The sequence below is a fragment of the Triticum urartu genome, chromosome 2A (genome assembly GCF_056163025.1).
Source record: "Triticum urartu cultivar PI428250 chromosome 2A, HENAU_Tu73, whole genome shotgun sequence".
In the NCBI taxonomy this organism is placed as follows: domain Eukaryota; kingdom Viridiplantae; phylum Streptophyta; class Magnoliopsida; order Poales; family Poaceae; genus Triticum; species Triticum urartu.
The window spans coordinates 164,919,551-164,991,639 of record NC_141874.1 but is presented as its reverse complement, the minus strand read 5'-3'; the positions used below and the strand labels follow the sequence as shown (position 1 = coordinate 164,991,639).

Sequence of the window (72,089 nt, the reverse complement as noted above, 5' to 3'; positions counted from 1 at the left end):
CGAAGCTGATGATGATGAACTTGCAAAAATCATCAGAGATAGGCAAGTCAGGGACGCTAGAGCCAAGGGAACAAATGTGCCACTGCTTTTGGATCCCAAGTTGATCCTCGAATATATTGATGTTTGGCACAAGGACCCCAACACTCCCATGCCTGATTTCAAGCTGACTCGTGGTCAAAGTCACATGCTGACTCACTTCATACAAGAAGAGAAGTGGAAATTCGAATTGGGGAGGAGAGTGAAGAAAGCGCAGTACAAGAAAGAGCGCTTTCTGAAGCAAAACGTTCTGAAGCTTTCACCTGAAGAACTAGTTGCTCTCCAATCTGAAATCAAGAAACTGAGTGATGAATTTGATCGCTATTATGCTGACTGGCTAGGAGCCAAAGTCAGATTTGTAAAGATCACAGAACAGTTCACCTCCACTGTTGCAGCCCCAACGCAAGAGGAAATTCCTCAGGCTGAAGCATCTGCTCAGCCTACTGAAGAAAATGCCAGCACCGCTGATGACAATCAGGCTGCTGAAGAAAACGTGAGTTCTAGGGCTGATGACTGCATTCCAGCCGCTGAAGAAATTGCCAGGGCACCCACTAGTGGTGCGCCTAAAGAAAATGAAGAAAATCAACCAGATTCCTCTGCTCCTCCTGCGCCTACACCAACTCCAATCCTTCCATCTGCATCATATATGAAGAAGACCAAGGCTGCGGAGCGTGCAGCAGTGAAGAAAAGGAAAGCATCAGCTGCTTCAGATTATTCAGCTCTGAAGAAGATGAAGCCTATGACAAGTTCATTTGCTAATCCCATTGATGTTGTTCGCATCTCAACCAGGCCATCAAAGGACCTTGTTCCTTTTGGTGAAGAATATGAGATCCCTAGCGGATCTGATGAAGAAAATCATTCTGCTGCTTCGTCAGAGCAGATTGATGAAGAAATTGAAGTGGATACGATCCCTTCAACACCTGTCATCTCCTCGCCCATGCCTCAGTTCACAGCTGAAGAGGCTGGCGTTGAAGAAATGGAAGATGAAGATGTGGACGTTGGCTGCTCCACACCCGTAATCAGTGATGAATTCTGGGAAAGTCAGCATCCAAACTCTCCAATGTTCACACCGTTGCAGCAAATACCTCTGTCGCCTGCACCAACTGTTCAAATGGGCTCTGAAGAAACTCACCTCTGTAACGCCCCGAGACCGATGTGCCAGGTGTCGTTCAGTTTTTCGCTGTTGTTGCCTTGTCATTGCTTGCGTGTCATACATTACATATCATGTCATCATGCGCATTTCATTTTCATACGTGTTCGTCTCATGCATCCGAGCATTTTCCCCGTTGTCCGTTTTGCATTCCGGCGCTTCGTTCTCCTCCGGTGGTCATTTCGAGCTTTCTTTTGTGTGTGGGGATTAAACATTTCCGGATTGGACCGAGACTTGCCAAGCGGCCTTGTTTTACTACCGGTAGACCGCCTGTCAAGTTTCGTACCATTTGGACTTCGTTTGATACTCCAACGGTTAACCGAGGGACCGAGAAGGCCTCGTGTGTGTTGCAGCCCAACACCCTTCCATTTTGGCCCAAAACCCACCTAACTCTGCTCCATCATCTCGGTCATTCGATCACGATTGCGTGGCCGAAAACCGCACCTCATTTGGACTCTCCTAGCTCCCTTTACCTATAAATATGTGTCTCCCTCCGAAATTTCGGCGCAGATCAAACCCTAGATCCAACTCCCTCCGCGCCGCCGGACGTTTCTTCCCGCGCCGGACATGTCCGCTGCCCCGCCACCTCACTTTGTCCAATCAGGAGAGGCCACGTCATCGCGCCGCCGCCCTCGTCCACTCCCCTCGCGCCATCTGTCCGCCGTCGTCGTCCCCGCGGCCGCGGCCCGCCGAGCCCATCGCGGGTCCGCGCAGGCCCGACCGCGCCGCCGCTCGCCGCGAGCTCCCCGAGCCTCGCGCGCGTCCACGTCCGGCCGCCTCCTTCGCCGGCACCGCCACCGCCATCGCCGGCAGCTGCCTTCGCTCGCCGGACTTCTCCGCCGCCTCGCCGGAGTGCCCCTCCTCCACCTCGCCTCGCCGGAGTGCCCTCCTCCACCTTGCTGCGCCGGCGCCATCCCGTGGCCGCCCGGCCCCGGATCTAGCCGGAATAGGTCCGGAGCGACCGGATCTGGCCGTCCCCATGTCTCCCCGCCATGCCCGCCTGCCGGAGTCGCCGCTACGCCGTCGTTGACCTAGGGCGCCGCCGCCCCTGTTCCTGTTCGTGCGCCAGGCGCGAGGAGGACGACGCCCTCGCTCGCCTGGGCTGCCTCCCTCGCTCGCGTGGGCCGCCTTGGCCTCCCAGGCCCAGCGCCCGAGTCCGGCCCAGCGCGCCGCCCCCGCCTCGGCCTGCCCTCTCTCCGCGCCGGCCTGCTTCTCCTCCAGCTGGGCCGAAGCCCATGGGTGAGCCGCACCCAGCGCCCCGCCTCTATTTTTTTTTTCCTCCTGTTGGGCCAGCTTGTCAAACCTCTATTTTTTCTGCCTCTATTTTTTTTCCCGCCCAAATTGCCATGTCAAACCTCTAACCCACCATGTCCTAGCAAACCGTTGGTTGGCTATGTTACCGCTTTGCTCAGCCCCTCTTATAGCGTTGTTAGTTGCAGGTGAAGATTGAAGTTTGTTCCTTGTTGGAACATGGAGATGTCGTTCCTTGTTGGGACATATTTACTTGTTGGGATATCACTATATATCTTATTTAATTAATGCATCTATATACTGGGTAAAGGGTGGAAGGCTCGGCCTTATGCCTGGTGTTTTTTCCACTCTTGCCGCCCTAGTTTCCGTCATATCGGTGTTATGTTCCCGGATTTTGCGTTCCTTACGCGGTTGGGTTATAATGGGAACCCCTTGACAGTTCGCTTTGAATAAAACTCCTCCAGCAAGGCCCAACATTGGTTTTACCATTTGCCACCTAGCCTCTTTTTCCCTTGGGTTAGGCCAGCCCAAGGGTCATCTTTATTTTAAACCCCCGGGCCAGTGCTCCTCTGAGTGTTGGTCCAACCCAGAGCACCGTGCAGGGCCATCCCTTGGCAACTTGGGTTACGTCGGCTCCTGTACACTTAGCTTATCCGGTGTGCCCTGAGAACGAGATATGCGCAGCTCCTATCGGGATTTGTCGGCACAACGGATGGTCTTGCTGGACTTGTTTTACCATTGTCGAGGATGTCTTGTAGTACCGGGATACCGAGTCTGATCGGAATGCCTCGGGAGGAGGTTTATTCCTTCGTTGACCGTGAGAGCCTGTGATGGGCTAAGTTGGGACACCCCTGCAGGGATTTGAACTTTCGAAAGCCGTGCCCGCGGTTATGGGCAGATGGGAATTTGTTAACGTCCGGTTGTAGAAAACCTAAAGTCGACCTTAATTAAAATGAACCAACCGCGTGTGTAACCGTGATGGTCTCTTTCCCGTGGGGGCCGGGAAGTGAACACGGTTGTTGGAGTTATGCTTGACGTAGGTTGTTCTAGGATCACTTCTTGATCATAGATTCTCGACCGTGCTTTGCTTTCTCTTCTCGCTCTCTTTTGCGTATGTTAGCCACCAAATATGCTAGTCGCGTGTTGCAGCTCCTCATACCTTTACCTTACCCATAAGCTTAAATAGTCTTGATCGCGAGGGTGCGAGATTGCTGAGTCCCCGTGACTCACAGATACTTCCAAAACTAGCTTGCAGGTGCCGATGAGACCGTGCAGATGACGCAACCAAGCTCAGGAGGAGCTCGATGAAGATCTTGTCCTTTGTGTGGTTTTGTTCTAGCTGATCAGTAGTGGAGCCCAGTTGGGGTCGATCGGGGACCTTTGTCGCATTTGGGGTTCTTCTTTTATTTTGGCTCCGTAGTCGGGCCTTGAGTGTATTTGGATGATGTAATGCTTTATTCATGTAATTGTGTGAAGTGGCGATTGTAAGCCAACTATGTATCTCTTTCCCTTATGATATTACATGGGTTGTGTGAAGATTACCTCACTTGCGACATATGCCTTCAATGCGATTATGCCTCTAAGTCGTGCCTCGACACGTGGGAGATATAGTCACATCGAGGGTGTTACAAGTTGGTATCAGAGCCTTCCCCGACCTTAGGAGCCCCATTGCTTGATCGTTTTTAGCAGCCGAGTTGTGTCTAGAAAAATGTTTTGAGTCTTTTAGGAATTATATATCGGAGAGATTAGGAATTCTTTTTTACTTCCCAGTCTCCTCATCGCTCTGGTAAGGCATCCTGACGTAGAGTTTTGACTCTTCTCTTCTCAAATTTCACTAAAAAAATTAGGATCACCCGGGTATCTTGGAATCGTTCCGATGGTTTTATGATGAGAACATTGTCTTGGTGCCTCCTGTCAGGGGTTTAGTGGAAGTGTCCCAGGGAGTTGAGCTCTGAGGTGTTGTCATCATAATTTTATCGTTGCAGTTCTGGAATACCTGAGTTTAGTACGCCGACATCGAAAATCTCTTTTATGCAGTTCGTTGGTGAGATAACCTCGACGCCACCCAGTACTGGGGCGGGAGTTCGGGAGTATCGCCATAACTTGTATAACAGATGCTTTTCGATGGTTGAGGTAGATGATTTCCGAAGGTTTCTTGGTTATGTGTTGAAGGATGGATACAGCTGGATGTAGGATTTGTTAGTTTTGGGTGAGATATTATGCTTCCCCTGTATCCCCAACACCTGATTGCATAACCGGAAAGGTTCGGGAGTTTCATAGGTGGGAATTCAAGTAGTTCTTAGAATATCTTTCCTACAGATGTATGATATGAAATTGGGGTTCGACGTCTAGTGGTCCGCCTATTCACGGTCGGTTTTACAGTGGTCTCGTTGTGTCTTAAAGAGTCCTTGGCTATGCCGACTCGGGGACGCTTAGTATGCCATCTGCACTGCCTTGTACATGATGGTGCTGTACGATCGAGCCTGTGTAGGCCCCACCACGAAAACTTCGGACGAAATCTCTATCATATGTTTTTTCCGGCTTATTCTGCAAGCCAATCCATTTGTTTTTGTTTTGAGTTGTGGTATTCGAGTTGCTTCGAAGTCAAATGTTGATTCCATACCTTCCCCAAACGGTGTTCTCATACTTCGATGTGAATACCAATCCTTCTTGATCATCGAGATTGTGCTGTCAATCCTTTTCACCGGTGTGCTTCTCTTCAAGTGGATCCGATCATTTCAACATCCGCAAGATTCAATCCCAGTTCTTCTCAACGGTGTCTGTTTCATCCGTATCCAAGTTGCCTTTGTTTTTCCCACCCTCCCTCCCTTGTTTCTTCGAGGACCCAGATTTCTTATTCAAGTATCCATTTTATTGATGGAAAGCCTCTCCATTTCTTTTCTTTCAATATTCTTATCCGGTGATTCTCATAAAGATTCTAATGGAGCTTCTAGTTCATCATTCTTCGTTTCTCTTATCTTCTCCGGTGGTTTCAAGTCAAGCTTTGTTGATCATACCCTTTTCCTCATTTCAAGGTTTTCTCATGCCGGTGCAATTCTTAATCATTCCCCACTTGCTATTCTATTGTTCCGGAGTGCTCAAGATATCTCAATGGGCTCGTCTTGTCATTCAAGATCCGTTCAACCTATTTCGAGAAATATTATATCATTCAAGCCTTTTAAATTCAACCGGTGCATTCTCCTTTTCAAGTAATCATTCAACGGTGTTTCTTTTGAGTGGGCCCTAACCCACAGGTCTTTTCCCAGGATCTTACCTGACTCTTCTTCTCTTTTTCCGGAGTTATTTTCAATTCTTTTCCAAGTTTGACGTAAGAATGATTTGTCATCACTCAAATTTTTTCTCCTAGATCTTTCAAATTCTTTTCATCGTTGGCTCAACTTTTCTATTCTTTATTCCGGAGTGCCTCTACAATTATTGTTGGTGTTTCTCGTCGTCCCTCTCATCATATGAATACCGAAGAAGATTGTTCTCTCAATCGTGCTACATTCTCTTCAAGATCCGTGATTCTAGCTTGTTGCCATCCTCTCTTAATTATTTGCGATCGTGAGATATTTTTTTTCACCCATCCGGAGTAATTCAGAGTATTTTCAGTTTGATTCTCCGGAGCCCATCATCTCATAATTATTCATTCCCAGCTTTCAGTTATCGTTCTCCTAATCTTACCAGTGCATCGTTCAAGTGTTCTCTAGTCAGCCCGTCATCTCTTCGTTCTCTCATATATAAATTCTCTCAAGCATCTTCATTCATTTTATAATTCTTCCCGGTGTTTCTTTATCTTCTCTTCGTTCATTTTTAATTCTTACGGTGGTTCATTTAAGATTTCTCTTCCTTCTTTATCATACCAATTCATTCGTTGTTTCGATTCCACCGGTGGTTAGTTGAAGACCTTCTCAAGTTGACGCTATATCTATCTTAACCCTTTCTACGAGAATAATTAGTATGCCAATTCCATTGCTTGTCATCAATTTTAATTGGTCAAGGATACGTATAATGTAATTCTTATTCTTGTTTCATCCGAATGAGTATTTTTTTCTGGAGTGGTTCATCATATCATATTCGCAGTTTGAGATGCCTTATTTTTTCTTTCCCGGAGTTCCAAGCTCTAATTATCATGACAAAGATCTATCTAATCATTGCAAGGGCTCAACTTGTGTTTTCAACTTCTCCTTCATTCCGTTTGGTCATCTTTTCGTTACCGGAGTTCTTCATGGAGGTTCTACATGATGGTTCATCTATGATTTAATTCATTCTCGAAGTGTTCATCAAGATTCTTTTCTAAGAAGCTCAAGCTTTCTTCTTCTTGCAATCCGGAGTGCAATTTCTTTCTACCGTATCTTTGGAGGTGGTTTTACATCATTCTTGATAATTTGAGTTCATGATTCACATGTTATTAAGAATGAGGTATTTTAAATTCATCAACCTCTTCGTTGGAATTATCTTGGGTTATGTTTCACCTAAAGCCTTCCCTAAGGATTGTCACTATTTATGGTGCTTTCAAACGACCCTAGTCCTTCATCTATCCTCCCGGTGAAATAAGTTTCTCGTCTCCTTGTTCTTACCAATCAAATCTATTCCGTGAGTGGCAAGTTGTCACCTCATAATTTTGAGATGTCTTCTATAAGTCCATATCAAGCTTATCCTTTCGTTGTTGGTTTTCCAACAACTCCGTTCGACCCGTTTCCAAAGGATTCCTTCTCAAGCTCTTTTGTGGCAGAAGTTGGCATTTTCTCCTCAATTCTCCTATTTCAATTATCCATCTTCTATTCTTTTGTTTCGGAGTCATTGTGATGTTGCTATCTTCAACCTTTCCTTTTGTTTTTGTCAGGAACTTGTTCCTTTCTTGCTTATTCATTTAACCGGAGTGTCGTGCCTTCTTTTCAAGTTATATCACCTTATCAAGTTCTTATTCAATTCCTCCCTTTTCTACCGGAGTGCTGCCCGAATTTGGTCTTCCTTGATCCCCTTCCTTAACCGGAGTGTTTTCTATGTATATCTTCCCTTCAACCTCAAGGTTTTCGCAATGTTCTTTGTCCCTCTTTTCTAATGGAGTGTTTTCAACTTCGTTCACCTTCGTTGTGTTCTTTTCTCGAATTTGTTCAACCTCGCAAGGTTCTTTGGTTTCACTCGTTTGTCGTAAGAAGCAACTTAGTTTTACCGTTTCTCTTCCTTTTCCATTTTCCCTCCGGTGCCATTCTAGACCTCAGGACGAGATCCTCTCGTAGTGGTGGAGTGTTGTAACGCCCCGAGACCGATGTGCCAGGTGTCGTTCAGTTTTTCGCTGTTGTTGCCTTGTCATTGCTTGCGTGTCATGCATTACATATCATGTCATCATGCGCATTTCATTTGCATACGTGTTCGTCTCATGCATTCGAGCATTTTCCCCGTTGTCCGTTTTGCATTCCGGCGCTTCGTTCTCCTCCGGTGGTCATTTCGAGCTTTCTTTTGTGTGTGGGGATTAAAAATTTCCGGATTGGACCGAGACTTGCCAAGCGGCCTTGGTTTACTACCGGTAGACCACCTGTCAAGTTTCGTACCATTTGGACTTCGTTTGATACTCCAACGGTTAACCGAGGGACCGAGAAGGCCTCGTGTGTGTTGCAGCCCAACACCCTTCCATTTTGGCCCAAAACCCACCTAACTCTGCTCCATCATCTCGGTCGTTCGATCACGATCGCGTGGCCGAAAACCGCACCTCATTTGGACTCTCCTAGCTCCCTCTACCTATAAATATGTGTCTCCTTCCGAAATTTCCGCGCAGATCAAACCCTAGATCCAACTCCCTCCGCGCCGCCGGACGTTTCTTCCCGCGCCGGACATGTCCGCTGCCCCGCCACCTCACTTTGTCCAATCAGGAGAGGCCACGTCATCGCGCCGCCGCCCACGTCCACTCCCCTCGCGCCATCTGTCTGCCGTCGTCGTCCCCGCGGCCGCGGCCCGCCGAGCCCATCGCGGGTCCGCGCAGGCCCGACCGCGCCGCCGCTCGCCGCGAGCTCCCCGAGCCTCGCGCGTGTCCACGTCCGGCCGCCTCCTTCGCCGGCACCGCCACCGCCATCGCCGGCAGCCGCCTTCGCTCGCCGGACTTCTCCGCCGCCTCGCCGGAGTGCCCCTCCTCCACCTCGCTGCGCCGGCGCCACCCCGTGGCCGCCCGGCCCCGGATCTGGCCGGAATAGGTCCGGAGCGACCGGATCCGGCCGTCCCCACGTCTCCCCGCCGTGCCCGCCTGCCGGAGTCGCCGCTACGCCGCCGTTGACCTAGGGCGCCGCCGCCCCTGTTCCTGTTCGTGCGCCAGGCGCGAGGAGGACGACGCCCTCGCTCGCCTGGGCTGCCTCCCTCGCTCGCGTGGGCCGCCTTGGCCTCCCAGGCCCAGCGCCCGAGTCCGGCCCAGCGTGCCGCCCCCGCCTCGGCCTGCCCTCTCTCCGCGCCGGCCTGCTTCTCCTCCAGCTGGGCCGAAGCCCATGGGTGACCCGCACCCAGCGCCCCGCCTCTGTTTTTTTTTCTCCTGTTGGGCTAGCTTGTTTCGGCCCATGCCATGTTTTTTTCAGCGCCTGGCATTTTCCTATTTTTCCAGGAGATTGTCAGTTTTGCAGAATAGTCCCCCTAGTTCATGCATTTAATAACTCACTAACCGTGCATCGGATTAAAATGTTTTATATATGAAACTTGCTCAGAATTTTGTGTAGATTAATAATATCCAACTTTCACCCATGTTTAAAATGTTAAAAATGATGTTTGATTAGATTTGCTCCTATGCCATGTTAAAATGATTTAATTCATAACTAATTCACCGTAACTCCGAATTTAATAAATTATATATGTAAATGGGGTAGAAAAATGTCTAGTTTAACATGTTGCCCTCATCTTGCATGTTTAGCAACTCTAAAATAATGTTTAGGGCAGAACAGTACCAAACCTAAAATATGCATATGGGGATTTACCGGAAATGTTGTTCGTTGCTTCCGGACTCATTTAAATTTGACTAGATAGGTAGTTTTACTTTGCTTCACCCCCTTTCCATGTTTAACAACAGTTAATATTGTTGGGTACATAAACGAGAGAGAACTAAATAAGTCATGTGGTGTTCCGTCAATATGCAACGGAGTTGCATATTGAGCTCCACTTAATTTGTAGGATTGTTTGTGCACTTTGCCATGCCATGTATCATTAAACCGGACATGCATCATACTTGTTTGCGCATCGTGCCATGCTTATGTGGTGGTTGTTTACTATGTTGTTTGCTTCTTTTCCGGTGTTTCCTTCTTCGGGTTGGTTCCGTTAACGTCGCGTTTGTGAGGATCAGTTCGTCTACGTCTGTTTGTCTTCTTCATGGACTCGTTCTTCTTCCTTGCGGGATTTCAGGCAAGATGATCATACCCTCGAAATCACTACTATCTTTGCTATGCTAGATTGCTCGCTCTTTTGCTATGCCATTGCTACGATGCCTACCATTTGCTTTCAAGCCTCCCAAATTGCCATGTCAAACCTCTAACCCACCATGTCCTAGCAAACCGTTGGTTGGCTATGTTACCGCTTTGCTCAGCCCCTCTTATAGCGTTGTTAGTTGCAGGTGAAGATTGAAGTTTGTTCCTTGTTGGAACATGGAGATGTCGTTCCTTGTTGGGACATATTTACTTGTTGGGATATCACTATATATCTTATTTAATTAATGCATCTATATACTGGGTAAAGGGTGGAAGGCTCGGCCTTATGCCTGGTGTTTTTTTCCACTCTTGCCGCCCTAGTTTCTGTCATATCGGTGTTATGTTCCCGGATTTTGCGTTCCTTACGCGGTTGGGTTATAATGGGAACCCCTTGACAGTTCGCTTTGGATAAAACTCCTCCAGCAAGGCCCAACATTGGTTTTACCATTTGCCACCTAGCCTCTTTTTCCCTTGGGTTAGGCCAGCCCAAGGGTCATCTTTATTTTAAACCCCCGGGCCAGTGCTCCTCTGAGTGTTGGTCCAACCCAGAGCACCGTGCAGGGCCATCCCTTGGCAACTTGGGTTACGTCGGCTCCTGTACGCTTAGCTTATCCAGTGTGCCCTGAGAACGAGATATGTGCAGCTCCTATCGGGATTTTTCGGCACAGCGGGTGGTCTTGCTGGACTTGTTTTACCATTGTCGAGGATGTCTTGTAGTACCGGGATACCGGGTCTGATCGGAATGTCTCGGGAGGAGGTCTATTCCTTCGTTGACCGTGAGAGCTTGTGACGGGCTAAGTTGGGACACCCCTGCAGGGATTTGAACTTTCGAAAGCCGTGCCCGCAGTTATGGGCAGATGGGAATTTGTTAACGTCCGGTTGTAGAAAACCTAAAGTCGACCTTAATTAAAATGAACCAACCGCGTGTGTAACCGTGATGGTCTCTTTCCGATGGGGGTCGGGAAGTGAACACGGTTGTTGGAGTTATGCTTGACGTAGGTTGTTCTAGGATCACTTCTTGATCATAGATTCTCGACCGTGCTTTGCTTTCTCTTCTCGCTCTCTTTTGCGTATGTTAGCCACCAAATATGCTAGTCGCGTGCTGCAGCTCCACCTCATACCTTTACCTTACCCATAAGCTTAAATAGTCTTGATCGCGAGGGTGCGAGATTGCTGAGTCCCCGTGACTCACAGATACTTCCAAAACCAGCTTGCAGGTGCCGATGAGACCGTGCAGATGACGCAACCAAGCTCAGGAGGAGCTCGATGAAGATCTTGTCCTTTGTGTGGTTTTGTTCTAGTTGATCAGTAGTGGAGCCCAGTTGGGGTCGATCGGGGACCTTTGTCGCATTTGGGGTTCTTCTTTTATTTTGGCTCTGTAGTCAGGCCTTGAGTGTATTTGGATGATGTAATGCTTTATTCATGTAATTGTGTGAAGTGGCGATTGTAAGCCAACTATGTATCTCTTTCCCTTATGATATTACATGGGTTGTGTGAAGATTACCTCACTTGCGACATATGCCTTCAATGCGATTATGCCTCTAAGTCGTGCCTCGACACGTGGGAGATATAGTCGCATCGAGGGTGTTACACCTCACTTCATCTGTACATGAGGAAATTCCAGCCACTAGTGCTGAAGAAAATGTTGCTGCTGAACATCTGAAGACGCAGACTGCCACTAAAGAGGAACTAGAAATTCCTCAGCCTGAAGAACCTGAGATTGCGATTCCTGAGGTCGTGATGCAACTCACTAACACTCCTCTGCCGAAGCCAAAGGATCCATTCTCACGCAAGCAAAAGTTCAAGGCTGATGATTTCTTCGGCGAGCACGTATTCTTCGAAGATTACAACCCATATAACTCTGCTCGCATTAGGAAGAGGCGTTTCTGGACTGTTAGTCAAGCCAATTTCTATTCCTCAGTGATGTTCTACAAAGAGAAAATCTTCTACCATGAGCATATTCCTCACGTGGATATGGAATCTCTGTCGTGCTTCGCACCAGTCCTTAGTGTTCTTCACGACGCTGGACTGTTAAACTTTTGCTCTAACATCTGCAATTGGAATGAAGAACTGATTCTTCAATTTTATGCAACGCTGCACATCACAGGAGATTCTGAAGATGTGAATTCATGGGTGCTACACTGGATGTCTGAAAACACTCACTACACTGCACTAGCTTCTGAATTGCTTCGTGCCTTACCACTCAGTCCTCCCCTTGAAGAGGCTCGTTGCATCTACAGTGAACCTGACCTTACAAATCACTACATGCAGGTTCTGATGAAACCTTTGAAGCCAGGTCAGGCACCAAGAACCAAATTCCTCATGAAGGAATTGCTTTATGTGCCCAGAACTGTCTATCGTATTCTTACGAGGACAATGAGTCCTATCGAAGGCCACGACTCATCTGATGAGGAAATTATTGGCATCATGAAGAATCTGGTATTCAACATCGTTCATGCCATTCCTGTCAATTATCATGATTTATTCATGAGGACCCTGGCAAATGTTGCACTATCTCCGTTTGAGCTGAAGCCTTATGCACCTTGGATTACGAGATTCCTCAGGACAAGGTCTTCACTCAACTACAAAACTAATTTTCAGAATCACCTCAGCTACTTGCCCCCAATTGAAGTTCTCAAGCAAACCTATTCCTCAGTTGATGGAAAGGCAAGGCACCAACTGTTATTGATGAAGGCATTCGTCCATTGGATGGTCAATTTCGCAAAGCTGCCTCTTATTCCACCAATGATGACTCTGCCACACATGACTCTTCCAATGCACCCAAGTCCACTCCTCAATCGACTGCTCCGCGCGTGATGACTGACTGTGAACGTCTGCTTAGTCTTCACCAGAAGGTGGATCGAAATCATAAATGGGTTAAGCGTCAGTTTGGTTCATTTCTTCACAACATGACTGCTACACACAATGCAGTGAAGAAAAACCATTACTACCTCCATCAAGTCTTTGGTCGCACCTGGGCAATCCTGTCACATCTGTATGGTGAAGAAGATCTGAAGAAAATGGGTCTCAATGAAGATTTTGACTAGTCTGCACCTCCACCGAAGAAATTCAAGAAGGTCAAGGTTCCTTCTCTGGTGGCCAGCTCATATTCTTCATCGTGCGACACTGATGAAAATGAAGACTTGGACGACACTGCGGCAGGCCCTACTACGACAAACGACCCCAACAACGCTGGCGCTCCTTCATCAACTTGATATTCTTCAGGGGCGTTAGTCCTCGTATTCGATCCTTTTGGTCATTTGATGACAAAGGGGGAGAATTTTGAGTTAGTCTTCAAGCGGGTCTTTCTATATGGGCATTTTTTTTTGTTAAGTTACAACTCTCGTTCTTCTGAGACTTTATTGGATCGAGTTGTAAACTTAAACCCGATGGTGCTCTGACACTTTGATACGTTTCTCTGCATGCTTATTCCTCGCTAATATTATTGCACGCATGCTGAATTACATCAGTCACCATATTTCATCATGCATTTCAAATTCTTCTTTGTTATATGTCAAATGTGTGTATGAATTACAAGATATAGGGGGAGATCTCCATGATTCAACTCTTCAAGTGTCATTGCTTCAAAAGCAAATTCCTCACTATGCACATCTTCAGGGAGAGTTCTTCTATATCTTGTAATCAAATTCCTCAATATCAGTATTTACACTTCATATGTTTATCCTCGTTGAAAACTTAACCTATATTGTCATCAATCACCAAAAAGGGGGAGATTGTAAGTGCATCTAGTGCCCCTTACTGATTTTGGTGTATTGAAGACTTATAGGTTAAGGGACTAATGCGTTTGTGAGTGTACACAGGTCTATAAGTCTATGAGGAGTTTGATATTTACAGAGAAAGTCGATCCCTAAAAATGAAGTTCTTCGACTGAAGACTTTCAATTTCTGAAGACTTTCTGAAGACTTTGAAAGTGAAGAAATTGGTGTGACCTTGAAGACTTGGTATTCATTCGAGGAACATGAAGCGTGAAGACTTTTGTTTTCGTAGTTTCATTTTCTCTTTCGTGAGTCATAGGAGACACCATACTGTTAAAGGGGGTCGAGGAAATACTAAGGAAAATTTTCCATGTGATGCTCAACTCAAAATCCTACACCTACCAATCCCTTCGAGTGAAGCCATTAGAAATCTCATACAGTCCAGTCGTATTCTTCAGCGACAGGGATGAAGTTCTTCTGGTCTCTGAGGAATTTGTTTTGACTGAGGAGTTAGGAATCTGCCAGTGCGGATTTCCTACACAGTGAGGAACATGATAGCCCTGAGAATTTGATACTCAAATTTCCAACCGTTGTTGTGCTATGCGCCAGCTGTCCCAAAATATCTACTCACCTAACGGTCATATCATTGAAGGGCATTTATGTCTTATCATGTCGGGCTGATCCCTAGGCTATAAATAGCCATCCCCTACAACCACTAGCTAGTTGGCTGCTCTAAGAGAAACTGGCACTTGTCATTTGAGAGCAACCCATCCTCTAAGGACTTTGAGCGAAAATCATCAAGTGAGGAAAAACCCAAAACCAAACACCTACAAACACCAAGTGATTGAGCATCACTGAAGAGATTGATCCTGCGTGGATCTGACGCTTGTTACCTTTGAAGACTGTGCTTCTTCCAGATGGTTAGGCGTCATGGTCTAGAGCATCCAAGAGGAATTGTGGATTGCCGAGTGACCAAGTTTGTGAAGGTTTGGAAGTCGCCTGAAGACTTACCACGAGTGATTGAACGAGGTCTGTGTGACCTTAGTTCAAGGAGAATACGGTGAGGACTGGGTGTCCTGAGCTGCGTGTTCAGGACTGGGTGTCCGGGACTGTGTGTCCTCGAGTTTAAATACTCAGCCGCTCCAACCAGACGTACAACTGAGACAGCAGTTGGAACTGGTCTACCAAATCATTGTCTTCACCAAGCTTACTGGTTCCATTTCCTCAACTCTTTCATTTCCTCATAATTGAGTTGTGTGCTTGTTCATATCTGTGTTTGAAGACTTTCTCAATTTCCTCAGTTCAATTTCTTCAGTCTTTTTGTCTTCATCCTGTGTTATCCTGTGCTTACGCTTCCTATACTGTGTGCCTGTCTTCATTTCATCATGATGACTATGCTTGTATTCTGTTATGTTTACTTTTGAGTACTTATTCCGCTGCTAGTAGTTCTTCGCTAAGGAATTTCCTCACTGGCAAATTCCTCAGTGAAGAATTTCATAAAAATCGCCTATTCACCCCCCCCCCCCCGTCTAGTCGATATAACGCACTTTCAGTAAGCTAGGGCCGTAAAATTTGGGCCGCAAACTGTTTCTATGATAATTTCATTGGTGTGTTAAAGCGCATTTATACAAATAATGCAATAAGCGGAAGGCTATTTACTATGCCTTAACCAAGGGAGAGCTGCGTGTGGGTCCTGAAAACAGGTGAAAGGGATCGTTGAAGAAGCCACCTAAAGGTTACCCAGTACGTCCATGCTTCTTGTCGCCTTGGTGTTTTTATCCTTCGAAAACAATCGATGGTCAAGCCACCAGAAAAGGCCTGTAAAAAGAAGAAAAAGGGAAAAGAAGAAAAGGAAATAGTGAAAATATGTGTGTCCGGGGCGGTCGAGCCATATTGCGGATCACAGGCTGATTATGCCTCCATCCGTGTCCATGGTACTTTTAGTGCGTAATTATGTATGTGTAGTACAATTGCCGCCACTTGGTCAGGACTAGGACGTAGGCCAAATTGCTAGTCGAGCTCTTGACGAGCCGAGTTGTCCTTCTGCAGAGTGGTTCGGACTCTTGACAGTGTCCGGGGGATCGGCCGCCGAATTGAGGTTCTGCTTGAAAAGGCCGCCATGTACCTCTGTCGCTAAGGCAGCGGTGTGCTCCTCGGTGCGGAGGGAGCGTTCCGTGTTTCCATTGACTGTTATGATGCTGCGTGGTCCGGGCATCTTCAGCTTGAGATAAGCATAGTGTGGCACTGCATTGAATCGAGCAAATGCGGTTCGTCCGAGCAGTGCGTCGTAGCCGCTGCGAAAGGGGACGATATCGAAGATTAACTCCTCACTTTGGAAGTTGTCCGGAGATCCGAAGACAACCTCTAGTGTGATTGAGCCCGTGCAGCGGGCCTCTACGCCCAGTATGACTCCCTTAAAGGTAGTCTTTATGGGCTTGATCCGTGATGCGTTAATGCCCATTTTGCGCATTGTATCCTAATAGAGCAAGTTGAGGCTGCCGCCACCGTCCATCAGGACTCGCGTTAGGTGGAACCCATCAATTATTGGGTCCAGGACCAGTGTGGCTGAACCGCCGTGACGAATACTGGTCGGATGATCCCGGCGATCAAAAGTGATCGGGTATGACGACCATGGATTGAATTTTGGGGCGACTGGCTCTATCGCATAGACGTCCCTGAGCGCGCGCTTGCGCTCCCTCTTGGGGATGTGGGTAGCGTATATCATGTTCACCGTTTTGACCTGAGGGGGAAACTTCTTCTGACCCCCTGCGTTCGGCGGCCGGGGCTCCTCGTCGTCGTCTTCGCTTTGCGATCCCTTATCCTCGTTTTCAGCATTTAACTTGTCGGCCTGTTTAAAAACCCAACAATCTCTATCAGTATGATTGGATGGTTTGTCTGGGGTGCCATGAATCTGGCACGGACGATCAAGTATGCGGTCCAAGCTAGATGGGCCCGAATTGTTCTTTTTGAACTGCTTCTTCTGCTGACCGGACTTAGAGCCACTGAATCCGGCATTGACCGTCATATCCTCGGTGTTTTCATTGTTGTTTCGATGCTTGTATCTGTTGTGTCGGGACTTGTCGTTGCTATTTTTGGCTTCAGGGGTACTGGCGTTGCTTGCATTGTTTTTGCTACGGGCCAGCCAACTATCCTCTCCCGCACCAAAGCGGGTCATGAGTGTCGTGAGGGCCGCCATGGACTTTGGTTTCTCTTGGCCGAGGTGACGGGCGAGCCATTCATCACGGATGCTGTGTTTAAAGGCCGCTAGGGCTTCGGCATCTGGACAGTGGACGATCTGGTTCTTTTTAGTTAAGAACCTAGTCCAGAATTTCCTGGCGGACTCTCCGGGCTGTTGAACTATATGGCTTAAGTCATCAGCGTCCGGGGGTCGAACATATGTACCTTGGAAGTTATCAAGGAAGGCTTCTTCCAAGTCTTCCAAGCTGCCGATGGAATTTTCGGGCAGGCTGTTCAACCAATGTCGGGCTGGTCCTTTGAGTTTGAGGGGGAGGTATTTAATGGCATGGAGGTCATCACCGCGGGCCATATGAATATGGAGAATGAAGTCATCGATCCATACCGCGGGGTCTGTGGTTCCATCGTAGGATTCTATATTCACGGTTTTGAACCCTTATGGGAATTCGTGTTCCATAACTTAGTCTGTGAAGCAATGAGGGTGTGCGGCGCCTCTATATCGGGCCGTATCGCGACGTAGCTCTGATGGGGTCCATCTGCGGCTTTCAGCCCGCGCATGACTAGGTTTGTCACGTCTGAATAGATGGTCGTTGTCGCGTGTCGGGCATGTCCTCGCGATCCGTAGATCGATCTGGTATGTCCTACTTTATTGTTCAGGTCCTGTTGAAGGTCATATGTATGACCGTGAGCTGATTTACCTCTGCCTTTGCGATGAGGCGTGGCGGGCTGGTATTAGGCTTGAGTTGCCGCTTTATCCCGACCACGTGGTGGTCGGTCAGCCGCATTACGCGATGGTGGTATGTGTTCCAGCGCCTCGTCATCGAACTGAGGTAGCAATTTGCACTTCGGGTAGCTTTTGGCTGGGCGCTTGAGGCCGTATTCTTCGGCTACTAGGACATCGGTCCATTTATCATTGAGCAGATCTTGGTCATCTTGAAGTCGTTGGTGCTTCTTCTTCAGGCTCCTTGTAGTGGCTATTAGCTGGAGCTTGAAGCGCTCCTGCTCAAGAGATTCCTCAGGCACGATGAGATCCTCAGTGCCGAGGCTCACCTCATCATCGGATAGCGGAAGATAACTACCGTCCTCCGAGTCTTTGTGCGTGGCCTATTTACCAGGGCTAAACTGCCCATCCTCCCATTCATCCTGTTCAGTAGCTACGTCAACGGGGTCTTCATTGTCTTCGGCACCTTCCGGAGTGCTATCTTCTCCTGTGTCGGTGTTGCTATCTTTACTGCGGCGTGACTTAGAGCGGCGCCGCTGACGCTGGCGCTTTGATTGTATCTCGGAAGGTTTATCCTCAGCTGGATCTTCCTTGTCATCGCCGCTATTCTCCTTTGGTGCATCCACCATGTATACATCATAAGAGGAAGTGGTCGTCCAACGTCCGGTGAACGATGGGTTCTGGGCCTCTTCTTCTCCGGCATCGTCGTCCATACCGTCGATGTCGTCGGAGCCGTAATCAAGCATGTCAGTTAAGTCTTCGACAGTGGCTATGAAGTGGGCGGTGGGTGGGAAGTGAAATTCTCCATCACCAGCCTCTGGTTCAAGCCAGGCATAATTCGGCTGTGAGCCTCCCACTAAAGATAGTGCTCTTAACAAGTTTAGTACGTCGCCCAAAGGCGAGTGCCGGAAGATGTCCGCGGCGCTGAATTCGGCGATCGATGACCAATCATTTTCGACATGCGCGGACGCACATAGTTCGAAACTTATAACCGGAAACGAGTTCGTGGCTCCGGTGACACAGATGTTACTTGAAGTTAAGTCCGTGTGCGGCTCCAACGCCGTGGGGTCTGCGGCTTCCGTGGCGGGGTGGAGCTTCCTGTCCTCGGATGGCGTGACCTGCTCCGGATCTAAGGCCAGAGTGGTTTCAGGTGCAATTTCCTGGGTATGGCCCGATGACAGATCTAAGTCATGTTCATCGTGGTGGCTGGGAGCGGCTGCCGTGGTCTCAAATCTATCGAAGATCAAGTCTCCACGGATATCCGCGACGTAGTTGAAGCTTCCAAATCTAACCTGGTGGCCAGGGGCGTAGCTTTTGATCTGCTCCAGATGGCCAAGCGAGTTGGCCCGCAGTGCGAAGCCACCGAACATGAAGATATGTCCGGGGAGGAAGACTTCCCCTTGGACAGCATGATTGTAGATGATTGAAGGAGCCATCAAACCTTTTGAGGACAACACAGTGGAACTCTCAATGAAAGCACCAATGTTGGTGTCAAAACCGGCGGATCTCGGGTAGAGGGTCCCGAACTGTGGGTCTAGGATCGATGGTAACAGGAGACGGGGATACAATGTTTACCCAGGTTCGGGCCCTCTCTATGGAGGTAATACCCTACTTCCTGCTTGATTGATCTTGATGAATATGAGTATTACAAGAGTTGATCTACCACGAGATTGTAATGGCTAAACCCTAAAAGTCTAGCCTAGCTATGATTATTCGGGGCTATCTACGGACCTAGCCCTCTGGTTTATATAGACACAGGAGGGATTCAGGGTTACACAAGGTCGATTGCAGAGAAAGGAATCTTCATAGTTGACGTCAAGCTTGCCTTCCACGCCAAGGAGATTCCTATCCGGACACGGGTAGAATCTTTAGTCTTTGTATCCTTACGGCCCATCAGTCCGTCCCATATCCAATAGATCGGACACCCGAGGACCCCTTAGTCCAGGACTCCCTCACCCCCTCTCATAGTTATGCATCTCTATGGATAGATCTTGCGTGTGCGTAGAATTTTTTTGTTTTCCATGCAATGTTCCCCATCAAATCTATCGTTTTTGTAAAGTTTATAATACTCCATCCGCTCCTTTTTAGTTTGCATATAAGTTTTGTCCAAACTCAAAGTATTTCTAATTTGACCAAACTTATAAAAAAGTATCAATACTCATAATGCCAAATCAATGTCGTTAGATTCATTATGAAATATAGTTTCAAAGTACATATATTTGGTATTATAAATGTTGATAACTTTTAATATAAGTCCGGTTACACTTTGCAAAGTTTGACTTGACACAAATCTAATATGCGGAGTAAAAAGGAACAGTGTGAGTACCTACGACAACTGTGGTTTTTTATTTCAAAAAACACCGGTGATAGATTAGTTAACAATTAACTATGTTTATGACAGTGGAGCCCATCCGCCAGGGCCACGTGGCAATAGATATTAACGCTACTGTAACTATGTGTGCATGTGTAATTGTTAATTCTTTTTTTGAAATGAGATTTTTTTGAGACAAACTCGCCAAGCTTTATTCAGGCACCAGAATGTTTACAGGTAAAAAAATGCAACTCCCCTGATTGGCCCAATCTGACAACCTGGATTTTGCTTTCTCTCTTTTTCCGGACATGGTTTTGCCTTTGCATTGGATTTGGATTTGGGTTTTGGAATCAATTCAAATGGACTTGTCACTTGGGCATGCCCTTGACTTTCACCCAAGTGACCTATCTACTTCTCCTTCAATCTCATTTCTCTGAAAATCCCCAAAATAATCAAATGACTATTTTTCCTAAAAGAAAAATATTAATTTTCTCTTCTTAAGCCTATTTCAGAAACTAGTGCTCCAAAGCAACCCCCATTTCTATCACTCCAAAAATTCTGAAATAATTCCTGAATATTCTTTGAACCATGGCCCACCTTCCCAAGCAAAAATATTGCATGACTTTTTGTAATATTTTTTCTACAAAAAATAATTTCTCTTCTAGTCCAAAATTGCACTTTGTACAGCAGGTGCATTTTTCCTTGATCCGTTGGCCCTGATTTTTCTTGAGCCTCTTCACCCTCCTAAGAAAACCTAACCCCAGGAGATCAGCCCTAATGGCCATCTAGAAGCTATCCAAACGTAGCAGCCAAGTTTCTGTCCAGAAACTTGCCAAGATGGTTGAGTCACATCTGGTCGGCCCGGCGATGAGTCCTCAGCTTCTCTAGACCTATCACGGCAAGGACTTTAGCCCAGACAAGGTTTGGTCGGTCATGGGCGTCGTTTTGACCATGCCAGGGCGGTGACCGCATGTGGACACGGGGTCTGGCATGCGTTCGACACGCTCTGGGTAGCGCCAATGCCTCTGTTGGGTGCGTGCTCGAGCCAGAGCTAGCCGACGACTGCCGCACCACGCCACCAGCCTCGACTCATCACCTTTGACCCCTCCCTGGCGCTTGCCGATGCCGGAGACGCTGCAGCGAGCACGGGCACATCGCCGCCAAAAGCCACAGTGCGCTTGTGCACTTGTTTTCTTCTCCCCCTGCCTCATGTGCTCGTCCGCGAGCATAGACAGCTCCCACCTACACATTGAGCCTTTGCCCCCTCCCTCTGGTGCCTTTCGTCGCCGTTCGCCGGTCTCTAGAGAACTCTAGTGGCACCACATACCCCCTCTCTCGCTCCGGCTATATATAGAGCCATTCCCTCCGCTCCGAAGCCTCACACCGCACCACCCAACCACCACAACCGCGTAGAGAAGTCGTAGCCCGGTCGGGCAGGCCTCTGGCCGTCGACCTCGACCAGAGCTCGCCGGCGATCCCCGTAGCCCAACCACCCCACTCTAGAGCCCCTCTAGTCCTATAAACCTCTCAGGCGCGTCGTTGGGGATCCTCTGGTATCGCTTGAACACAGCTGAGCCCCTGGAGTCGCCCCTCGCTGTCGCCTTCTTCCTCTCTGGCAAGACCCGTCTGCCACCGCCGTTTGCGAGCTTGATTGCGAGCAACTCCGGCCATCCCCCGGCAAGCCATGGGTACGGGCAGGTGCGCCTTGACCCCCTCTCCACTTCTATCCCTCTGGTTTTGCCCAAAACCCACTCGTCGCCGATGTAAGATCCGGCGGAGCGCCGCCGCGCTCTGTTTCCTCTCTCCCCCCTCTCTCCTGACCGGTAGGGCCCGATGTCAGCCTCACCACTCGCACCTGAAGCGGTACGAGTGGAGGTGTATCCTAGCTTTACGCCATCGACGTCACCCCCCAGGTTTTCTGATTTATTCAAAATAATTTAAATCTTTGACCACAACTTTGACCACTAATAACTCCTAGCTCCTAAGTCCAAATGAGTTGATTCTTTTTGCATTGTGTTTGTTTCAGAAAGCTCTAGCAGCGCACCAAAATGTGGAATTTTCCTTGCTGTCTAGAATTTCTGGTGATTATTAGAATGGTTTTTGATATTTTGTGTTGTGGTTTTTAATTATTTTCAGAAGGAGGATCTTGCCTTGAAGATAACCAGGAGGAGTGTGACCCTCCTCTGCACTAAGGCAAGCCACACCAGCATTTGGATGGTGTCATTTCAATATCTATGATTGTTTATACTTAAATATGAGTTCTTATATGCATTTAAAAATTTGTTAAATAAGTATGATTGCTTGCTAGTTACTTTGTCATTCTTGAAATGCTTGTTTAAGTTACTGGTTTAAAGCTTGGACTAGTTTGGTCTAGTAGAATAAAATTTTGCCTTAGTGGTATTGCTATGATAAATAATGCTAGTTCTTTTGTTAAGTGATATCTTCATAAAAATTATGAGTTAATAAAAATATTGCATAATAATAAAAGTTGAGTGAGAACCAGTAAAGTTTGATCATGAGTAGTGCAAGAAAGTTATGTTGATAAGTTTGATCCGTACATGGGAGTTGTATGCTTTGCATGTTGAATAGTGTCATAATCATGGCATCGCTTGACTTGGTAGTTTAATTTTTTTCAAGTTAAACCTGTTAATAAGTCCACTTGAATATGACATTGATCAAGTCATGGTGCCACTGAATCGGGTTTTCTCAGTGCGACCACATTTACCTTGTGGGAGGTCTTGATTCGGCCCTTTGTTGTGCCTCTCGCCGGTGCCTCCAACGATGGAAGGTTATGGGCACGCATACCCTGGCCCGGTAAGCAGACTTAACCTTGTGTGCCCGTTTGTTTTTATGGTACCTTGTCCCCGTTTGGGACCGTTTTGCCACGATGGTGGCCGTTGGTGTCTTTGGTAGACACGGGGCCACCCAGGACATAGCCATGAGAGGGAGTTTGTCGGAGTGGCCGGGGGAGTGTCATGACAAAGGGATTGTTTCGTCGGAATGCCGTGGTCCACCTGAATGGGAGGGCGAGGCCGTGGATTCCGTGGTGTGGGTAAAGTGCGCTACCTCTGCAGAGTGTATTAAATCTATCGATAGCCGCGTCCTTGGTTATGGGTACAACTCGGAGGTAAGTCACACCATGGATCAAATTTTATAATTAATCTTGCACACTAAATAAATGTTGATGGCACTGATGATTCTGGAGATCATGAGTTGATCGTAAGTGATTGGTTTCAGTTGTGATCCGGGTATGAGCATCGTTTGGTTACGAGGTAACCACTCTGGTAAGCGAGTCCGTGGGACTCGATGCACATGTTGGTTTCACCGCATTAGTAGCATTACTTGCATTGCATTAATCTGATTAATGGTCATGATATTGTTTATCATTATGCTTATGTTTGTTGTGAGCTTGCAAGTACATTCAATGTACTGACTTGGCGTGTCATGCCAGTTTCCAGGCAATTCACTTCGCATTGGAGATCTTCCCGCGTCTAGGCCGTGTCCACGTCGGTGTCCCTGTGCTATGGAGTTCCACTTCATCGTTCTTCCGCTGCCGCGTAGTTCGTGTAATCGAGGCCCTTTATGTTCATTAAATAATGTACATACTATTCAGCCGCACCGTGTGTGCCGCTTGGCCTCTTATCTCGATGTAATATTAGAACCGTGTAATCCGCTAGCATCAATAATGTGGTTGTTTCTGTGCCATGTTGTTGTGTGTTGCTAGAAGACTTGATCTCTGGGCTGCCAATGCAAGGTAAACCGGTTGCTCTGAGTCGGGGTGCCACAATGCTTGGTATCAGAGCGGCGCTGATGGTAGGACATGCTAGACCGTTAGTGCGCTAGTGGAACGGTAAATAGTTTCGTCTGAGTGCCGGTAGTCATAGAAAATTGGTTGCCGCATTGCATGCATGGTTATATGTTGTTATTACTAACCGTATGATGGTTGTGAGTGTAGATGGCTCCAGTTCCGATCTTGTACCATCCTGAGCCAGCTCCGTACACATCGTCGCACCTGCTTCAGAATGTGTGGCGACGACTCTACCCAGAGGGCGCTGATCCAGAGTATTAGGTGTATCGGGAGCATCTGGCCGGATCATTTTACGAGTATTATGCTGAGGTCACTCTACACCACAGTTCCCCCTCTAGTGCTTACACTCGTTCTACTAAGGGTGGTCTTGCTTCTATGGCATCTCAGGCGGTCCATTTTGCTGCAATCGAAGCTCTTGTAGACTTGCGCTATAACGAGGTTCGCATGCACACCCACCCAGGTTTCTTTTACTACCCATCTCTGCACGAGAATGGGCGTATCCGCTTTCCTTTGATTAATCCGGCATGCGATCGCCCTACTAGCCACCTTTCCCGTTATATCACTGCCAGTTATCTCCTGAATTACGAGTTAGCTCGGGAGCTAGCCCGCACCCGGATAGCTCTCGCCGCTGCCCGTAATAGGAACCCTCTTCCTACTATTGGTTTCACTTCCTCCGTTCCTCTAGCCTCTGCCACCACTCAGAGTACCACTACCCCTTTGGCAGTAAACCCTCACAGTGCTCCTTCTGCATGGGCTTCCCTTGTCGCTACTCCTGCAGCTCCTATGCTTAGATCCCATCCCGCACATGCCCCTGAGGGCGAGTCGTCAAGGCAGCATCGTCGTGTCTCTCTTAACCCGGAGGTCAGCGCTATCAGTTCAGGATCTGGGTCCGGCTCAGGAGAGGAGCCCGCAGCAGCACCATCCGAGCAGTAGATCGCTAGAGTATCTCCGTCGGCATGAGTATGATGTATGGATGTAGTCGCACGTGTTATGATGCTTAGTTTCATGTATGAGGGTAGTGACCCTGTCATGATGTTTAACTCTTATGTTGAGTCTATGTATAATTATGTTGGAACTCTCTTTTTATTCGCCTTGGTTTCTTTTGTTGTTTTCTTCTAGTTTTGTCACTGGCTTTCCTCCCATTTTTGGATATTTCTCATCGCGGTTGCTTTGCATTGGGAAACTAAATAATAGGATGTCGCGGGGAAGTAGTAGCAGCCAAGCTTGTGAGGATGTCCCTGTTTGTCGCTCCGCAAGACAGGCAGGACATTCCCTCGAGCCATACCAGCCACCTCCGCCTCCACCGCCACATCCGCCTTCTACTGAGCAAATCATGTGAATGTTTGAAGAAAGAAGGAACAACGATCTGATGGAACTACTAAAAAGTGTGCAAGTTATGGTTGGACAGAATGGACATCAGAATGGTCATTACTCCAAGCTGTCAGATTTTCAGCGAACCAAACCTCCCAGTTTCAGTCAAGTTATTGATCCATTGGACGCTGATGATTGGTTGAGGACTATAGAGAAGAAGCTGGAAATTGCTCGCACTGAAGAAGGAGACAAGGTTCCTTTCGCAACGCATTATCTTGAAGGAGCTGTCGCAATATGGTGGGATAATGCTAAGGCCATGTGGCCCGCGGACGAGGAAATTACTTGGACTAAATTCAAGGATCACTTCCGCAAGTATCATATTCCCTCCGGAATTATGAATATCAAGCAGCATGAATTCCTCTCTCTCACTCAGGGAAGCATGTCAGTCAGCGAGTACCTGAATAAATTCAACCATTTGGCCCGCTATTCCCTCTACGATGTGGCCATCGAAGAACGGAAGGTCAACAGATTTCTTGGAGGACTGAATCAGCATCTCAGGTGCACTCTCAGCATGTTTGATTTTCCGGACTTCCAAACTCTGGTGAACAAGGCTCTCATCGCAGAGTGGGAACACAAGCTCATGCACGACAACAAGCCAGCTAATAATGATCACAAACGCAAATTTGAGCCTAAGAAGGATATGCAACCCGTGCAGAAGGCTTGTACGTGGCAACAGACTCAGGTTGAGTACAAACCCAACTGGCAGCAAAATGTCAACAAGGCCACCACTCAAGTCAAGAATATCGTTGTTGGAAATATGCCCTAGAGGCAATAATAAATTAGTTATTATTATATTTCCTTGTTCATGATAATCGTTTATTATCCATGCTAGAATTGTATTGATAGGAAACTCAGATACATGTGTGGATACATAGACAACACCATGTCCCTAGTAAGCCTCTAGTTGACTAGCTCGTTGATCAATAGATGGTTACGGTTTCCTGACCATGGACATTGGATGTCATTGATAATGGGATCACATCATTAGGAGAATGATGTGATGGACAAAGACCCAATCCTAAGCCTAGCACAAGATCATGTAGTTCGTATGCTAAAGCTTTTCTAATGTCAAGTATCATTTCCTTAGACCATGAGATTGTGCAACTCCCGGATACCGTAGGAGTGCTTTGGGTGTGCCAAACGCCACAACGTAACTGGGTGGCTATAAAGGTACACTACAGGTATCTCCGAAAGTGTCTGTTGGGTTGGCACGAATCGAGACTGGGATTTGTCACTCCGTGTAAACGGAGAGGTATCTCTGGGCCCACTCGGTAGGACATCATCATCATAATGTGCACAATGTGATCAAGGAGTTGATCACGGGATGATGTGTTACGAAACGAGTAAAGAGACTTGCCGGTAACGAGATTGAACAAGGTATCGGGATACCGACGATCGAATCTCGGGCAAGTATCGTACCGATAGACAAAGGGAATTGTATACGGGGTTGATTAAGTCCTTGACATCATGGTTCATCCGATGAGATCATCGTGGAACATGTGGGAGCCAACATGGGTATCCAGATCCCGCTGTTGGTTATTGACCGGAGAGTCATCTCGGTCATGTCTGCATGTCTCCCGAACCCGTAGGGTCTACACACTTAAGGTTCGGTGACGCTAGGGTTATAGAGATATTAGTATGCGGTAACCCGAAAGTTTTTCGGAGTCCCGGATGAGATCCCGGACGTCACGAGGAGTTTCGGAATGGTCCAGAGGTAAAGAATTATATATAGGAAGTGCTATTTCGGCCATCGGGACAAGTTTCGGGGTCACCGGTATTGTACCGGGACCACCGGAAGGGTCCCGGGGGTCCACCGGGTGGGGCCACCTACCCCAGGGGGGGCACATGGGCTGTAGGGGTATGCGCCTTGGCTTGTATGGGCCAAGTGCACCAGCCCCAAGAGGCCCATGCGCCAAGAGATAAGGAAAGGAAGAGTCCTAAAGCGGGAAGGCACCTCCGAGGTGCCTTGGGGAGGATGGACTCCTCCCTGGCTGCACCCTTCCTTGGAGGAAGGGCCAAGGCTGCGCCCCCCCCCCCCCCTCTCCCTTGGCCCTATATATAGTGGGGGGAAGGGAGGGCAACCATACCTAAGCCCTAGCGCCTCCCTCTCCCTCCCATGACACATCTCCCTCCTCCCGCAGCGCTTGGCGAAGCCCTGTTGGAATCCCGCTACTTCCACCACCACGCCGTCGTGCTGCTGGATCTCCATCAACCTCTCCTCCCCCCTTGCTGGATCAAGAAGGAGGAGACGTCGCTGCTCCGTACGTGTGTTGAACGCGGAGGTGCCGTCCGTTCGGCGCTAGGATCATCGGTGATTTGGATCACGACGAGTACGACTCCATCAACCCCGTTCTCTTGAACGCTTCCGCGCGCGATCTACAAGGGTATGTAGATCCACTCCTCCCTCGTTGCTAGATGACTCCATAGATAGATCTTGGTGACACGTAGGAAAATTTTGAATTTATGCTACGTTCCCCATTAGTGGCATCATGAGCTAGGTCTATGCGTAGTTTCTATGCACGAGTAGAACACAAAGTAGTTGTGGGCATTGATTTTGTTCAATATGCTTACCGTTACTAGTCCAATCTTGATTCTGTGGCATTGTGGGATGAAGCGGCCTGGACCGACCTTACACGTACTCTTACGTGAGACTGGTTCCACCGACTGACATGCACTAGTTGCATAAGGTGGCTAGCGGGTGTCTGTCTCTCCCACTTTAGTCGGATCGGATTCGATGAAAAGGGTCCTTATGAAGGGTAAATAGCAATTGGCATATCACGTTGTGGTTTTTGCGTAGGTAAGAAACGTTCTTGCTAGAAACCCATAGCAGCCACGTAAAACATGTAAACAACAATTAGAGGACGTCTAACTTGTTTTTGCAGGGTATGCTATGTGATGTGATATGGCCAAAAGGATGTGATGAATGATATATGTGATGTATGAGATTGATCATGTTCTTGTAATAGGAATCACAACTTGCATGTCGATGAGTATGACAACCGGCAGGAGCCATAGGAGTTGTCTTAATTTATTTATGACCTGCATGTCAACATAAACGTCATGTAATTACTTTACTTTATTGCTAACCGTTAGCTGTAGTAGTAGAAGTAATAGTTGACGAGACAACTTCATGAAGACACGATGATAGAGATCATGATGATGGAGATCATGGTGTCATGCCGGTGACGATGATGATCATGGAGCCCCGAAGATGGAGATCAAGAGGAGCAAAGTGATGATGGCCATATCATGTCACTATTTGATTGCATGTGATGTTTATCATGTTTATGCATCTTGTTTACTTAGAACGATGGTAGTAAATAAGATGATCCCTCATAATAATTTCAAGAAAGTGTTCCCCCTAACTGTGCACCGTTGCGACAGTTCGTTGTTTCGAAGCACCCCATGATGATCGGGTGTTAGATTCTAACGTTCATATACAACGGGTGTAAGACAGATTTACACACGCGAAACACTTAGGTTGACTTGACGAGACTAGCATGTACAGACATGGCCTCGGAACACAAGAGACCGAAAGGTCGAGCATGAGTCGTATGGTAGATACGATCAACATGAAGATGTTCACCAATGATGACTAGTCCGTCTCACGTGATGATCGGACACGGCCTAGTTGACTCGGATCATGTAATCACTTAGATGACTAGAGGGATGTCTATCTGAGTGGGAGTTCACAAGATGAACTTAATTATCCTGAACATAGTCAAAAGGTCTTCGCAAATTATGTCGTAGCTCGCGCTTCAGTTCTACTGTTTAGATATGTTCCTAGAGAAAATTTAGTTGAAAGTTGATAATAGTAATTATGCGGACTAGGTCCGTAAACTGAGGTTTGTCCTCATTGCTTCATAGAAGGCTTATGTCCTTAATGCACCGCTCACTGTGCTGAACCTCGAACGTTGTCTATGGATGTTGCGAACATCTGACATACACATTTTGATAAATACGTGATAGTTCAGTTAAACGGCTTAGAGTTGAGGCACCGAAGACGTTTTGAAACGTCGTGAAACATATGAGATATTTCGAGGGCTGAAATTGGGATTTCAGGCTCGTGCCCACGTCAAGAGGTATAAGACCTCCAACGATTTTCTTAGCCTGCAAACTAAGGGAGAAAAGCTCAATTGTTGAACTTGTGCTCAGATTGTCTGAGTACAACAATCGCTTGAATCGAGTGGGAGTTGATCTTCCAGATGAAATAAGTGATGGTTCTCTGAAGTCATTACCACCAAGCTGCTTGAGCTTCGTGATGAACTATAATATATCAGGGACATATATGATGATCCTTGAGATATTCGCGATGTTCGACACCACAAAAGTAGAGATCAAGAAGGAGCATCAATTGTTGATGGTTGGTGAAACCACTAGTTTCAAGAAGGGCAAGGGCAAAAAGGGATGCTTCATGAAACGGCAAATCAGCTGCTGCTCTAGTGAAGAAACCCAAGGTTGAACCCAAACCCGAGACTAAGTGCTTCTGTAATAAAGGGAACAGCCACTGGAGTAGAATTACCCTAGATACTTGGTAGATAAGAAGGCTGGCAAGGTCGATAGAAGTATATTGGATGTATTATGTTAATGTGTACTTTACTAGTACTCCTAGTAGCACCAGGGTATTAGATACCGGTTCGGTTGCTAAGTGTTAGTAACTCGAAATAAAAGCTACGGAATAAACGGAGACTAGCTAAAGGTGAGATGACGATATGTGTTGGAAGTATTTCCAAGGTTGATCAAATATCGTACGCTCCCTCTACCATCGAGATTGGTGTTTGCGTTGAGCATAGACATGATTGGATTATGTCTATCGCAATACGGTTATTCATTTAAAGAGAATAATGGTTACTCTGTTTATTTGAATAGTACCTTCAATGGTCTTACACCTGAAATGAATGGTTTATTGAATCTCGATCGTAGTGATACACATGTTCATGCCAAAAGATAGTAATGATAGTACCACCTACTTGTGGCACTGCCACGTAAGTCATATCGGTATAAAACGCATGAAGAAGCTCCATGTTGATGGATCTTTGGGCTCACTTGTTTTTGAAAGGTTTGAGACATGCGAACCATGTCTATTGGTGTATATGCATGAAGAAACTCCATGCAAATGGACTGTTTGGACTCACTTGATTTTGAATCACTTGAGACATGCAAATCATACCACATGGGCAAGATGACTGAAAGCCTCGTTTTCAGTAAAATGGAACTAGAAAGCAACTTGTTGGAAGTAATACATTTTGATATGTGCAATCCAATGAGTGCTGAGGCATGTAGTGGATATCGTTATGTTCTTACTTCACAGATGATTCGAGTAGATGTTGAGTATATTTACTTGATGAATCACGAGTCTGAATTATTGAAAGGTTCAAGTAATTTCAGGGTGAAGTTGAAAGATCGTCGTGACAAGAGGATAAAATATCTATGATATGATCATAGAGATGAATATCTGAATTACGAGTTTGGCACAGAATTAAGACATTGTGGAAATTGTTTCACAACTAATACAGCCTGGAACACCATAGTGTGATGGTGTGTCCGAACATCATAACTGCACCCTATTGGATATGATGCATACCATGATGTCTCTTATCGAATTACCACGATAGTTTATGGGTTAGGCATTAAAGACAACCACATTCACTTTAAATAGGGCACCACGTAATTCTGATGAGATGACACCATATGAACTATGGTTTAGAGAAACCTAAGCTGTCATTTCTTAGAAGTTTGGGGCTGCGACGCTTATGTGAAAAAGTTTCAGGCTGATAAGCTCGAACCCAAAGCGGATAAATGCATCTTCATAGGAGACCCAAAACAGTTGGGTATACCTCCTGTCTCAGATCCGAAAGCAATAAGGGATTGTTTATAGAATCGGGTCCTTTCTCGAGGAAAAGTTTCTCTCGAAAGAATTGAGTGGGAGGATGGTGGAGACTTGATGAGGTTATTGAACCGTCTCTTCAACTAGTGTGTGGCAGGGCACAGGAGTTGTTCCTGTGGCACCTACACCAATTGAAGTGGAAGCTTATGATAGTGATCATGAAACTTCAGATCAAGTCACTACCAAACCTCATGGGATGACAAGGATGCGTACTACTTCAGAGTGGTACGTAATCCTGTCTTGGAAGTCATGTTGCTAGACAACAATGAACCTACGAGCTATGGAGAAGCGATGGTGGGCCCGGATTCCGATAAATGGCTCGAGGCCATAAAATCCGAGAGAGGATCCATGTATGAAAACAAAGTGTAGACTTTGGTAGAACGGCTCGATGGTCGTAAGGCTATTGAGTACAGATGGATTTTAAAAGGAAGACGGACAATGATGGTAAGTATCACCATTAAGAAAGCTCGACTTGTCGTTAAGATGTTTTCCGACAAGTTCAAGGAGTTGACTACGATGAGACTTTCTCACTCGTAGCGATGCTAAGAGTCTGTTGGAATTATATTAGCAATTACTGCATTATTTGTGAAATCTTGCAGATAGGATGCCAAAAACCATTGTTTCCTCGACGATTTTTGAGGAAAGGTTGTATGTGATACAACCGGAAGGTTTTGTTAATCCTGAAAGATGCTAATAAGTATGCAAAGCTCCAGCAATCCTTCTGAGGACTGGAGTAAGCATCTCGGAGTTGGAATGTACGCTTTGATGAGATGATCAAAGATTTTGGGTTTATACAAAGTTTATGAGAAACTTGTATTTCCAAAGAAGTGAGTGGGAGCACTATAGAATTTCTGATGAGTATATGTTGTTAACATATTATGGATCAGAAATGATGTAGAATTTCTGGAAAGCATATAGGGTTATTTGGAAAGTATTTTTCAATGGAAAGCCTGGATTAAGCTACTTGAACATTGAGCATCAAGATCTATAAGGATAGATCAAAATTCTTAATGGTACTTTCAAATGAGCACATACCTTGACATGATCTTGAAGGTGTTCAAGATGGATCAGTCAAAGAAGGAGTTCTTGCCTGAGTTGTAAGGTATGAAGTTAAGACTTAAAGCTCGACCACGGCAGAAGAAAGAGGAAGGACGAAGGTCGTCCCCTATGCTTTTGTCATAGGCTCTATACGGTATGCCATGCTGAGTACCGCACCTGATGTGTGCCTTGCCACATATCTGGCAAGAGGGTACAAAGGTAATCTAGGAGTAGATCACCAGATAGTGGTCTAAATTATCCTTAGAGGAATAAGGATATGTTTCTTGGTTATGGAGGTGATAAAGAGTTCGACGTAAAGAGTTACGTCGATGCAAGCTTAACACCTATCCGGATAGCTCTGAGTAGAGATACCGAATACATATAATGGAGCAACAATTTAGAATAGCTCCAAGTAGAACAGTTATTTGAAATGGCACCAAATATAGCGTAGTAGCTGCATCTACAAGATGACATAGAGATTTGCGAAGTACATACGGATCTGAAAGATTCAGACCCATTGACTATAACATCTCTCACAAGCATAACATGTTCAAACCCAGAACTCATCGAGTGTTAATCACATGGTAATGTGAACTATATTATTGACTCTAGTAAACTCTTTGGGTGTTAGTCACATGGGGATGTGACCTTGAGTGTTAATCACATATCGATGTGAACTGGATTATTGACTCTAGTGCAAGTGGGAGATTGTTGGAAATATGCCCTAGAGGCAATAATAAATTAGTTATTATTATATTTCCTTGTTCATGATAATCGTTTATTATCCATGCTAGAATTGTATTGATAGGAAACTCAGATACATGTGTGGATACATAGACAACACCATGTCCCTAGTAAGCCTCTAGTTGACTAGCTTGTTGATCAATAGATGGTTATGGTTTCCTGACCATGGACATTGGATGTCATTGATAACGGGATCACATCATTAGGAGAATGATGTGATGGACAAAGACCCAATCCTAAGCCTAGCACAAGATCATGTAGTTCGTATGCTAAAGCTTTTCTAATGTCAAGTATCATTTCCTTAGACCATGAGATTGTGCAACTCCCGGATACCGTAGGAGTGCTTTGGGTGTGCCAAACGTCACAACGTAACTGGGTGGCTATAAAGGTACACTACAGGTATATCCAAAAGTGTCTGTTGGGTTGGCACGAATCGAGACTGGGATTTGTCACTCCGTGTAAACGGAGAGGTATCTCTGGGCCCACTCGGTAGGACATCATCATAATGTGCACAATGTGATCAAGGAGTTGATCACGGGATGATGTGTTACGAAACGAGTAAAGAGACTTGCCGGTAACGAGATTGAACAAGGTATCGGGATACCGACGATCGAATCTCGGGCAAGTATCGTACCGATAGACAAAGGGAATTGTATACGGGATTGATTAAGTCCTTGACATCGTGGTTCATCCGATGAGATCATCGTGGAACATGTGGGAGCCAACATGGGTATCCAGATCCCGCTGTTGGTTATTGACCGGAGAGTCATCTCGGTCATGTCTGCATGTCTCCCGAACCCGTAGGGTCTACACACTTAAGGTTCGGTGACGCTAGGGTTATAGAGATATTAGTATGCGGTAACCCGAAAGTTGTTCGGAGTCCCGGATGAGATCCCGGACGTCACGAGGAGTTCCGGAATGGTCCGGAGGTAAAGAATTATATATAGGAAGTGCTATTTCGGCCATCGGGACAAGTTTCGGGGTCACCGGTATTGTACCGGGACCACCGGAAGGGTCCCGGGGGTCCACTGGGTGGGGCCACCTACCCCGGGGGGCCACATGGGCTGTAGGGGTATGCGCCTTAGCCTGTATGGGCCAAGGGCACCAGCCCCAAGAGGCCCATGCGCCAAGAGATAAGGAAAGGAAGAGTCCTAAAGGGGGAAGGCACCTCCGAGGTGCCTTGGGGAGGATGGACTCCTCCCTGGCCGCACCCTTCCTTGGAGGAAGGGCCAAGGCTGCGCCCCCCCCTCTCCCTTGGCCCTATATATAGTGGGGGAAGGGAGGGAAACCATACCTAAGCCCTGGCGCCTCCCTCTCCCTCCCATGACACATCTCCCTCCTCCCGCAGCGCTTGGCGAAGCCCTGTTGGAATCCCGCTACTTCCACCACCACGTCGTCGTGCTGCTGGATCTCCATCAACCTCTCCTCCCCCCTTGCTGGATCAATAAGGAGGAGACGTCGCTGCTCCATATGTGTGTTGAACGCGGAGGTGCCGTACGTTCGGCGCTAGGATCATCGGTGATTTGGATCACGACGAGTACGACTCCATCAACCCCGTTCTCTTGAACGCTTCCGCGCGCGATCTACAAGGGTATGTAGATCCACTCCTCCCTTGTTGCTAGATGACTCCATATATAGATCTTGGTGACACGTAGGAAAATTTTGAATTTATGCTACGTTCCCCATCAATCGTGACCAGCCCGGTACGAGAAGATTGTCAGCGCAACAATTCCTGTTTCAGTTGTGGGAAAACCGGACATTACGCCAGACAGTACCCCAAGAACGGCAAGCTAGCAGCTCCATTCCATCCGCAAGTCAACTATCTGGAGACATATCCTGGCCCGAGTGCCATCCAAGGGCAAATCCATCATATCTCCGCTGATGAAGCCCAAGAAGACCCGGAAGTCGTCATTAGTATGTTCCCTATGAATAACATACCTGCCATAATTTGATTTGACTCTGGGGCTTCCCACTCTTTTATTTCGCGGAGTTTTGCTGCCCAAAACAAATTTCCTTGCTTGATTTTGGGAAAACATATGTTGGTACAATCCCCGAGATCCTTGCTCAGAAGCAATCTGGTATGCCCTAATCTGGAAATTGATATCAAGGGGGTCAAGTTTCCAATGTCTCTGATAATCATCGATTCTGACAAATTGGATATTATTCTGGGAATGAATTGGTTGACCCAATACCAAGTATGCATCAACTATGCGACCAAAGAAGTTACCATGGCAAATCAGGAGGGTCGAACTGCAAGTTTTTATGCCCGCAAAAGCATACCCAAGAAGGATATGGTTTTCACCGCCGTGGCTGAAGAGGTGGAATTGATTCCCGTGGTCAGTGAGTATCCCGATGTATTTCCTGAAGAATTACCAGGAATGCCGCCAGACATAGAACTGGAGTTTGCAATTGACTTGGTGCCTGGAACCACACCGATACACAAGAAATACTATCGGTTGCCTTCATCAGAATTGGTGGAATTAAAGAAACAACTGGATGAGATGCTGTAGAAAGGATACATCTGCCCAAGCTCTTCACCGTGGGGATCACCCGTGATATTCGTGGATAAAAAGGATGGCAGTCTTCGGATGTGCGTAGACTACCGACAGCTGAATGACGTCACCATCAAAAATAAGTATCCACTACCAAGGATTGATGATTTGTTTGATCAACTCAGTGGGGCCAAAGTATTCTCCAAAATTGATTTGAGTACTGGATATCATCAACTCAAAATCAAGAAGGAAGATATTCCCAAGACCGCGTTCACTACTCGGTATGGTCTTTATGAGTATACCGTTATGTCATTCGGCCTCACCAACGCCCCAGCCTTCTTCATGCATATGATGAATAAGGTGTTTGTGGACTTCTTGGACAAATTTGTGGTGGTGTTCATCGATGACATCCTCATTTACTCAAAAAGCAAAGACGAACACAAGGACCACCTCCGAGCAGTTTTGTAGAGGCTCCGCGATCATCAGCTTTATGCCAAGTTCAGCAAATGTGAGTTTTGGCTCAAGCAAGTTGGATTTTTAGGACATGTTCTCTCGGCTGAAGGGATATCCGTGGATCCAAGCAAGGTAAAAGATGTACTTGATTGGTCGGCACCCACGACAGTCTCAGAAATCCAAAGTTTCCTTGGACTAGCCAGATATTATCACCATTTTATTGAAGGATTCTCCAAGATTGCCAAGCCCATGATAGAGCTACTAAAGAAGGATAAGAAGTTTGAATGGACTAAGGAATGCAAATGGAGTTTCAAGGAGCTAAAAACTAGATTGACATCTGCACCAGTATTGACTCTTCCTGACATCTACCGCAGTTTTGATGTCTACTGTGACGCCTCCAGTAAAGGCCTTGGCTGCATACGTATGCAAGATGGCAAGGTTGTTGCTTATGCATCCCGACAACTATGGCCACACGAGGGAAATTATCCCACTCATGATTTGCAATTGGCTGCGGTGGTGCATGTTCTGAAGATTTGGAGACATTATCTCATTGGAAAGAGGTGCCAGATATTTACCGACCACAAGAGTCTCAAGTATATATCCACTCGGCCCGATTTTAACCTTCATCAGCGAAGATGGCTCGAGTTGGTGAAGGATTACGACCTCGGTATTAATTATCACCCGGGCAAAGCTAATGTGGTTGCTGACGCTCTCAGCCGCAAACCGGCCAACCTAAATGCTCTAAGGGAATCTTTGCCTCCTGAGCTTTGTGAAGAAATTGTCCGGCTTAATTTGGTAATCATGGATGTCAGTCTTGCCAGTATGTTGGAAGTTGCTCCTACCCTCGAAGAAGAAATTCGTAGCGCTCAAGCAAATGACAAATCATTGCAATTATATGCCAAGCGTATGCAAGCAGGACAGACACATGATTTCTCTAGAGATCAGCAAGGTACGCTGAGATTCCGAGGAAGGATTTGCGTACCCAGTCAAGAAGGTCCAAGGAAGAAAATATTGACAGAAGCACATGAATCGTCATACTCGATTCACCCAGGTGGCACTAAAATGTACGAAGACCTTCGTCAGGTATTCTGGTGGAATGGAATGAAGAACGACATCGCTTACTTTGTGGCTTGTTGTGATATATGCAACAAGGTAAAGGCGGAACACCAAAAACCCGCCGGACTCCTTCAACCGTTACCTGCATCCCAATGGAAATGGGACGATGCCTGCATGGATTTCATCACCGGTTTACCAAGGACTCACCACGGAAATGACGCAATATGGTCATAGTGGACACCTTAACGAAGGTGGCACATTTTGTTCCCAACCGGACCACCTACCGTGCCGATCAACTTGCACAATTGTATGTGTCCCGAATCGTCAGTCTGTATGGAGTACCAAAGACTATCACTTCGGATAGAGGATCTCTCTTCACTTCAACATTTTGGTCCCGACTACATCAAGCCTTGGGAACTGCTCTAAAATACAGCACGACTTATCATCCCCACACAGATGGACAAACTGAGCGAGTAAACCAAATACTCAAGGATATGCTCCGGGCATGTGCATTGACCCAAGGGCCCAAGTGGGAAGACTGTCTACCATACGCCGAGTTTTCCTACAACAACAGTTTCTAGACCAGCTTGAAGATGTCACCTTTTGAAGCTCTGTATGGCCGTAAGTGCTGCACTCCGCTGAATTGGTCTCAAACTGGGGACAGTCATATTTTCGGAACTGATTTGATGCTCGAAGCTAAGAACCAAGTCAAGGAAATCCGAGACAGACTGCGGTTGGCCAAATCTCGACAGAAGAGTTACTATGACGCCAAACATCGGCAAATCAGCTTCGAACCCGGAGAACACGTCTATCTCCGAGTCACCCCTATGAAAGGAGTTAATAGGTTTTAGACCCGAGGAAAATTGGCACCCAGATATATCGGTCTGTTTCCAGTCATGGCCAAAGTTAGAACAATTGCATATCAATTGGAATTGCCACCCAAATTGTCAAAGGTACACAGTGTGTTTCATGTCTCACAGCTAAGGAGATGTATCGCACCACCGGAGAAAAGGACTGATATGGCCGAGATAGAATTGGCTAAGGATTTGACGTATGAGGAAAAGCCAATCAGAATATTGGATGAGACAGAAAGAGTCACTCGCAACAAAGTGCTAAGATTTTACAAGGTTCAGTGGGAACATCACACCAAGGAAGAGGCAACCTGGGAAAGAGAGGAATTTTTAAGGATTGCCTACCCAGAATGGTTTTCCCAAGCAACCGAATCTCAAGGACGAGATTCATCATAAGTGGGGAGGTTTGTGACAACCTGGATTTTGCTTTCTCTCTTTTTCCGGACATGGTTTTGCCTTTGCATTGGATTTGAGTTTTGGAATCAATTCAAATGGACTTGTTACTTGGGCATGCCCTTGACTTTCACCCAAGTGACCTATCTACTTCTCCTTCTATCTCATTTCTCTGAAAACCCCCAAAATAACCAAATGAATATTTTTCCTAAAAGAAAAATATTCATTTTCTCTTCTTAAGCCTATTTCAGAAACTAGTGCTCCAAAGCAACCCCCATTTCTATCACTCAAAAAATTCTGAAATAATTCCTGAATATTCTTTGAACCATGGCCCACCTTCCCAAGCAAAAATATTGCATGAATTTTTGTAATAATTTTGTTATAGAAAATAATTTCTCTTCTGGTCCAAAATTGCACTTTGTACAGCAAGTGCATTTTTCCTTGATCCTTTGGCCCTGATTTTTCTTGAGCCTCTTCACCCTCCTAAGAAAACCTTAACCCCAAGAGATCAGCCCTAATGGCCATCTAGAAGCTATCCAAACGTAGCAGCCAAGTTTCTGTCCAGAAACTTGCCAAGATGGTTGAGTCACATCTGGTCGGCTTGGCGATGAGTCCTCAACTTCTCTAGACCTATCACTGCATGGACTTTAGCCCAGACAAGGTTTGGCCAGTCATGGGCATCATTTTGACCATGCCAGGGCAGTGACCGCGTGTGGACACTGGGTCTGGCATGCGTTCGACACGCTCTGGGTAGCGCCAACGCCTCTGTTCGGCGCGTGCTTGAGCCAGAGCTTGCCGACGACTGCCGCACCACACCACCGGCCTCGAATCATCAACTTTGACCCCTCCCCGGCGCTCGCCGACGCCGGAGACGCCGCAGCGAGCACGTGCACTTGTTTTCTCCCCTTGCCTCCTGTGCTCGTCCACGAGTGTGGACAGCTCCCACCTACACACTGAGCCTTTGCCCCTTCCCTCTAGTGCCTTTCGTCACTGTTCGCTGGTCTCCAGAGAACTCCGGCGGCGCCACATACCCCTTTCTCGCTCCGGCTATATATAGAGCCATTCCCTCCGCTACGTAGCCTCACACCGCACCACCCAACCACCACAACCGCGTAGAGAAGCCGTAGCCCAGTCGGGCAGGCCTCTGGCCGTCGACCTCGACCAGAGCTCGCCGGCAATCCCCACAGCCCAACCACCCCACTCCAGAGCCCCTCTAGCCCTATCAACCTCTCAGGTGCGTCGTTGGGGATCCTCTGGTGTCGCCTGAACACAACTGAGCCCCTGAAGTCACCCCTCGTCATTGTCTTCTTCCTCTCCGGCAAGACTTGTCCGCCACCGCCGTTTGCGAGCTTGATTGCGAGAAACTCCGGCCATCCCCCGACAAGCCACGGGAATGAGCAGGTGCGACCCGACCCCCTCTCCACTTCTATCCCTCTGGTTTTGCCCAAAACCCACTCGTCGCCGATGTAAGATCCGGCGGAGCGCCGCCGCGCTCTGTTTCCTCTCTCCCCCCTCTCTCCTGACCGGTAGGGCCCGATGTCAGCCTCACCACTCGCACCTGAAGCGGTACGAGTGGAGGTGTATCCTAGCTTTACGCCATCGACGTCACCCCCCAGGTTTTCTGATTTATTCAAAATAATTCAAATCTTTGACCACAACTTTGACCACTAATAACTCCTAGCTCCTAAGTCCAAATGAGTTGATTCTTTTTGCATTGTGTTTGTTTCAGAAAGCTCTAGCATCACACCAAAATGTGGAATTTTCCTTGCTGTCTAGAATTTCTGGTGATTATCAGAATGGTTTTTGATATTTTGTGTTGTGGTTTTTAATTATTTTCAGAAGGAGGATCTTGCCTTGAAGATAACCAGGAGGAGTGTGACCCTCCTCTGCACTAAGGCAAGCCACACCAGCATTTGGATGGTGTCATTTCAATATCTATGATTGTTTCTACTTAAATATGAGTTCTTATATGCATTTAAAAATTTGTTAAATAAGTATGATTGCTTGCTAGTTACTTTGTCATTCTTGAAATGCTTGTTTAAGTTACTGGTTGAAATCTTGGACTAGTTTGGTCTAGTAGAATAAATTTTTGCCTTAGTGGTATTGTTATGGTAAATAATGCTAGTTCTTTTGTTAAGTGATATCTTCATAAAAATTATGAGTTAGTAAAAATATTGCATAATAATAAAAGTTGAGTGAGAACCAGTAAAGTTTAATCATGAGTAGTGCAAGAAAGTTATGTTGATAAGTTTGATCCGTACATGGGAGTTGTATGCTTTGCATGTTGATTAGTTGCATAATCATGGCATCGCTTGACTTGGTAGTTTAATTTTTTTCATGTTAAACCTGTTAATAAGTCCACTTGAATATGACGTTGATCAAGTCATGGTGCCACTGAATCAGGTTTTCTCAGTGCGACCACATTTACCTTGTGGGAGGTCTTGATTCGACCCTTTGTTGTGCCTCTCGCCGGTGCCTCCAACGACGGAAGGTTATGGGCATGCATACCCTGGCCCAGTAAGCAGACATAACCTTGTGTGCCCGTTTGTTTTTATGGTACCTTGTCCCCTTTTGGGACCGTTTTGCCACGACGGTGGCCGTTGGTGTCTTTGGTAGACACGGGGCCACCCAGGACATAGCCCTGAGAGGGAGTTTGTCGGAGTGGCCGGGGGAGTGTCATGACAAAGGGAGGGTTTCGTCGGAATGTCGTGGTCCACCCGAATGGGAGGGCGAGGCCGTGGATTCCGTGGTGTGGGTAAAGTGCACTACCTCTGCAGAGTGTATTAAATCTATCGATAGCCGCGTCCTCGGTTATGGGCACAACTCGGAAGTAAGTCACACCATGGATCAACTTTTATAATTAATCTTGCGCACTAAATAACTGTTAATGGCACTGATGATTCTGGAGATCATGAGCTGATCGTAAGTGATTGGTTTCAGTTGTGATGCTGGTATGAGCATCGTTTGGTTACGAGGTAACAAGTCTGGTAAGCGAGTCCGTGGGACTCGGTGCACATGTTGGTTTCACCGCATTAGTAGCATTACTTGCATTGCATTAATCTGATTAATGGTCATGGTATTATTTGTCATTATGCTTATGTTTGTTGTGAGCTTGCAAGTACATTCAATGTACTGACCTGACGTGTCATGCCAATTTTCAGGCAAGTCGTTTCGCATCGGAGAGCTTCCTGCATCTAGGCCGTGTCCACGTCGGTGTCCTGTGCTATGGAGTTCCACTTCGTCGTTCTTCCGCTGCCGCGTAGTTCGTGTAACCAAGGCCCCTTTATGTTCACAAAATAATGTACATATTGTTCAACCGCACCGTGTGTGCCGCTTGGCCTCTTATCTCGATGTAATATCAGACCCGTGTAATCCGCTAGCATCAATAAAGCGGTTGTTTTTGTGTCATGTTGTTGTATGTTGCCAGAAGACTTGGTCTCTGGACTGGCAATGCAAGATAAACCGGTTGCTCTGAGCCGGGGTGCCGGCATCCAACCAAACATGACGTTCAAATCCGAGGTTGTTAATTCTTAATTGGGCCCAGTGTATACAACCAAACATCACGTAGTGCCTCAACCCGGCCCAACGTAGGCTGCCGAACGTCAGGGGAAAATTGATTCCCTAGTGCAGCCAACCTATATGCAACCTACAAATATATGTGTAGAACATGATTTTTGACATGTATTTCCTCAACTAGGCCCAACTCAGTCACAAATGCAAATAGCCTAAAGACGATGCAACCTATTAAATACCTTCATAATGTCATGTCTATTTATAATCAGGAGCACACGGATATTACGACCCCACATGAATGTTTGATAATACTGCTTTCTTCTTGCGGAAAGAATCAGGTCTATTATAAAAGTTTATTGAAAACACAAAGGATCTCAAACATAATAAAAAACACAACTAGATTTCGATACCACCGACTGCCGCCAGAATGAGTCATTGACGCGCCGATGTCGCGGCTTCTTTAACGTAGTCGGCTCAACCTTGTCGATGACAGCCGGGAAGTCTTCATGCACATGCCCCTAAGACCAACGCCGTGGAGCCACAGTCGTTGCCGTTGAACCCTTACATAGATTTGGCGTTTTAGAAGTACAATAACATTTGAGTTAGAAATAAGAAGATAGAGATAGAATTAGTTTTAACATGCAATATCTTGTCTTGCGCTCCAAGTCTCTCTCCCTCATATGTGCTCGTACATATACCCCATGAGGGTCAGATTAATGCAACACAATAACACAATATTCAGCCATCCTACAACTTCCACACAGCGCTAGAGCGGTATGCAAAGGGGAGACGAATATACAGGCTGGCTGATGAAGTCCGGAGAAAAAGTTTTGCCCTAACCGCCTAGAGTTAGAGGAGGAAACGAGAGAAAGTCCAGTGGAACACTTCAATAATAGATACAATTTCAACAAGGGCTAATTCGCCAGCTAGCCGCGACAACTAGATAGTACTGCACGTGAATCGTGAAGTGGGATGCATGGTAACCACTATGGCCAGCAATATCAGGAAAAAGGTCATCACCGGAACATAAAATCAGAAAACTAAGGACTACCGGGCCAATGACTTTAACTATATGTTTTCACTTCGAACATCATCCTTTTCTTTTGGAAAATTCACTTGCTCGAGAGTTAATTTTTATTCGCATTTTTTAATTTCATGTTTTTTCTTAAAACTTTGCCTCACTTTATTGCTCAGGGATGTTCATATCCATCATTCCAAGATCATGTGACACTCCCAACCAAATGTGGAAGACACCATATAATGTTATTGCATGCTTAGCCATATAATGAGCCTAAAATTTACTACTTCTACCCTCATGAATAAAATTACAAGATTCATAGTCAATTTTGCTCTGCAAAATCTTTTCGATAATTGCCCCATGTAGACCTCCTCCTGCTATATCTTTCACCACCCCTTGTCAATCTCATGAAGACAATGAAGATTCAAAAATCAAGCGCGAGTGACTGTACCTTTCTGCAAGCAAGGGCCTATAACGTGACGAGATCAACAATATGATTAAAAGTCATAGCCGAAGAGCCTAGGGAACCTCCCAAGTGATCCCGGGACACGACTCCCACCACCCTTTGGGTTCGTTCCGAGCAACAGCTCAATACGCATTTAATTTCACAAAACCCGTAGGAGGTGTCACCCATGACGTCCTATGTTGCACCCTAACTGGGGGTCCATGAGTGGGACTTTTGGTCTGTGATGATTCAAGATCCGTTAGACATATCATAATGAATAAATGTGTCGCAAGAGGAGATTGAAAATCATCTTCATGGATAGCTTTGCTCCCAGCCATCCAAATTATCCATAAAGTCACGGCCATACCAACGAAATGATCATGCGATAGTGAAGCCTGTAGTGAGAACAGACAATTTCTTGCACTGGCCGTAGTATGCATCATATGTTCAAGAACTTCTTTTGTCAAAGCCCAAACACACGTGGACATTGAGCACTCAATGAAGGAGTGTCTTGTTGAATATATTAGCAATATTTCGATCAATCAAATCCACGAGTAAATTACTAGCATCTCATTGACAGAAATAAACACATGCTGATATTTGGTCACGCAAGCACATACTACGCTAACAACAGATACATCTACGTATAACGCTAGCATGGCTAAAACAGAAATCGATAGGAGCGGGATAAACGAGTTATACCCTCCAATCGGCCAGACGGCGACCATGGCGGTGGCGGTGGCAGCAGCAGCGTCCTCGGCGGCCTTCTTCTCGGCTTTGAGTTTCTCGGCGGCGGCACGGTCGGTTTCGTTGGTGGTGGACATGATGACGACAAAGACGACGCGGGCGAACGGCGGCGAGCAGTCGCGTAGGAGACGCCCCCCAAAAACATAATCGTCCCTCTCCCGTATAGAATCCGAAGAGGCGGGGTCTCCGTTCCTGACCGACAAAAGTAAGCGCATAGGTATGGGCTCGGCTCGGGTCATTCCTGCAACCACGGCGCGAGAACCACTTCTCTTCTCAAGCTCCAATAGCATGCGGAAGAGAATCCCTTATAAGGAGGCCCAACTCCTTCTTCACTAGCGGTATGGACTAAACTTTGCATCACACCCATTGCCATATATCCCATATGGACTCTTAGAGATTTTCTAAAATTGTTAAATAAGCCTTAGGCCCACCCTCATATTTCAACGTGTGAACAACACTGGGCGAATCCTATTTAGCGCTTCATGCGCACAGCGCGCTGGGCTAACCATTAGGGACATTACGCACTTGTGTATAGTAACTTTATTTGTTCTTTTATCCTTTTTCCAGTTTGCTTTTTTTTCTTCTGTTTTTTCTTTTCTATTTATTTATTTTCTTAAATGTGTGATTTTAAATCGATGAACATTTTCTTCAAAATAGTCGAGCTTTTCCAAAAATCCATGAACTTTTTTCAAAATCGATGAACATTTTTCAAAATTTGTGATTTTTTTAAAACAATGAAATTTTCTCAGAACTGATGAACTATTTTCAAAATCGTTGTTTTTTAAAAAAATGATGATTTTTTTTCCAAAATCGATGAAATGATTTTTAAAATTGATGTTTTTTAAATTTGCGAACTTTTCAAAAATGGATGAACTTTTTTTATCTAATTTGTGAATTTCTTTGAATTCGTGATTTGTTTTGAAATCTATGAACTTTCGAATTTCATTCACATTTTTAAAAAAATCTTTGTGCAATTAATTGCGCGGCCGCACTTATTCTTAAAATGTTCATGCGATAATGACTTACAAGCGCCTTGCTGCTCTAGTGGTTAGGCAACCGGCACTGGAGCGGGACGGCGCGATGTCGATTGCTCATGAAAGCAACACTTTTAGGGTGTTTTTTGCTCTATAAGAACATCTCCAACAGACGCGCTAAAATAGCGTCGCGCCGTAAAATTTTCCATTTTAGCGCGCGCGCAAGCGAAAATAGTTGCTCCAGCGGGCGCACGAAAACAACGCGTGCGGCATACGTAGTCCAGCGCGCGGGCCGAAATGCAATCGCGGTCGCTTATTTGCTGCGTCCGCTCCCGCGCGCTCGCTCACACCTCCCACCACCCTCCAGCCGCGCCGCCGCCGCCGACCGCGTCAGCCGGCGACCGTTCCGACGCTTCCCCGGCCTATCCCCGTCCCGCGCGCGCTTTCTCCGGCCCCCCTCTAGTCCCGCTGCCCCGCGCGCGCTGGTCCTCCGACGAACAGCGTCCGCGCGCTCGCTGCCGCTCGGTGCCCGCAAGGTGTTCGACAAAACACCTAGAAACAAACGCCTCCTGTCATGCCATTCGACGTCCCGCAGCGCATAATGATCTTCAGAAGGATCTCATTGAGGAGTGGTGGGTATGAAATGGACGACAAAGAGCATCATGATTTGTGCGTTCGTTATTGTATTGTTGAACTATTTGTTGCGTTTAATTGCACTATTTGTTGTATTGAACGATAAATTGTTTGTTTGAGTTGTAATAAACGAAATTGAATTATTTATTTTTGTTTGTTTTGATCTTTTTGCTTCTGTTTTCAAATGTATATGTTGTTTGTGCGAGAGTCGCGCGCGCTGCATTTTTGGCGCTGCTGGAATAGCGCACGCGCTGCATTTTAGCTCGGCTGCTGGAGCCAGCGTTGCGCGCCGCGACAAACCAGACGATAGACATGTGCTAAAGTTATTTTTTAGGTACAACGCATTTGGCGCCTGTTAGAGATGCTCTTAAAATTCGTTGTGCTGCGTGTCGTGGGCTGGCTCACTAGGGGGCGGCAGTGAGCACCAGCTATCTGAACCGGATGCTTAAAGCACCGTATAGGAGCTCCCATAACACCGTGTTAGACATATTGTGGCGTTTTAGCACATTGTATACCGGCAAGAAGTGTTGTGTTAGATGTCCTAAGAAAATTTTAATCTTTTAACGGAACAGATGTATTTTTTTGAGACATGGAACGGATGTATTCCAAAGTGACAGAGGAAGCTGAGTAATCCCGCCTGTTAGCATTGTTTTTGTTTTTCACAAATATTAATGTCCACATGTGTGACATGAAGCAACATAGTTCAAACTCCTTCATTATCATTCATTTTGTCACGTCAAAACAGATGACATCAACGTGGATCTTTTTGATTTTTGGCTTAAAAATATTTTATCTTTTAATTAAAAAAATTCAATTAAAAATTTATTTTCATCATTAAATTCGTCTTGACGAGATCTTTAAACTAGATTCCATGTTGATATGATGATTTTTTTTGCTCAAAAGTTGCCATGATATTTACAACGTAGTTGTCATAGTGTTTACACTAAAGTTGCCATATGACAAATTTAGTTTATAGAGCATGGCAATTTTAGTATTTTGACCATGACAATTTCAGTACTTTGATCATGAAAATTATTTTTTGTATGAATCATGCCAATTTTAAGTGCATGTATTTTGGCAATTTTAATTTATGGTTCATGGCAATTTTAGTGTATGAATCATGAAAATTATGAATTTATTTTTAAATGTAGCAGAAAATAGCTGGAACATATCATGTCAACTTCAGCATAAACACCATGACAATTCATGTGCAATAGACATGGCAACTTTTAAACCCCCCCCCCCCCCCAAAATGTCGTCGAAACATATTGATATGAGATCTAGTTTCGAAGATCTCGTGATGATGAATTTAATGATGAAAACGAATCTTCAATCGAATTTTTCATTTAAAAAATAAATCATTTTAAAAACTGAAAATCAAAAAAGATTCTCACATGCATGCATGCGGTGATTTGACGCAGTTTGTGTGTTATAAGACATGTGGACGGATATCACTTTCATCATACGTGTGAGCGTTATCAGCGTCCTTGTTTTTTAAGGAGAAGCATTGTTTTTGTAGGGGGTCCTGTTAGCACTTTTGTTTTCTCTGAGAAGGAGGGGGGATGGCATTACATCTGGGCTGAAGATACCGGCCCATTACGATCAAGACGACAAACACACTTCCGCTCTTCTCATTTTTCTCCCCTCCTTTCCTCCTCCCCTCCGCCTCCATATATCCCCACCTGACCGGCGACTGCTAAACCCTAGCTCGTTCCCCTTCTAGCCTTAAACCTTCTTCCCCCAGCTCACGAAAAAGGGCAACATCTAAGCGGCGGCGGCGGCGGGCGGTGATCATGGCGGAGCTGAAGCGGCTGTCGGAGAGCCGCGACCTAACCCGCATCGAGCGCATAGGCGCGCACTCCCACATCCGGGGGCTGGGGCTGGACTCCTCCATCGAGGCCCGCGATGCCTCGGAGGGGATGGTCGGCCAGCTCCCCGCGCGCCGCGCCGCTGGACTCATCCTCCAGCTCATCCGCCAGGGGAAGATCGCCGGCCGCGCCGTCCTCCTCGCAGGGCAGCCAGGGACCGGCAAGACCGCCCTCGCCATGGGCATCGCCAAGTCGCTCGGCGCCGAGACGCCCTTCGCCTCCGTCGCTGCCTCCGAGCTCTTCTCCCTCGACCTCTCCAAGACCGAGGCGCTCACCCAGGCGTTCCGCCGCGCCATTGGCGTTCGCATCAAGGAGGAGGCGGAGATCATTGAGGGCGAGGTCGTTGAGATCTCAATCGACCGCCCTGTCTCCGCCAGTAGCTCGGGCATACCTTCAGGTGCTACCGCGGCCGGCAAGACTGGAAGGCTCACGCTGAAGACCACGGACATGGAGACGGTGTATGAGCTGGGTGGGAAGATGATTGAGGCCCTGGGGAAGGAGAAGGTACAGAGCGGGGATGTGATTGCGCTGGACAAGGCCTCCGGGAAGGTTACCAAGCTTGGCCGCTCCATTGGGAGGTCACGGGATTATGATGCTGTTGGTGCGCACACCAAGTTTGTCAAGTGCCCTGAAGGAGAGCTCCAGAAGCGCAAGGAGGTTATGCACTGCGTTACCTTACATGAGATTGATGTCATCAATAGCAGGTAACTTCACACCTCCTTCGCAGAAATTTGTCCTAGTTAGAGAATTGGACATACAACAATGAAGCCACTTTTCTTGCCTCTAGAAACTAGACAGTAATTTGCATTGAACCTTCACGATGTAGTAGATAGAAACCTTGAAGGGCGCATGGTTTTGCTCATTACTGCCACAAGAGGACACTTGCTAGTTACACGTCTCCCAAAAGGATTATATATAAATTTAGGTGTAAAAATTTTATATTCTACTCCCTCCGTTCCATAATTCTTGTTGTGAACTAAAACCTATTAATAAGTAGGATAACTGTTGGTGACTTTGAACTACCCAGGCTATGCTTAGTGTGTGTGTTTGTCACCACTGTGATAGACTATCCATCGTCCCACAAACTACTTTTGTATTATTATAAAAAAATCTGCAGAAAGGAGTATTTTTACTGTTTGCAGGAACTTATTCGCTTAGCGAAGGATACTGTAACCCTATGTTAATGATTCACTTATACTAAACTTGCACATCCTGAACTGTAAAGCATCTGCTTTAGTATGCCAATCTATTGTTGTTTTAGACCTTACCTATACTGATTCATGCATAATTATCTGTTAGTGAATAAGATCATCTAGCTGCTGGTTACTCGAGCTAGTCTTGCTCTGAGCTTTAATTTGGAACAAATTCGAGCAGAGACTTCTGATTAATGTATTTTAAGTCGTAGGCATATTTCCATGGAATGCATGACATAACCAAATTGGATGTAGAAATTATAATCAGTTTTCATGTCTTCATGTACAACAGTGTTGTAGTATAAACCACATTTTCATGTTTGTCACACCATTTTGGTTGAATGTTAAAAAAACTTGCTGACCAGCTAATTGTTAATATTAACCTACAAGGCCACAGTTCAGGTGTGCTATTGGTTTTAGCAAATCATTCCTCTGAAATTAGATTATAGGCAATTAAGATCCTGCAATCAATATCCACCCCCTGCGAAACACCAATCCTGTTAACAACTGTTGAATTTAATAGAGTTATGCGGGTAATTTGAAGGTGCAATTGAGAGTGCGTACTATAGTTTTATCATGCCATAAGATTAGCTGATACTCCCTCCGTAAACTAATCGCTCTTATATTAGTTTACAGAGGGAGTACCTTTGAAAAGGTGGTTTCATCTGGTCCTCGCTGCACAAACTGGGTTCTGGTATGCTTTTTGGTTCATAGAGAAATACAGAGTGCTATTTTATCCAGCAGGATCCTTCCACTCTTATACAAAAGAAATGATCTGTGATATCTTGCAGCTTCCAGTTTGTTACAGGGATGCTCATGTAAAGAAACATGGTTCTATGAACATAAGTCAATATAGTATTTGTACAAGTTAGATGATACATGTATAAGGAAATAGAAGCTGTTCTCAGAGATGGGCTAAACATATTTTGCATCCATACATTCTGCAGATATCTGCAGCCGTTGATATCTGTAACTGATATTGATGCTGTTATTAGCTGAAGGTCTTCTCCGTGAAACTATTGACGTTGTTCTATGCTTCTCTTAGATGATACTAATTCTTTGGATAGTTTTGAACTTTTTCAAACTTTTCTTTTACAATCTTCTTTATACGAGCAAAGTCCCCCCTCCCCCCCCCCCCCCCCCCATCCTTTATCACATCAGATGATACAAGCGGGTATCTTGGTTCATATGCGTATTCGACTGTAGTTTACTGTGGCATTTTTGCTATCTTTTTATTCCTGAAGGTCTTTGATGCCAAACTATTGACATTATTCTATACTTCTCTTAGATGACAGTGCTGCTTTAAATAGTTTTGAACAATTTCAAACTTTTCTGTTACAATCTTCCTTATACCAGCAAAGTTTTCTTTTTCCCCATCGCATCCTTGATCACATCGCATGATACAAAAGAGTATTTTGTTTCATATGCATATTCTAGACAACGAGTGTAGTTTACTTTGGGAATTTAAATGCCCCAACCAACTCATTTTTGTTATCTTTTTATTCCTGTTCAGGACACAAGGCTTCCTTGCACTTTTCACTGGTGACACTGGTGAGATTCGTGCAGAGGTTAGGGAGCAGATCGACACAAAAGTTGCCGAATGGAGAGAGGAAGGGAAGGCTGAGATCGTCCCTGGCGTTCTGTTTATCGATGAAGTCCACATGCTGGACATTGAATGCTTCTCCTTCCTCAACCGTGCTCTGGAGAATGACATGGCTCCGATCCTTGTTATTGCGACGAATCGAGGTATTACAACAATACGCGGGACCAACTACCGGTCACCACATGGTATACCGTCGGATTTTCTCGACCGCCTCTTGATCATCACAACACAACCATACACGGCGGAGGAGATCAGGAAGATCTTAGACATCAGGTGCGAGGAAGAAGACGTTGAAATGTCTGCTGAGGGCAAGGATCTGCTCACAAAGATTGGCACCGAGACCTCCCTCAGGTACGCAATCCAGCTGATCACTTCTGCCGGCCTGGCTTGCCAGAAGCGCAAGGGCAAGGTGGTGGAGATGGAGGACATAAGCCGGGTGTACCACCTGTTTCTGGACGTGAAGAGATCGACGCAGTTCTTGATCGACAGCCAGAGCGACTACATGTTCAGTGAAGTGCAAGGGGATTCAGATGGGGATGACGCCATGCAGTCCTAGACGGAGAATTTTGCAATGTAACTGGGGTTGGTTTTGTATGGCTCGTGTATCTTGGAATCTTGTTGCTCGTTTAGATTAGTCTTAAGCGTGAGATGTTGTTACCTGACAAGCACACTTGATGGGTGCAGTGAGCTATGTTAACGGCTGTAACTGGTGACTTCACAATTCGTTTATTTCTTTTCCTTTTTTTATGTGTGTGTCATCAGTTTATATGTTGTTTCTGTCTCTTTTTTTTTTGCGGCAGTAGAGCAACTCTAGCAGATGCTGCAAAACCTTGTCGGCCGGCATAATTCTGGTAGTTTTAGTGTTTTTGTGGTTTTATATCTAGCCTGGCCTATAAAAAATATACAAGTGGCCCACATATTGGCCCCTCTGCCTCTATATCTACGGGTCCCCCCCCCCCCTTGCCGCAATCTGCCCGTGGGCGTGGGAGCCGCGACAGATCCCTAGGTTAAAATTAGTTTGAACTATGGGTTTATGCTATAGAATGCATGATGAACTCCGATGGTGGTGCTCTAAACTTTGTAGTGCGAAAATCATTTTAAATCTGCAGTACCGTTTTTAGCATATCTGTTCTGCCGTGCCGTGCGTGATATCGCAGATTCGTTTTAGAGCATTACCGCAGACGAAATTTACGGTACGCATCTTGCTCTTAGGGATTAAGCTGCAGCTAGAACGGCCGTGCAGAAATCAGCATGTGTCCTTGGAAGGTGTAAAAAGTGTCTCAAACCGCAGTAGGGTGCCCTTGACATGCTGCTGGCCGCGAACGGTCTGATCTGAATCATGGAAGCAAAGTGCAGTAGCTGAGAAATAGGATTTGATCACATCTGCCCAAGATGAAACGAAACCTTTCTGCTGCGGACTGACGATTCTGAAGCGGGGACAATACTCAATTGGGCGCGTCTTCTAGAGGCGGACACACACGCACGGCACCACGCCACCGCATAGCGCAAGGCGGATTTCGCAAGCCGCGCGGCGCGGCGCGCGCAGTCGCCGGGACCGGGGCGATCGATCGATCATTGAGAGGCCGCCACGGCCGGCCCGGGCCGCGCCCCTCACCCGCGCTCGGGGCGACGTGGTTCCGTGGGGCCCTCGTCCTTCTCGGGAGCCGGGACGTTGGACAGCACGATCAAAGGAAACCGTCCTCTTCCGCTTCCCCCCGTTCCCCACTTCCTTCGCCTCATCCCCCCTCCCCCACTATCCAACAGAGCAGCCCACGCTCTGCCCCCCTCCTCGACCGACCGACCGACCGATCGCTCCCCGCCGCCGGCGCCATGGAATCCAGCGACCCCAGCTCCGCCGCAGGTACGCGCCGCCCCCTTCTCCGCGGCCTCATCGTGCTGGATTGCTGCCCGGGACAGCTCGATCGCCCGTCCGCCCCGGACCCGGAGCCCCCCGCGCCCATTTCCTTCTCCGTTTGCTTCAGCTGCTTCGCGCGTGGAGCTGCCGTAGGATTAGCGAGCGCTGGTGTTGCTCGGTCCGCATGGTGCTCGGGTGTCCGCGGCGGTGGCGACCCTGAAATCCACCGCGCACGAGCTGAGGCTGCGTTGTGCCGCGCAATGCGTGGAGCTTGCTCGCTGTTACTCTCAGCATCCGCCTGTGCAAGGGACGGTTATCGAATAGGTTACTGAATTGTGAACGGGTCATGCTAACTCTATCTCAGCATCACGATGGCAAGTTTGCTTCTGACCTGATCACTGAGCACAACTTGGGCGGAAATGTTGCAGCTAGTTCCGATCTCATCAAAATTCAGATGGGGTTGGTCATTCCTCTGACCCCGTTCTGTTCTCAGTTCTGAGCTTAAGAGTGTACACCTGTTCAGTTTGGTGATCACGGATCACCTGCAAACTAAATCCAGACACGCATCTAGTTGATCACACACAATATCCAGCAAGCAGATATAATTGCAAAATAAGAAATGAATCATGCAAGGCATCATCCCACCTAGTGAATGCATCAAAAGCCTACCTGTTTTTTCCCTTTCTCCCAGCTTACTGAATTCTTAGGCACCCACTCCATGCGAGCTTACAGATGCTCACCTATATCTGATATCCTGGTTACCTGCGTACTACTGAATTTGGACTTGTCGTAGAACTGCGATTAATCTATGCATCCATATTTATCAGGCACTTTGGGTTTAGGTTCAGATAATCTTAGGAGATGGTATCCGATGATTCACATAACTGGCGGTTTGCCTTTATTCCCAGCACTTATATGGCAACGTAAGATTTGCCTAATATCCTACTTGTAAGTTGTAACCCAGGAAATATGATTTAGTTGAGCAAGGCATGTGCACTGTGATGAAGATATTGAAATTGCATCAGGGAAAGGGCACAGTATTTTAAAGTTTACATAGTTTAGCACACTCAATGTTTTCTCGGTCTGTTTGTTGTCAAATACAGGTATTCGAGCCTCGTATAACAAGTGTTTGCATAAGTTCAGTGCATACTATGTCACAACTGGAACTGACTTTTACATATAAGAACTGGTGATTGATAACTATTTTTTTGTGTATATTGAGATTTTTTACTTTTATCAGCAATGAAGGAAACTTTGGAGCTTAAATTCTGGTTATGTAGCCTGATCACAGATATTTTTGTTCTTATCACAGTAAGTAAGACACAAGAAATATCTGTACCACCTGTGGAGGGTGTAGCTGGAGGAGGCACTAGTTATGGCTGGGTGGATGGAGGCTTGCAGGGGTCGCATCTAGGTTCTAGTGTGATTGACCCTACTAAGGTGCACTCGGCAGATCTTTTGCATGTTTGGTCTATGCCCAGCACAGCAAATGTTAGCCAACAAGAAGCACCTCGACCTCTAGAACATGTAAGTTGTACTTAATTTTAATAGCACTGCTAGAAGAACATATAATCTATTGCTTCACTGCACTATGCAGAATGCTCTAGAGTCGTGCCATATTTTTGTTCCTTCTGATCATTTTTCTTTTTTTGACTGTAACTTGGGACATGCTGTTGTTCACCAATCCGACTGCTTTATGATCTGGTACTGCTCTGTTACTATTAGATTCCTCATTTTATCATCTTCCTTCCAAAATCCCTTCAGGTTAACCTTTTGGCAGCAAGAAATGAAAGGGAAAGTTTTCAAATCGCGTTACGTCCAAAAGTTTCATGGGCCAGTTCAGGTATTGCAGGGCCTGTGCAGATTCAGTGCACTGATCTATGCTCATCCTCTGGAGGAAGGTTTGTTTGTTTAAATTTTGAATTCATTCAGTGGCTAACCAAGATGTGCACATTCTACTTTGGATGATTATAACAATGCTGTATCAGGTTAGTGGTTGGTCAATCTATAACGTTGCGACGTGTGGTGCCTATATTAGGTGTACCAGATGCCCTTGTGCCTATTGATCCTTCCAGTCCACAAATAAACCTACTTCCTGGGTACTGCTTCTGTGCTTTAGCTAGCCACATGATTGAAACATTTGTCTTCATTCTTTTTAATAATTGCTAGTTGCTTTTGTTGTACAGGGAGACAACTGCAGTATGGGTCTCACTAAATGTTCCTTGTGGGCAAGAGCCTGGTCTATATGAAGGAGAAATATGTATTACTGCTGTGAGGACAGACTCAGAGTAAGCTTAAATTGGCTACTTATTTGGTCATGTACTTATGTCACAAATGGTAGTATAATCTGCTCGAATTGCTTGGATAAAAACACGAGGACAAATTCTAACCACTTACGCAAGTGACCAAATGGCATACTGGAACGAGATATCAATATGAGAAGACATATAAAGTATTGGAAATAATTTATTTTACTGTACGGTCATATTCTCTTGGTATATATTGTCGGTGGAAAATCCAGCCATTAGAGTTTGATATGAGTTTCTATAGTTGCGTCTTGTAAAAACCAAAACAGTGTTTTCTGTTTGTTCCAAGTTTTTGAACTTTCCATGGACTTGCATTATCATGATCCCATATGAAGTGCTAATTTGAAACCTAGTGTGAGTTCACGACTCTGATTTTCTTATATGCTTCCAATAATGTTAGTACATTGGATGGGGTTCAGTTTATGAAACAAGCAAACATCTTTACAAATAGTTCTTATTCATCCTGGAGCTAGAATTCTGAGCTTAGGTCTGAGATGCGGGTATTGGATGTGTGCCAATCTGATGCTTGCAGGTGGTAACGTGTGTCCAGATGATATTTAGCCTGGAATTGTAGCCACATATGCATCTATGTCTGTTAGTTATTCATCATTTGAGTTATTAACTGTTATTTTTATGCTATGTATTTGGTGGCAGTTCCAAGGCAGACTCGTTACCAAAATCTGAGAGATACCAGCTGTATAAAGAATTAAAGACTTGTCTTGGTATCACTGAATCCAGAGACCACTCATCGTCAGAGGAAATGGTATTTTATCTGTCAATAACACTTCACATACCAGCACATAATTCCTTTCCTTACAGTGTATAACATGCAGATACTAAGATTATCATCAACTTCAACCACACTGAGGAGGATGCTAGTACTTCCAGCATTCCAGGACTGCCATGAGAATAATGGATTAGGGGACATGATGGATGAAGATGTTATGAACAATGTTGCTGTTCGTGTCAAGTTAAGCTTGACTGTGTGGGATTTCACTCTCCCACTGACACCTTCCTTACCTGCTGTTTTTGGTGTATCCTGGCAATATTCTCCTTTAGTATGTAGTAATGTTCTGACATATTATGATATGAGGAATTCCATATGCCTTCTTTGTGGTGCAAGACACATTCAATTTGCAAACCTGCAGTTGAGAATTTATATTTGAGTTGTCTATGTAGGTATTGCAGCTATCATCATTTTGCATTTGAATTGTATTTGTATGCATTCGTTGTCCTTTAACTATATTAGATATCTGAAACTGTCATTGAAGACCGGTTTTGTTTGGAGCATGGCACCAAAGGGTGGTATGATGCACTGGATCATCACTTCAGGTGGCTCCTCCAGTACAGAATCAGTCCATTTTTCTGCAGATGGGGCGATAGCATGCGTATTCTTGCGTACACATGCCCCTGGCCTGGTAATGCATCTATTTCTATAGAAAAAAAAGAGTATGCTGCTTTATGTAAATTTATTCTCAGATGTGATTTTCCTACTTTGTCTTTGTTCTTTTAGCTGATCATCCAAAGGCTAATGAATATTACTCTGATCCAAGACTCGCAGCATATGCTGTACCGTACGCGCCTATTCTGTCATGGTAATGCTAGAATTTCTACTAAATTTCATATCAGCTTGTTTACTTCTCTTCTATTAATTTCGTTCCTTTGTTGATGCACAACAGTACTGATGCAGCAAAAAATTCTCTGCGAAGAGAGGTTGAAATCTTGAAAACAGAGGCTCATTGGTCAAAAGCTTACTTCTACTTGTGGGATGAGGTGCATGATTTTACTTCTATGCTATATCGAGTCCGTAAAGAGAGATCTGAAGGAATGGAGTGTCACCAAAGAACTAGCCATGGACAGGGGTGCGTGGAAGCTTGCTATCCATGTGCCAGAACCATGAGTTGGTCGCGAAATCTTATGGGTTTCACGTCTAGCCTACCCCAACTTGTTTGGGACTAAAGGCTTTGTTGTTGTTGTTGTTGTTGCTATATCGGGTGACATGGTTCTACAACACTAAGTTCAAGCATTGCTATGCTTATATTGCGTAGTGTGATGTCACATAGTTTTCAAATGCCATTAGGTCCTGCCTAGTTCTATGCAGTTGGGACGATAATATAGTTATGAGTTATGACTAACAGCAATTAATGAACCACGCCAGGCTTAAGCGTCGTAAATAGAAAGATGCAACTCATGAATCCCTAGGCGAACTTCCCAAATTGCCCTATCAAACCTGTGAATTCCTTGTATTTGTTACCCATGTTAACATGCTTGAGATGTTACCGAGGGTATTTTCGTCCCTCATCGTTTGCATTAGTTGTCAGTATTGTGAAACACAGGGTAGTTAATAGTCAATGCTACCTAAGCATTTTTGTTTAATTTGGATGACTGCAACTGCTTTTGTTATATAATGATGATGCCAATGCAACATGTCAAAGAACACTAGTGCTCAGTACACACTGCTATATGCCTACATGTAATTGCTGACTAGGACCTGCCGCTGACTGTTGAGCTAACCCTTCCTTAATTGGTTCGAAGGGTAGATCCCAACTTCATTTAGCCAACTAAGTCGCTTCTATGCTCCTAGGATATCCTGATTCTTGAGAAAACTGTATATTGGCAGTTTGTTCTATGTGAGTTGTGAGTGTAGCTTCGACCTTCTATGTGCTAGCAGCTGATGGTTGCACCTCAGCATCTTGCACCTTGGCAATATTCTGGTGCAAACCATGAGGCAATACATACAGCTACGCTACTCAAACCTTTTTGGTTTGAGCACCAAATCAACATAAAAACAGAATCAGGAAATAAAGTTTTGAAGGTAGATTCCAACTTAGCATAGCTTCATTCATTGCGTTCATTCTTTTTGCATGAAAAACTGCAATCCCTGACAATCTAGGAGTTGAAATAAAGTAGAAAGAACAAGACAAATGTTTATTTCTAGCAAACTTCTACATTTATTTCCTCTAACTCGCTTGAGTTTAACATTAAAATTGTGAAGGGTCATGCAATAATTCATGAAGCATCTCGTTCTTGTGGGTCCATTTTAATCTGGTGCTGAAACTAAAATGGTTTGCACTATTGCACCTATACACTCAGGTGCTATGCATGTGCTTAAGTGCTTAAGTGCCAAACCAGTTGAACTCTATGCTGATGCGTCAAACCACATCAACTCATGTATATGGCCCACCTGTTCTTTTCATCGAAAAGAGATACATATCATCATCTTACAATTTGTTCTTGTTTTTTTCAGCCATTGAATATGGAGCAGTACGAAGTGATTCGCAACATCTCTAACGAGTTAAGGACATACACACCCGATGTGCGTATTTTAACAACTTATTATGCTGGTCAGTATACTTCCATACTTGGACTCATATACGACAAAACGTAAAGCTCTTCTTGTGATGTACACTTGTTTAAAAAACACTACTAATTTGGATCCGAAATGAATATGTATGTATTTGTGTTGATACTATTAAGAGATCATTGTACTGAGGTAGATATATAGTCTAAGTTACTTAATCAGCTTAGCAAACATGCTAGAAAACAATTCGGTAATAAAGTACTGCTGTATATTGTTTAGTGTTCAATATGATGGGGGAATGTAGAGAAACAAACTGAAGCAAAGAAGGGAGGTGAAACTGGAAGTTTGTGGCAAAATGAATCAAACATGGGGTTGAATAATTACAATTCTCTTGGGTGCCATCTTGAACTTTGAGATGTTCCAAGTTCAAACTAGTTTAATCACTGTTGAGATTTGATGTACCATAGAATTATTTATTTATTTTGTTTATTGCTAAGCTACTGTGCTTGCTTTGTATATGTTTTCTTAAATGAACATCTGATTACTTGCTTGCGACTCATGAGGTAAAATATTTCTGTTACCCAGCCTGGTATTAGGTTTTATCATTTATGCCACTGGTTGTTTTTCACTACTCAGTTTTGCCATTAGAAATTTCAACTGCTCAAAAATGTCATCATTCCATGAGATGTTTTCTCAAAAATGCCATCGTTTCATTAGATGTTTGCTGAGAAATGCCATTAGACATCGTTATTCTCAGGTCAAACTCGTTGACCATGTTATATTACAAAAATACCCCTATAACCACATGTCAGCTCTATCTCACAATGATAAGTGTGGACCCCACTTGTTAGGAGTAAGCAAGCGAATAATTTTAGAGAAAATAAGAATGCTGTTGGGATCAAGTGGGACCCACACTTTATTGTAGTGAGATAGAGGGAGAGCTGACATGTTGGTCTATAGGTATTTTGGTCATTATGACATGGCAAACGAGATTTGAGCTGACAATCATGGTGTCAAGTGGCATTTTTGAGCATGCGCCTAATGACGCGATGGCATTTTTGAGCAGTTGAAATTTCTGGTGGCAAAACTGAGTAGTGAAACACAACCAGTGTCATAAATGATAAAAACCCGGTAGATAATGACTATATGGAAGTTGGTACTTGGGAAACCTTAAGTTTCTTTAGCATATACTCTACGTCATTTCTTCTTACAATTTGAATGGCTAATGTAGGTCCAAGTGGTTCTGAACTGGCTCCTTCTACGTTTGAGGCTTTTGCGAAAGTTCCAAATGTTCTACGTCCGCATACACAAATCTTTTGCACTAGGTATGCATTGTTGGGCACTTGTGTGTTCATTCTGGATTGCTAGTCTGCAAAAACTGGAGCATCTGATGTCATACTGGTTTGGCATGACATGGACTTGCTTTTCCAGCTATATATATGACAATATTTGACAATAATCGATTCACGATGTTTGGTTAAACACAAAATGTGTAAGGTTCAGAACATTAAAGTGTTATTTGGTTATCTATATCTTGAATTGTCTTTTCATACCAATCCCGAGCCTATGCTATTTGTGGAGTGCACAGGGTTTAGAAAGTTAGTGGTAGTTATGTTAACAAAAGTGGACCAAACAATATGAAGTTATCAATGCCCTGTTTGAGATAAATTTTGTACTGACATGGGATTGACAATTTGATGAAACTGAGAGCGCTTGTACATGTTGAGGATGTGTGAGATATGTGATAGTTACTCCAGTATAAGTATTGGTGGCTTGGTGCGAACTAACGGAAGTGTCATGCATTGTTCAATTTTGGACTTGCTAACAAAATGCATACCTACAGGACTGAAGAACCATTTCCATCACTTATTTTTTTTCTTATACAGCGAATGGGTTCTTGGCACAAGAGAGGACTTAGTGAAGGATATTATTGCTGAACTACGACCTGACCTTGGTGAAGTAATTACAGTTTCTGTGTTTCTATTTCGTTTCATTTGTGCCATTTTCCTTTTACAGTTTCTTTACAAGTTTACAGCCAGGAGGATGATCCTTACGTTATCTTAAAAAGACATTATTTTTAATGCTTTGATATTCTACTTCAAATTCTAGGAAGCGTGTTCCATGCTTAAGGGTCTCATGAAGTTACAGCATTGTCTTCTGACAACATTGTTCTGATCTATTGGTATATTTCATCAGAAGTATAATTAAAGTTGTTGGGTGACAGTATGTCAGCTTGCGTGGGTTTATGCCATATTTTCATAAAGTATAAAAAAATGTTTATGAGTCATATAAACTTTATGAAAATATGGCGTGTACATTCCTTAACATTTTCTTTTACGAGTAGTGTTTCTATGGACAATGTGAGCCCAGTAACTGCATTTGCATACATTCCTGTGTACCATCCTTCTGCTATTCTTAGTTCTCGTTCATTAATTTGTCTGATGCTATAGACTCAATGTATTTTTTTCGATAATGTTTTTATTGACTCATAATGAAGCATCAAGCGGATACAAACACAATGAGCAACACCCGGCCTCTGCATAGCTAGGATGCACACAACCACCACCAACACACACAAAAAAAAAACTCACGCCGGCAGAAAGCAAAGTCCTACATGACTGAAGCTCTGCCTTGGCGGAGGAAGAAAAAGAAAAGAAAAAACGATCAAACAGCGATTTGACTATTTACAACAAGACCATTGACACCGACTATCTCTTGACAACACAAGGACAATGAGAAAGGTTCTTCAAAAGTGATGCCTTCAAGAAGGGAACGACGCACAAGTGCCGCCATCGCCGGATCCAACCCTCGAAGCCAAATCATGGGTTTTCACCCTGAAGTTCACGTCCGAGCAAACTCCAAGCAATTCCATCAACATGGCAACATGGTAACGGCGTAAAAACACTGCCATTGCCAGGTATAACCAAGTAGGGTCAGACCTAAGGTTTTCACCCCGGAGCTCGAGACCGGCTGCCCGAGAAGCACCACCATGTCAAAGTCATCATATGTTGTCTCCTCCACTTGCCTCGATCCCAACAGCAGCAACACTAGCCCACCGTCGCACACACGACAAAATCAGATGATGGAGGATTTTCAGTAGCACTGCCAAAATCTCAATTTCGGGACGCTTCGGTGGGGCCGCACCATCCTCACAAGTGGCAGCACTGGTGGTGCTCTGAGGCCAAAAATTGAAATAGCTCAACTAATGTTGGGTTCTTTTGTCAAATCCCTCTCTTCTCAATGATGCAGTGAAGAATTTCTTGTGTGTTGCCAGTGCAGTCAGAGGTTCAGACCTTTCTATACAAGTTTGATGATATGGTTGAGTACTATTGGCATCTGTATTTTAGGCTGTTTGATCACCAATCGGCATGAAGCCTACTGTTTTAATTACGAACCACCTCAAGTTTCATAGTCAACTACTCCCTCCGTCCGGAAATACTTGTCTTAGAAATGGTTGAAAATGGATGTATCTATAAGTAAAATAAGTCTAGATACAACCATTTCTAAGACAAGTATTTCCGGACGGAGGGAGTACCTTAAAAAGATGTCTTGGTCAATGGCATTTTCTATGGCTCTCTCATATAGACTTATAGAGTGGTTTTATTATTTATGATTTTTTCTCTCAGATATGCAAGTATATGAATCTCTCTGGTTTTTAAGTTCGTGACCTTTATCTTGATGAAACCATCTTAATCGTATCTAGGAGTGGTGGACATATGTTTGTATGGGGCCTTCTGATCCTCAACCAAATTGGCACCTTGGGATGCGCGGAACTCAGCATCGGGCAGTGATGTGGAGAGCATGGAAGGAGGGTGGCACAGGATTTCTTTACTGGGGTACCAACTGCTACGAGAAGGCTATGATTCCAAGTGCCGAGGTATGCTATACATTGGAAAACCTCTTGATACAGTGAGGTGACATTAACCTATGAAGGGTGTGATCATTTTTTGCCTGCTAGTTTTGTTCGCGGTGACATGTGGGGTGTAAGTTTGAAAAATCCCCTGGTTCAAGTACCAAACCCTTGTTCAAGCACCAATTGACAAAAATTCCAAGTACTTTTTGGAGGTTGTTCCTAACCCATCAAATATCTCTTCAAAAGTTCCATTAGATTCATTTTGTGTTGGGAGAAATGAAAAGGGGATATGCCTGGCATGTTATAGGTTAAAAAAAATGTTTGTGTTGCATTGTAAGCAAGAAAACATGATTTAGGATGCTTGTTTGCTCATGGAAGTTTCAAGTTCACATTCATTTTTTGTTGGTAGACATGGAGGTAGTTGACTTGCATGAAATATGATTGTGATTAGTTGCATATATCTTCAGCACTGTCCCATTTTATGTTCCCATCTATGAACTTCATTCGGAATAATTAAAATTTATTGTATTTGGTGCTCGTATTTTAAAATTTTATGGTATTTTCAAGAAATATTACCTGTACATGGGTTTGAATGTTGAACTTATATGCATACAGCATGTTTGCTATTGAGTAACAAGTACTCCCTCTGTAATGAAATATAAGAGTGTTTAGATCATTAAAGTAGTAATCTAAACACTCTTATATTTCTTTACGGAGGGAGTATAAATGTGTAAGAAAGTGATAAGATAGTTTTCTTACTAAATTAAGACTAGAAGTCTAATAGAGATGTATCTAGTAACTCTTATTTTAGTGTATCTGTGGATGATATTCTTGGTTTGAGATTGTCTTATGTTATACTCCCTTCATTTAATCTTAAGCTGAACTTTCAGCATCTGTATTGTTACATGATTTAGTGCTTTAAATATACCATTTCCTGTTAATTCAGGTATCTGACATCGTTATTCCGACTTCAATGTTTATTTTGCATTTCAAATGTAGACTGTTTTTGTTTACTTGGTATATTATGTTTAATCTTATTCTCAAACTTGTGTCATGTGTGGCTGCAGATCTGTTTCCGACGCGGCCTTCCTCCAGGCGACGGGGTTCTGTTTTACCCTGGCGAGGTGTTTTCTTCGTCAAAGGAACCAGTTGCGTCCCTCAGGCTTGAACGCATTCTCAGTGGCATGCAGGTGATACTTTCTGTTTTTGTTTTTTGAAAATGCTACTCCCGCCATTCACTATTATAAGATTTTTTTAACTTTTTCTGATTCGGATGTATATAGACACATTTTAGTGTGTTTGTTCACTCGTTTCAGTCGGTAGGTAGTCCATATTGAAATATCCAAAACATCTTATATTTGGAACGGAGGGAGTAGTTCATTTTTGTCCTATTTCACCAGTTCACCTTGCCTTTTGTTTTTCAAGGGCACAACTTTTGGCTAGATTGGTTACATAACCAAATGAATTCTTCCAGCCTTTCACCGATTTCGAGTAGATAACTATGAGCTGTCTGAAACTTACAGCAGCTAACACTTGTTTCTTGATGATTTTGTAACGTAGGACATTGAATACTTGAACCTTTACTCCTCAAAGCACGGCAGGGAGGAGGCCTTGGCCCTCCTGGAGAAGACTGGCGCGTATCTTGGCCCGGATCGCTATGCACATGATCATGGGCCAGTTGATGTGATGCGCGGTGAGGTATACCGCACCTGCAGATCTTAGGGCAGCCATGCATACCTGTCGTTCTTTATTTCTTCCCTTGCAGCATATCTGTTGTTGTATGTGGCTTATTACACTGTATTAGCCAGCTGAAACTCGCTAAATATTTTTGAGCAAACTCGTCAAAGCTAGAAGTAGTTGTAGATACATGTACTAAATCAGCGACAATTTAGTATGGACGGGAGGGAGTAGTAGAGTATGGTTGTTTGGCCATCTGGGCCTTGTACATATACGGACGCTCTTTTCGAATCGTGTCTGTTTTTATGTTTGTGCTGCGTCTGCCATGATGAATCGTTTGTTGTCGAGGGTTGCATTTCAAGAGTGCCTGGAGAGTGGGGTTGGAGACAGAAACCATACCTGGAAAGTATTTTTCGCCAAAAAGCCCCAGGACACTTGAAGGGCCTAGTCAAATAAGGAATTGACTGGCCGACAACGCCAGGCTGCCTCCTTCACCACTGGTACGGACCCATATGTCTCGACGAATCCCCTTGTAAAGAAAATCTATCCCCAACGAATATCTCATCTGTCAGCTTTTGGCTACACTCGGCGACGCATCGAAAACCATTCAAAATGTTCTGGCAAAGGGTCGCGGACAGATGGGACCCAGCCCCACCAATACACCCAATCGTCCGAGCTGTTTTCTTATCCGGGCCCTTCACTCGGTCCGGCCTCTTCCTGCCTGGCCCTGCCCCGTACCCTACCCTACCCTCCCTCCTCCATGTCGTACGGCCACGCAACAGCATCACGGGCCACACATACAGGCGCCCCTCTCGAACCCGAAGTGCATTTTATTATTTGCCAAAAAATCCGCGGCATCGATTCCCGTCTCATTTCAACAAGTGACACAATGCCACAATGGTGCCCTGTCCCTCTCCAGTCTGGTACTACCTCCATCACCTTGGCCCCCGGCGGCCAGAGCCATTCCAGGATCTAGCGAATATGTATACGTTATTTGTGTTATCCTTTATTGTTGCAGATTACCTTGTTGGGGAGGCTGGGGGGTCCGCACAAGTGGACGGTCATTATCGCAGATCCATGATCATTCGAAAGATCTCCGACATCTCCATTGTCAATTAGCTCTTGCCTTGATCCACACCGGCCGCACAAAGTTTTATTTAATTCATTAATTAAAATGAGTCTGAAGAAAAGCTTCTTCTCACTGCACTCACCGGTGCAATGCTTTTGTGCTTGCCACTTGGCTGATCTACCCGTTGTTATCGGTCTACTTAGGTTAGATTACGTGATGTCTTTCCTACTTTTGAATCGTAACCTCTTCCTGCCTTATTGCATTATACTGTAGCCGCAAAAAAAAAGGAGCATTAGACTGTAGCCGCGAGATTCTTCCACTGGAGACACCCGTGGTGCTGTTGCCATTGACCAGATGCATCAGCATCGGCACACCAGACAGCCGGTGCTATTGGTTCAAGGTATCTAGGCTAAATGAACACCGTCCATTAGCAGCAGCCTAAGTACGAGTAGCAGTTTACCCAACACCGTCCAGTCATCTTTCACACGTGGAACATTCCAGAATGTAACAACCCAGAAAACGGCGGCGCCGGTCTGGTCTTGCGGCGGGCTGGTGCCGATCTTAGGCGACGGCCGGTGGCTGCACGGCGATTCTACGGTACTCTGGTGATCTCACGGAGCAACGACCCGGCCGTTCTCTCGTCTTGGCAAGGACTCGCACCGCGGCTCGCTGTTCTGGCTGGCTGATCGCAGTTTCTGTTGAGAGTTTCGGTTAGAGACGGTTGTCCTTGTCCGGCTTACCTGACGTCGACGCCGATCCTTGTGTAGCTGTGACTTTGCCATTCATGCTCAGCTCGCCTGCATATCTCCGGATCGCACGAGATCCTGATGAACGATCGGATCCTGGTGAAACTGAACCGAAAGAGCTAACCGCACAAGGATGCTAAGGTGGAACCATGGACGAAGCACAAGGAAAGGATTACCAAGTGCTGTTCATGTGCAAGTGCAACAGTTCGCTTTTCACGCCACGGATGGTTATAGCTGGATACCAGCGGCAGTGCGTGTTGGTCAATGATCAGTTGCTTGAGGCTTCTCTTGCGTGGAAACGACTTCCTTTTCACTTTCACCCAAGGGGCCGGGCCGGGGACTGCAGGATGATGGGTTCCACCGAACGAATGGTTTCTTTTCACTTCCCCAGGACAGGAGAGGAGGCTCCCCGTGAATGATTGAATTGTTGCGTATGGCTCGTTTGTCTCCAGCTGCTTGGCCGTAGCGGCCAGCCTTTCCTTTTCGTCCGGGAGCTGATTATATTTTTGTGGAAGGTGTCTCCCGTTTATACTCGTATATATTTCAAATAGCGATTAGACACTAGTAGTACGGTTACAGTCACGGCCATGCGAAATTGTTTCTGCCTTTCGTTCTAGTCTGGGGTGGCGATTGATGCAAAGATTTACTCTCGGTTCCCCGTTGGTTGGCTTTTAATAACAAATCTAGGAGCGCAGGTGGAAGCCTTTCGTCCCCTTGGAATGGCGGTGCCGCACGGCGAGAGAGGAGCAGAAAATATCTTTTTTTTTAGGGGTAGAGCAGAAAAGATCTTTGGCGGAGAGAGAGGACCACGAGCAAATGGGGAACGTGTGACTCTGAGCGTGGAGAGCTGGAACCCTGGAACCCAGAAAGAACAGATCGTTCAACAGTGCAAGTAGACATACATGCATGGATCCAAATGAGAGGGAGATTTGCCTCATCCTTTAGGTGTTACAAATGACACGGTTACACAAAGTCTCACTCTCCCACAATTAGTTTACCTATAAGAGCATCTACAGCCGGACTTGACAAATCCGGCCCCTATATATCCGTGTACACGCCCAGGCACGTTCACGGGTGTATCCTGACGGGCCATCATATTCTTGTCCCGGCATCCACATATCTCAAATCCGGACTCTCAAATCCATGTAAATACATGCACGTCGATCATACAAGCCAATTCGCACGTAAATAGCAAATGTTGGTACAAAGCATAGATAATGTTTATATAAAATTTATTTTAAGTGTCAAACACAATCATTGGCTCCTTGGTTGCCATTGTGGGTCCACATGTGCTCCACAAGATCATTGAGTAGCTGCGTGTGTACCTGCTGATCTCGAAGATTCTGATGCATATGCAGAAAGTTCATAAGCTGAGCCGCATCTTGATCTTCCGGGATTTCAACTTGTTCTCCAGGTGCTTCGAGATCATGTGTTTGGGCTACAACATCACCATCATCCTCGACAATCATATAGTGCAGAGTAACACAACATGTCATCAGCTGCCACAAAGTATCTGATTCCCACATCATTGCATCGCTCTGCACAATTCCCCAACCAGCCTAAAGCACACCAAATGCCCTCTCCACATCCTTCCTAGTCGCTTCCTGCATTGTTGTAAAGTGGCTCTGTTCATTGCCATGCGGTTTGGGTATGGTCTTCACAAACGCCGACCACTGAGGATAAATACCATCGGCAAGATAGTATCCCATGTTGTACTCTCGGTCGTTGATGGTGTAGTTGCACGACGGTGATTCCCCATTGCAAAGTCCCCTGAACACCGGAGATCGTTGAAGCACGTTGATTTTGTTGTGAGAACCCGACATTCCAAAGAAAGATGCCAAATCCATAAGTCATGTGATGCCATTGCTTCTAGTATGATGGTGGCCTCTCTGGTGTGACCTTGATACATTCCCCGTAAACCTTTGGGGCGGTTCTTCCATTGCCAATCATGCAATCAATTGATCCGAACATTCCTGAAAACCCCCTTGCCTCTCCAATAGCCAACAACTTCTTCGTGTCCTCGCATTTGGTTTTCTGAGATACTCAGGTCCAAACACCTTCACCACAACGCGAGCAAACTTGACAGCAGTCTTCAAGCATGTGCTCTCCCCCATCCTGACCATCTCACCAACGACATCTGCAGCAGTACCAAGTGCAAGCATCCTCAGAGTAGCCGTGCACTTCTACTTGGCCGAGAAAGAGAGTTGGCCGCAACTAAAGGAAATATGCCCTAGAGGCAATAATAAAGTTATTATTTATTTCCTTATATCATGATAAATGTTTATTATTCATGCTAGAATTGTATTAACCGGAAACGCAATACTTGTGTGAATACATAGACAAACAAAGTGTCACTAGTATGCCTCTACTTGACTAGCTCGTTAATCGAAGATGGTTATGTTTCCTAACCATAGACATGAGTTGTCATTTGATTAACAGGATCACATCATTAGGAGAATGATGTGATTGACATGACCCATTCCATTAGCTTAGCACCCAACCGTTTAGTATGTTGCTATTGCTTTCTTCATGACTTATACATGTTCCTATGACTATGAGATTATGCAACTCCCGTTTACCGGAGGAACACTTTGTGTGCTACCAAACGTCATAACGTAACTGGGTGATTATAAAGGTGCTCTACAGGTGTCTCCAAAGGTACATGTTGGGTTGGCGTATTTCGAGATTAGGATTTGTCGCTCCGATTGTCGGAGAGGTATCTCTGGGCCCTCTTGGTAATACACATCACTTAAGCCTTGCAAGCAATGCAACTAATAAGTTAGTTGCAAGATGATGTATTACAAAACGAGTAAAGAGACTTGCCGGTAACGAGATTGAACTAGGTATTGAGATACCGACGATCGAATCTCGGGCAAGTAACATACCGATGACAAAGGGAACAACATATGTTGTTATGCGGTCTGACCGATAAAGATCTTCGTAGAATATGTAGGAGCCAATATGAGCATCCAGGTTCCGCTATTGGTTATTGACCGGAGACGTGTCTCGGTCATGTCTACATTGTTCTCGAACCCGTAGGGTCCGCACGCTTAACATTACGATGACAGTTTCATTATGAGCTTATATATTTTGATGTACCGAAGGTTGTTCGGAGTCCCGGATGTGATCACGGACTTGACGAGGAGTCTCGAAATGGTCGAGACATAAAGATCGATATATTGGACGACTATATTTGGACACCGGAAAGGTTCCGGGTAAGATTGGGACAATACCGGATCACTGGGAGGTTATCGGAACCCCCCGGGAGGTATATGGGCCTTATTGGGCCTTAGTGGAAAGGAGGGGAAAGGAGCAAGGGAGGGGGCGCCCCCCAAGCCCAATCCGAATTGGGAAGGGGGCCGCCCCCCCCTTTCCTTCCTTCCTCCCTCCTTCCTCTTCCTCCCCTCTCCTACTCCTAATAGGAAAAAGGGGAGTCCTACTCCCGGTGGGAGTTGGACTCCCCCCTTGGGCGCGCCACCCTCCTTGGCCGGCCCCTCCTCCACTCCTTTATATACGGGGGCAGGGGGCACCCCAGAGACACAACAATTGATCATTGATCTCTTAGCCGTGTGCGGTGCCCCCCTCCACCATAATCCTCGATAATATTGTAGCGGTGCTTAGGCGAAGCCCTGCGACGGTAGACCATCAAGATCGTCACCACGCCGTCGTGCTGACGGAACTCATCCCCGACACTTTGCTGGATCGGAGTCCGGGGATCGTCATCGAGCTGAACGTGTGCAAAAAACTCGAAGGTGCCATAGTTTCGGTGCTTGATCGGTCGGGTCGTGAAGACGTACGACTACATCAACCGCGTTGTTATAACGCTTCCGCTTCCGGTCTACGAGGGTACGTAGACAACACTCTCCCCTCTCGTTGCTGTGCATCACCATGATCTTGCATGTGCGTAGGAATTTTTTTGAAATTACTACGTTCCCCAACAGTGGCATCCGAGCCTAGGTTTTATGTGTTGATGTTATATGCACGAGTAGAACACAAGTGAGTTGTGGGCGATATAAGTCATACTGCTTACCAGCATGTCATACTTTGGTTCGGCGATATTGTTGGATGAAGCGGCCCGGACCGACATTACGCGTACGCTTACGCGAGACTGGTTCTACCGACGTGCTTTGCACACAGGTGGCTGGCGGGTGTCAGTTTCTCCAATTTTAGTTGAACCGAGTGTGGCTACGCCCGGTCCTTGCGAAGGTCAAAACAACACCAACTTGACAAACTATCGTTGTGGTTTTTGATGCGTAGGTAAGATTGGTTCTTGCTAAGCCTGTAGCAGCCACGTAAAACTTGCAACAAACAAAGTAGAGGACGTCTAACTTGTTTTTGCAGGGCATGTTGTGATGTGATATGGTCAAGGCATGATGCTAAATTTTATTGTATGAGATGATCATGTTTTGTAACCAAGTTATCGGCAACTGGCAGGAGCCATATGGTTGTCGCTTTATTGTATGCAATGCAATCGCCCTGTAATGCTTTACTTTATCACTAAGCGGTAGCGATAGTCGTAGAAGCATAAGATTGGCGAGACGACACGATGCTACGATGGAGATCAAGGTGTCGCGCCGGTGACGATGGTGATCATGACGATGCTTCCGAGATGAAGATCACAAGCACAAGATGATGATGGCCATATCATATCACTTATATTGATTGCATGTGATGTTTATCTTTTTTGCATCTTATCTTGCTTTGATTGACGGTAGCATTATAATATGATCTCTCACTAAATTTCAAGATAAAAGTGTTCTCCCTGAGTATGAACCGTTGCCAAAGTTCGTCGTGCCCAGACACCACGTGATGATCGAGTGTGATAAGCTCTACGTCCATCTACAACGGGTGCAAGCCAGTTTTGCACACGCAGAATACTCAGGTTAAACTTGACGAGCCTAGCATATGCAGATATGGCCTCGGAACACTGAGAACGAAAGGTCGAGCGTGAATCATATAGTAGATATGATCAACATAGTGATGTTCACCATTGAAAACTACTCCATTTCACATGATGATCGGTTATGGTTTAGTTGATTTGGATCACGTGATCACTTAGAAGATTAGAGGGATGTCTTTCTAAGTGGGAGTTCTTAAGTAATATGATTAATTGAACTTAAATTTATCATGAACTTAGTACCTGATAGTATCTTCCTTGTTTATGTTTGATTGTAGATAGATGGCCCGTGCTGTTGTTCCGTTGAATTTTAATGCGTTCCTTGAGAAAGCAAAGTTGAAAGGTGATGGTAGCAATTATATGGACTGGGTCCGTAACTTTAGGATTATCCTCATTGCTGCACAGAAGAATTACGTCCTGAAAGCACCGCTGGGTGCCAGGCCTGCTGCTAATGCAACTGACGACATTAAGAACGTCTGGCAGAGCAAAGCTGATGACTACTCGATAGTTCAATGTGCCATGCTTTACGGCTTAGAACTGGGTCTTTAACGACGTTTTGAACGTCATGGAGCATATGAGATGTTCCAGGAGTTGAAGCTAATATTTCAAGCAAATGCCCGGATTGAGAGATATGAAGTCTCTAATAAGTTCTATAGCTGCAAGATGGAGGAGAACAGTTCTGTCAGTGAGCATATACTCAAAATGTCTGGGTGTAATAATCACTTGATTCAACTGGGAGTTAATCTTTCGGATTGCGTCATTGACAGAATTCTCCAATCACTTCCACCTAGCTACAAGAGCTTCGTGATGAACTATAATATGCAAGGGATGGATAAGACAATTCCCGAGCTCTTCGCAATGCTAAAAGCTGCGGAGGTAGAAATAAAGAAGGAGCATCAAGTGTTGATGGTCAACAAGACCACTAGTTTCAAGAAAAAGGGCAAGGGGAAGAAGAAGGGGAACTTCAAGAAGAACAGCAAGCAAGTTGCTGCTCAGGAGAAGAAACCCAAGTCTGGACCTAAGCCTGAAACTGAGTGCTTCTACTGCAAGCAGACTGGTCACTGGAAGCGGAACTGCCCCAAGTATTTGGCGGCTAAGAAGGATGGCAAGGTGAACAAAGGTATATGTGATATACATGTTATTGATGTGTACCTTACTAGAGCTCGCAGTAGCACCTAGGTATTTGATACTGGTTCTGTTGCTAATATTTGCAACTCAAAACAGGGACTACGGATTAAGCGAACACTGGCAAAGGATGAGGTGACGATGCGCGTGGGAAATGGTTCCAAAGTCAATGTGATCGCGGTCGGCACGCTACCTCTACATCTACCATCGGGATTAGTATTAGACCTAAATAATTGTTATTTGGTGCCAGCGTTGAGCATGAACATTATATCTGGATCTTGTTTGATGCGAGACGGTTATTCATTTAAATCAGAGAATAATGGTTGTTCTATTTATATGAGTAATATCTTTTATGGTCATGCACCCTTGAAGAGTGGTCTATTTTTGACGAATCTCGATAGTAGTGATATACATATTCATAATGTTGAAGCCAAAAGATGCAGAGTTGATAATGATAGTGCAACTTATTTGTGGCGTTGCCGTTTAGGTCATATCGGTGTAAAGCGCATGAAGAAACTCCATACTGATGGACTTTTGGAACCACTTGATTATGAATCACTTGGTACTTGCGAACCGTACCTCATGGGCAAGATGACTAAAAAGCCATTCTCCGGTACTATGGAGAGAGCAACAGATTTGTTGGAAATCATACATACAGATGTATGTGGTACAATGAATGTTGAAGCTCGTGGTGGATATCGTTATTTTCTCACCTTCACAGATGATTTAAGCAGATATGGGTATATCTACTTAATGAAACATAAGTCTGAAACATTTGAAAAGTTTAAAGAATTTCAGAGTGAAGTTGAAAATCATCGTAACAAGAAAATAAAGTTTCTACGATCTGATCGTGGAGGAGAATATTTGAGTTACGAGTTTGGTTTACATTTGAAACAATGCAGAATAGTTTCGCAACTCACGCCACCCAGAACACCACAGTGTAATGGTGTGTCCGAACGTCGTAATCGTACTTTACTTGATATGGTGGGATCTATGATGTCTCTTACAGATTTACCGCTATCGTTTTGGGGTTATGCTTTAGAGACGGCCGCATTCACGTTAAATAGGGCACCATCAAAATCCGTTGAGACGACGCCTTATGAACTATGGTTTGGCAAGAAACCAAAGTTGTCGTTTCTGAAAGTTTGGGGCTACGATGCTTATGTGAAAAAGCTTCAACCTGATAAGCTCGAACCCAAATCGGAGAAATATGTCTTCATAGGATACCCGAAGGAGACTGTTGGGTACTCCTTCTATCACAGATCCGAAGGAAAGACATTTGTTGCTAAGAATGGATCCTTTCTAGAGAAGGAGTTTCTCTCGAAAGAAGTGAGTGGGAGGAAAGTAGAACTTG

General features: G+C 45.4%; 2 protein-coding genes across 5 annotated transcripts; both read left to right on the top strand.

Annotated features, from left to right (window-relative positions):
- Positions 1–46,882: 46,882 nt before the first annotated feature.
- On the top strand, positions 46,883–50,653 carry LOC125536546 (P-loop containing nucleoside triphosphate hydrolases superfamily protein). Its single transcript, XM_048699779.2, has 2 exons — positions 46,883–47,814; positions 49,817–50,653. The coding sequence occupies exons 1-2, from the start codon at positions 47,036–47,038 to the stop codon at positions 50,460–50,462; spliced, it is 1,425 nt and encodes a 474-aa protein (XP_048555736.1). The 5' UTR covers positions 46,883–47,035; the 3' UTR covers positions 50,463–50,653.
- Positions 50,654–51,363: 710 nt separating this feature from the next.
- LOC125536547 (alpha-1,6-mannosyl-glycoprotein 2-beta-N-acetylglucosaminyltransferase) lies at positions 51,364–63,208 on the top strand. 4 transcript variants are annotated; one of them, XM_048699781.2, is made up of 16 exons: positions 51,370–51,767; positions 53,074–53,288; positions 53,526–53,662; positions 53,750–53,860; positions 53,948–54,049; positions 54,722–54,830; positions 54,901–55,101; positions 55,317–55,485; positions 55,581–55,662; positions 55,747–55,840; positions 57,315–57,383; positions 58,600–58,693; positions 59,212–59,327; positions 61,072–61,245; positions 62,289–62,411; positions 62,782–63,208. In XM_048699781.2, exons 1-16 carry the CDS (start codon positions 51,737–51,739, stop codon positions 62,941–62,943), a joined length of 1,989 nt encoding a protein of 662 aa, XP_048555738.1. In that variant the 5' UTR covers positions 51,370–51,736; the 3' UTR covers positions 62,944–63,208. The 4 variants fall into 4 exon arrangements, with proteins under 4 accessions (XP_048555741.1, XP_048555742.1, XP_048555738.1 ...); XM_048699782.2 differs by having other exon boundaries at positions 51,373–51,767; positions 57,315–57,411; positions 59,255–59,327; XM_048699784.2 differs by lacking the exons at positions 62,289–62,411; positions 62,782–63,208 and adding an exon at positions 59,478–59,550 and having other exon boundaries at positions 51,364–51,767; positions 61,072–61,208.
- Positions 63,209–72,089: the final 8,881 nt, after the last annotated feature.

Coding starts and splice junctions, on each gene's coding strand:
- LOC125536546 (XM_048699779.2), top strand. CDS start 47,036: ATGGCGGAGCTGAAGCGGCTGTCGGAGAGCCGCGACCTAACCCGCATC. Junction 47,815..49,816: donor ATTGATGTCATCAATAGCAG/GTAACTTCACAC, acceptor ATTCCTGTTCAG/GACACAAGGCTTCCTTGCAC.
- LOC125536547 (XM_048699781.2), top strand. CDS start 51,737: ATGGAATCCAGCGACCCCAGCTCCGCCGCAG. Junction 51,768..53,073: donor CGACCCCAGCTCCGCCGCAG/GTACGCGCCGCC, acceptor TTCTTATCACAG/TAAGTAAGACACAAGAAATA. Junction 55,663..55,746: donor TACGCGCCTATTCTGTCATG/GTAATGCTAGAA, acceptor GATGCACAACAG/TACTGATGCAGCAAAAAATT.